This window comes from Primulina huaijiensis, chromosome 16 (genome assembly GCF_012295235.1).
Source record: "Primulina huaijiensis isolate GDHJ02 chromosome 16, ASM1229523v2, whole genome shotgun sequence".
Classification (NCBI taxonomy): domain Eukaryota; kingdom Viridiplantae; phylum Streptophyta; class Magnoliopsida; order Lamiales; family Gesneriaceae; genus Primulina; species Primulina huaijiensis.
In genome coordinates this window covers 680,001-740,957 of record NC_133321.1, presented here as the reverse complement: position 1 = coordinate 740,957, position 60,957 = coordinate 680,001, and the positions used below count along the sequence as shown (strand labels likewise).

Genomic DNA, 60,957 nt, shown 5'->3' with positions numbered 1-60,957 from the left:
ACTTTCTTTTTAAATTTTCTTGTTGAAATTGAAAATGAATCTTTTCAGAACATCCACAGAATCATCATTCACCTTCCTAACATTGACACCAAATTAGAATAGTGAACAAAGCACTCTTTTCTAGCAGAAACCAGGGCACAATTAAAATATTCTCATAAAATCGAAAAAACAATCTAACCACCCACTGCTTGAAAGAACATTTCGAAATTTTGCTAATCTTTACAAAAGGTAATTTGCTCGGAGGACATGAAATCAAGACCGGTGATTGGGAAAGAAAACAGAGGAGAACATTTCGAAATTTTGCTAATCTTTCACCATATAATAGAAATGTCTATTCATTTGGAACAACCAACTCGTAAGTACTGTCGGGGATCGATTTAATTAAATTCTACAAACCTCAAGGACTGATAATCACGAAAATAATCTACAAACAAAAAAATGTTTAACTTGACTTCTAAATTATATATGGATCTGTTATGGTTTCTTACATGATAAGAATCTCAACATCCTTAGAAATGGTCTCTCTTTGCAACCGCTCGCGAATAATTCTTCGTTTCTTCTTGTAATCCCATTGACTACAATGTGTACGCTGCCATCCTTCGAGATTTACATGGTAGTATATAGCATCCACAGAGATTGACATTCGTTCGAGGAAGACTGCATTTTTAAGGATATACCACATAAGATTATACTCATTCTGTGTCCCTCGAAATCCACTAAAATCCACCTCTTTCAACTGAGTGTGGGGCCTGACAACTCTCTTCTCTACTGGTTTTCCGTCAAATGTTGATGGCAGTAGCTGCATTCATAAAGCCATGTCAGCAATTCATTAAAAAAAAATATCACTGTGGAGTAAGGAGTAAAGGTGGATATGTGATGAATACCATCGATATATGGAACTTGTGTAAAAGAGGGCACAAATCCAGGATTGTAGCAAGTGCAAGCAGATCGATATTAATGTTCTGGTATTCTAAAACTAAAGCCAATTGTCTGAGGTGGATTAGCTTGTTAACTCCACCTATTTCAAATGCCTGAGACAAAATCCAGAAACTACTCATATAAGTATTTCTTCACTCCTAAGGAAATGAAGAATGGTTAAATGGTGAAAAGAGATTCACTACACCTCAAAGAATCTGGCATCAGTCCAAAAATACATGCATCTAAGATGAGGTAGATCTTTGGCGACATTTCCAAATATATAAGGAGCCACTTTGTGGTCACAAATGTCGACGCGTAAATTTTGTAGCAACGGTACATTAGAAAACGATAACGTCATCATTCTATGGGTAAATAATTCAAAAGTAGTTAGATTTGTAGCAGACAAGTCTATCTCTACAACCTTCGAACAATTAAACAACCTCAGATTCTTCAATTGGAGATCAGGACCATGAATATGTAATTTGGAAGGTAGCGTACAAGACTTCAATTTTAACGACTGGAGGCTGCAAAAGTTCAATAAAAGGCGCTCTACGGCCTCAGAAGTAAAAGCCACATCAGTCAAATCAAGATCTTTGAGAGCTTTTTGGCTTGAAATTTGGAAAGAACCACCCATCAAATATATACATTCCACTGACGTTGCTTGAGGAAGAAAATCGGAAGATAAAACAAGAGGGTAGTTTCTCTTTAGAACATGGCTATGACAACAATATCGAATGATAAGACTTTTCACTCCCCATCTGCCAACATTATTCATCCATCTACTAAAACTGTCCAAGATGCATCCACGGAAACAACAAATCAATTCAAAGTATATTATTCTAGAACCAGAATGATGTTTTAAAAAGGCATCCACTGCATGGACAAACTTCCTTTGTAATTGGCTCAGCTTTTCGCCCTCGAGTTTGCGACAAGGAGTAGAATCAGTGGACATACTACAACAACCCAATCTGACTTCTGAGATAAAGGTGTAAACATGCTTCCATCTCCTTGACATGACGCTTGTCCTAACAGCATCTCTCGTATCTAATCGAGATATAATCAACAAGATCACATCATCTGGTAATTTACTAATCCTATCTTCTCTCCCCTCTACGAACGTATCAGCATCAATACCATGCTTGTGATGAGTAACTACACGAAACACCTTTTGAGCAAATATAGTTGATCGATCAAGAAACAAGAACTTCAACAGCAACTGAAGATAGCAACATCGTACCTTCACCCGACGACGCCTCGTTCCGTACTCCAAAACCCTGAATCTGCCGCATAAAAACACCAAACAAGTAATTCCTGGAAGAACCCACAAAAAAAAAACTTCCCAGAAACACAAGAATCGAAATTTCGTACAAAAAAATCACCAAAAACACATCACAATCTACTACCAGAAGTACATAACACCCAGCAAAGGAATGTCAAAAAACAATAACGAGAGAATATATCATAACACAACCAACTGGGCAAGAAAAGATTTGACGCATATACAAACAGAGTGGTTAACATATTTCCACCAAAGAAACCAGCAAAGCATCAAAGGAAGTAAAACTCACCGGTTATACAAGCGCGCAACATTAAAAACAAAAATCTTAAACCAAAACGAGATTTTAATGAATAAAACGCAAACGGGAAGATGCAGATTCACGATATTCTGCTAAACCCTACGGTTGGCTAAGAGGCATGTCAGTGTAATCCAACTGCTTTTGTATCAATATCATTAGGGTTGTTTGACATTAATTTTGTTCGTAAATATTCCATAAATTAAGAATTTTTTTATATAATATTTTTTGTTGACCCGATATATTAATATTCGATTTAATTAATAATTTTTTAAGAAAATATTTTTGTATGATCCGACTTGATCAATGTGTTAAATTAATTTGATAAATTAATAAGATAATAAATTTCGAAAGACCTCTGTGTTCAAATACATAACTAGGACAATTTAGTCAAATATATTTTTTTATTGTTTTTCATAAAATTTAACTATATTGTTATTTTAGTTTACTAGTATATCAATCGTGTGATGTACAAAGTGTTATTTTATATAATTAAGTATTGAATTTACTATGTATGATCTTGAATAATTTTTTTTAAAATTTTGATATAATGTAATTGTTATAATATTTCTATTATCCTTAAGTTTTTGTAATTCATCCAACTAATCTCTTTTATGTAAAACATTTTTTCAGACCGCTTAATCATTTCAGGAGTTCAAGTTGTTACATCAAGAAGTCAAATCGTTGTATTTATTGAAATCCAGTTGCAAGAGATCATCTAACAAAACTGATCGGTTCAAAAATTCAGTGTAATGCAAAGATTCAAACTGTCTCATTCCAACCGCATTACAAACGGATAGTTTTGAGCATTTGTAGGAGGATATTACAAGTCAAGTCGTTCAGACGAATGCTGCAAATGGAAAGATCAAACAGTATCATATCAACCCCTGAATTGGTACGTTGAAAGTTACTTATTTGGTCTACGGTCGATCAGCTTTTCAAATAGCATAGACTTAAAGTAGCAAAAGTAAAAAGAATATTAAAGAGCAATTAATGATACATACGAAGATTGAAAAGGACTTCTCCATCAACAATGTCTAGATCAAATAGTTTTCTCATACTATTGATTTTCACAATTTTTGGAGAGGTGTTCTCCGTGATTTTGACTCTCTGAACAAGAACTTCATTCTTCTTGCCACTGATCTAGCCATAGCCAAGTGTCAAACTAAAATTTGGGTATAACTCTATCAAGTCAAATAACTCGATCCCAACAGCACATGAACCCCCGGTTTGATCATCTCCAACCCCCGATTGGTAGACAGTGGCAAGAAATTATCGATCATATGTAACCTGGTGATATAAAAAATGGGGAAGTAGTGGATTAAAAAAAGCTGGAAGAGCAGAAAAGACAAGATGACATAGCTAAATTTAAAGAAGACAAGAGGCGATCTGAAGAAGATTTGGAGAAATTGTTAGAATATTTCTATTACCATTAAATTTTGGTGATTGACAAAATAAACAGCATTGAGCTGTTTCAGGATCCAGTCATTCTCTCTGTTAAGCTGCCAAGGGTTTATTTATCACTAGCCAAACCAGTATGTTTCTGGCTGCACGAATTCTATTTTAAAGTGGTATAGTAAAGCTATACGTTCCAAGAATTGTTTTTACAGATTAAAAACTGTTAAGAACAGTTTAAAGTTCCAATAATCTTTAAAGATTTTATTCACCCCTTCCAAGCTCTAAATCGATCCTAACAATAATGAATGTATTTAAAATTTAAATATTATTATATAAAAAATGTTTATACCATTTGATATAACACTCAAAAGAAGATAATAATCATTAATTTTTACCATTGAATTCGATATCTTGGATCATTTGAACCGCTAATAATAAAAATAATAGAAAAAATATTTATAAAATCATATATTATTTTGTTTATCAAAATTTATAGAATAAATAAATATTTTTTAAAAAATTCAAAATTTTCTTCGTTTATTAGATGAATTACTTTCGATTAAAAATTGCAATATTTTTTAGAATATGTTAAAAAAAAGTATACTAAACTTCTGATAATTAAGTTGCATAATAAAATGCTCAAATGAGAATAATAATCTTCTACTGTCACGTTGTTTTTTTTATCATTGCAATCGATATCTTACAAGAGTGGAACTGCTATTAATAAAAAATATAAAAAATTTAGAAAATTATATACTATTTTGTCTGTCAAAATTTTAAAAAATAAATAAATATTTTTCAAAAAATCGAAATTCTCGTCATTTATTAGATGAATGAATTTTGATAAAATTGGATATTATGAAAATTTTAAATGTGTAATTAAAACACAAATAAAAACTAAATTGATCGTGAATAATATATGTAATGTAAGAAAATTATTATTCAAATTATAAAAAACTTCATTAAGTACAACAATTTTTATTAAGTTTCCTTGATTATCGTCTAAATTACATATTAAAATTTTGAGACTTTTAAGATTTGTAACTCGGGAAACAACGACGAACGATTAAATATCAAATAAACATTAGAGAGAGTATACAATAAATAATAAATATTAGTGTATGCATAATTTAAGATGTGTCGATTTTTTTTTGTAGTGATACATACATTAAAGTGCAAATTTAATCTGATTTTTCTTTTTTTTTTTTTTACATTTAATATGCTATTTTCCATGCGTTAATTCTTTGAGAAATATTTGTTAGTTCCCAAGAGAAGTTAGAACACATGCATGGCAATAAAATGAGTTTTGAGAGGCAGGAATATAATGCTAGATATATTGATCATTAAATTAAAATGCGACGGCATTGGCCACCTTGACAGGTCCTCCGATTATGTTAATTAGGACCACAACAACCACTCGATCACATGCATTAATATAGGACACTAATATTATATTCCAACTTTCTTTTTCTAATGAAAAAGAAGTTAATATTTAATAATAATATATATCACACTATCGATTAAATAAATATTTTAATTTTTTTTCTCGAAAACTAATCCTAACAAAATTAACTACGTACTTTTGGAACAGAAACAGGGGAGTAGCTATCTAATCTTTTAGTCGTGTAAGGAACAAAAACGCGACTCACGATCGAGGATCCAGCAGACAACCTTTCAAATTATTAGCACATCGATATTTTGCTGCTTCTTTTTTTAATTTTCCTAACAACCATAGCCTGTTCGATCTATATATTGTTTCATCTTAATTTGTTGTGCTTATAACTAGTTCTACTAATGGAAGAATTCATTGGATTTTCCAATGAAATGGTACAAGTAACCCTTTTTCACTGGAAAACGTACGGAATATTATATTGTATGTATGTGATATTTATGAGATAATTATATACTGTGAATGACGACAAAAGCTTTCTTTTAACTATATATGCACCTGAAATCACGACTAGCCTCCACATGTAGCTAGCTTTGTCTACTGTGGAATGCATTAAAGTTGATTGCATTTTTCTTCTGTTTTCAGGTGCTTTGCATGCAGAATTCATTGCACAAAAAACACAAGGAATGATATATAGATTACTTTCTTTTCCAATCAATTATTCATAATTTCTAACGTTCTTTTCAAAGTTGGAGTCTTTTTAATTTGGTCGTTTCTGCTCAGTCCTCCGATCCGAAGTAAATAAATTCCGCAACTGTTCGAGTACTAATTAAATACACAAATGCAGAATAATAGCGGAGAGTCGAGCACCTTGGAGCCATGGCTTTGGCTGGATAACAAGGTGGCGATGGTGACCTGGGCGTCGTCCGGAATTGGCCTAGACTTCTGTCTGGACTTGGCCAAAGCCGGCTGCAGAATTATAGCCGCAGCTCGGCGTGTCGACCGGTTACAATCGCTGTGTACTGAGATCAATAACGGGCTCGGCTCCTCCGCATCAGACGAGCCGAGCCGAGCCGAGATCAACCCAGCGCAAATGGGTCCGTGATCGAGCCGAGATCAACCCAGAGCCATGGCTGTTGGTATGCATTTGGAAGAATGGACGTTTTGATCAACAATGCTGGAGTTAGAGGTCACATAAGTAACCATGGAAAAATAATTTTTATTTTTTATCTGTCTTATATGGAAGTAGCATTATAAGTTAATTAAAAGGCTGACTTATATCCAGAATCTCATAGCAGAGAAATAAGGGTACTGGAGCTTGAAACTTGGCAATGTCCTTTGTATTTTCTCCATTGATTACAGTAAGAATTTCCAAATCTTTTTACAACTAGAAACCGAAACTACAAAAAATCCCATTTAGCACATATATCTATTTACCTCGACCGAAAATTGTTATTTTTGTTTTGAACCCAGATTTCTTCCAACCATCAACCCCCTTCCCAATCTTCAGTGCCACGAAAACAACGGCACAGCAGTGAACAATTGCAGAAATTCCACTCAAGATCTTCAATGTTGCGTCTCCGAGACCACCAGCCCTGGATATAGGTATATTATTGCCTCCGATATGAAGATTCTCGACAACCAAATTGACGGGGCGAGAATTCTCGCGATTACCCATGAGGCCAGAATCTTCATTTTCGATATTTCCGATCCTAATTTCCTGGACTACATAAGAATTTTCGTGATTAGGCACCTCGAGTCCATATTCTTGACCAGAAGTCTCCACATTTTCACGAGGGTTTTCAACGTTCTGTAGAAGCACCGGATTATCCGCCTGGAGTACAGGTTCTTGAAGAACCGGACGGCCAAAAGTCTCCACATTTCCACCTGGGTGTAGAATTTCGATTTCATTTGATGAGTTTTCAGATTCAGAAAGCTCGAGATCAGATACTTTCTCGCTACTTGAGTCGATCGTTTCTTTATCCATCATAAGAGAGAAGCAAAAAAAAATTTTGAAAAGAGGTTAACTGCCCTTTTCTTTATATGCAGGGGTTAAACCCCCCATTTTTTGGAATCATTTTTCGAGCGAGTTTTTCAAAATTTTATTTCTTTTTTTTCTTCTGTAACGTTAAAATTTTTTTAATATCATCATCATTATTATTATTATTTATCATGTATAGTGTTGTGTGTTCACAAGTTGCTACTAAATATCTGAATATGATAAGAGTATTAATTACCTTTAGCTAGACTGATAGCTGGTGGATGATTTGAGTTATCGAACTACAAAAAATAGTGAGAATAGCGACGGTTTCTGACAAACCGTTGTTAGTATAGCGACAGTTTTTACTAAACCGTCGCAATTTTAGCAACGGATTTTGATAATTCCGTAGCTTCCTTGATATAGGGACAGTTATTAAACAAGCGACGGTTTTTCAAAAACTTTCGCTCATATGACGACGGTTTTTGATACACCGTTGCTATTATAGCGACGGTGTTTCATTAAACCGTCACCTACAAAAGTATGCGACGGTTTATCAAAAACGGTCGCTATTGTAGCGACGGTTTGACATTAACCGTCGCTATATTAGCGACCGTTTGTCAAAACTCGTCACTATTTTGTGCGACGGTTATATGTACGACGGTATAATAAAAACCGTCGCCATATGTGGCGACGGTTATTGTTGTCCGTCGGTAATAGAGACGGTTATTGTTGTCCGTCGCGAATAGCGATATTGAACAAAAGATCGGCGACGTTTTTTCATAAAACCGTCGATAAAAGCGACGGTTAACCAACATCGTTGCTAATGGCGACGGTTGTTTCACTAACTATCGCTATGATTCTTTATATACCGAAGTTCTCGAACATTTTTACTTCAGCGATTTTCGCCTTTTCGGTTTTTTTTTACTTTGTAGCGAGAGTCTATCGATTTTTTCGCATTATCGGTTTTTTTTACTTTGTACTAACATATTTTTATATTAATTTTGTAGATTTGTTCGTCTGTGTGATCTTCCAGCGTTACGTGGATCTGCATATTTTCACGCAAGTTAAGTTTTTAAAGCGTTTTTTTTACAAAAAATTTAATATTTAAATTTAATTTTTTCGGTGTATTGTATCTATGAAATTTGGCATAGTATTTTGATTAATTTTAATTTTTATCTACCGAAAACCATCGCTTCATAAAGCTACGGTTCTTTTAAAAACCATTGCTTAATATAGCGACGATTTTACAAAAACCGTCGCTTCATATAGCGACGGTTTTTTCGAAACCCGTCGCTTTATATTAGCGACGGTGTGTTTATAACCGTCGCTAAAGTGGCGACGGTTTCTTCGTTAACCGTCGTTAAAATAGCGACGGTCTTGTTCAATTAAACCGTCGCTACGGGCGACGGTGTTTGAGAAACCGTCGCTGATAGATAGCGACGCGACCTCCTGTTACGGATATCCAAACCGTCGCTACAACCGTCGCCTTACCCTTTTAGCGACGGTTTGGGCCGTCGCTACTCTCTTTTTTTTTGTAGTGATAATTCATTTAAAAAAATAACTGAAATTATAATTTATCGAAATTAGAATTTAAAAATTTTTTGTTGCCAGTTTTAATGTTGTATATTTGATTAACGTATGTAAAAAATAAATGATTACATAAGAATTTTCGAGATTAGGCAACCAAATTGACGGGGGCGAGAATTCTCGCGATTACCCATGAGGCCAAAATCTTCATTTTCGATATTTCCGATCCTAATTTCCTGGACTACATAAGAATTTTCGTGATTAGGCACCTCGAGTCCAGATTCTTGACCAGAAGTCTCCACAATTTCACCAGGGTTTTCAACGTTCTGTAGAAGCACCAGATTACCCGCCTGGAGTACAGGTTCTTGAAGAACCGGGCGGCCAAAAGTCTCCACATTTCCACCTGGGTGTAGAATTTCGATTTCATTTGTTGAGTTTTCAGATTCAGGAAGCTCGAGATCAGATACTTTCTCGCTGCTTGAGGCGATCGTTTCATTATCCATCATAAGAGAGGAGCGGAAAAAAATTTTGAAAAGAGGTTAACTGCCCTTTTCTTTATATGCAGGGGTTAAAACCCCCATTTTTTGGAATCATTTTTCGAGCGAGTTTTTCAAATTTTTATTTCTTTTTTTTTTCTCTGCAACGTTAACAATTTTTTAATATCATTATTATTATTATTATTATTATTATTTATCATGTATAGTGTTGTGTGTTCACAAGTTGCTACTCAATATCTGAATATGATAAGAGTATTAATTACCTTTAGCTAGACTGATAGCTGGTGGATGATTTGAGTTATCGAACTACAAAAAAAAAGTGAGAATATCGACGGTTTCTGACAAACCGTTGCTAGTATAACGACGGTTTTTCTCAATTTTAGCAATGGATTTTGATAATTCCGTCGCTTCCTTGATATAGCGACAGTTAGCGACGGTTTTTCAAAAACTGTCGCTCATATGATGACGGTTTTTGATACGCCGTTGCTATTATAGCGACGGTGTTTCATTAAACCGTCGCCTACAAAAGTATGCGACGGTTTATGTAAAACGGTCGCTATTGTAGCGACGGTTTGACATTAACCGTCGCTATATGAGCGACCGTTTGTCAAAACCCGTCGCTATTTTGTGCGACGGTTATATGTACGACGGTATAATAAAAACCGTCGCCATATGTGGCGACGGTTATTCTTGTCCGTCGCTAATAGTGACAGTTATTGTTGTCTGTCGCGAATAACGATGGTTATTGTTGTCCGTCGCGAATAGCGACATTTGAACAACAATCGTCGCCGATCTAGATCGGCGACGTTTTTTCATAAAACCGTCGCTAACCAACATCGTTGCTAATGGCGACGGTTGTTTCACTAACTGTCGCTATGATTCTTTATATACCGAAGTTCTCGAACATTTTTACTTCAGCGATTTTTGCTTTTTCGGTTTTTTTTACTTTGTAGCGAGAGTATATCGATTTTTTCGCATTATCGGTTTTTTTTTACTTTGTACTAACATATTTTTATATTAATTTCGTAGATTTGGTCGTCGGTGTGATCTTCCAGCGTTAAGTGGATCTGCATATCTTCACGCAAGTTAAGTTTTTAAAGCGTTTTTTTTTACAGAAAATTTAATATTTAAATTTAATTTTTTCGGTGTATTGTATCTACGAAATTTGGCATAGTATTTTGATTAATTTTAATTTTTATCTACCGAAAACCGTCGCTGCTTGAGGCGATCGTTTCTTTATCCATCATAAGAGAGGAGCGGAAAAAAAATTTTGAAAGGAGGTTAACTGCCCTTTTCTTTATATGCAGGGGTTAAAACCCCCCCCCTTTTTTGGAATCATTTTTCGAGCGAGTTTTTCAAAATTTTATTTCTTTTTTTTTTCCTCTGCAACGTTAACAAATTTTTAATATCATCATCATCATCATCATCATCATCATTATTATTATTATTATTATTATTTATCTTGTATAGTGTTGTGTGTTCACAAGTTACTACTCAATATCTGAATATGATAAGAGTATTAATTACCTTTAGCTAGACTGATAGCTGGTGGATGATTTGAGTTATCGAACTACAAAAAAAAGTGAAAATAGCGACCGTTTCTGACAAACCGTTGCTAGTATAGCGACGGTTTTTACTAAACCGTCGCAATTTTAGCAACGGATTTTGATAATTCCGTCGCTTCCTTGATATAGCGACAGTTATTAAACAACCGTCGCTATCTAGCGACGGTTTTTCAAAAATTGTCGCTCATATGACGACGGTTTTTTATACACCGTTGCTATTATAACGACGGTGTTTCATTAAACCGTCGCCTACAAAAGTATGCGACGGTTTATCAAAAACGGTCGCTATTGTAGCGACGGTTTGACATTAACTGTCGTTATATTAGCGACCGTTTGTCAAAACCCGTCGCTATTTTGTGCGACGGTTATATGTACGACGGTATAATAAAAACCGTCGCCATATGTGGCGACGGTTATTCTTGTCCGTCACTAATAGCGACGGTTATTCTTGTCCGTCACGAATAGCGACATTTGAACAACAACCGTCGTCGATCTAGATCGGCGACGTTTTTTCATGAAACCGTCGCTACGGTTAACCAACATCGTTGCTAATGGCGACGATTGTTTCACTAACTGTCGCTATGATTCTTTATATACTGAAGTTCTCGAACATTTTTACTTCAGCGATTTTCGTCTTTTCGGTTTTTTTTACTTTGTAGCGAAAGTCTATCAATTTTTTCGCATTATCGGTTTTTTTTACTTTGTACTAACATATTTTTATATTAATTTCGTAGATTTGTTCGTCGGTTTGATCTTCCAGCGTTACGTGGATCTGCATATCTTCACGCAAGTTAAGTTTTTAAAGCGTTTTTTTTACAGAAAATTTAACATTTAAATTTAATTTTTTCGGTGTATTGTATCTATGAAATTTGGCATAGTGTTTTGATTAATTTTAATTTCTTATCTACCGACAACCGTCGCTTCATTAAGCTACGGTTCTTTTAAAAACCGTTGCTTAATATAGCGACGGTTTTACAAAAACCGTCGTTTCATATAGCGACGGTTTTTTCGAAACCCGTCGCTTTATATTAGCGACGATGTGTTTATAACCGTCGCTAAAGTGGCGACGGTTTCTTCGTTAACCGTCGCTAAAATAGCGACGGTCTTGTTCAATTAAACCGTCGCTACGGGCGACGGTGTTTGAGAAACCGTCGCTGATAGATAGCGACGCGACCTCTTGTTACGGATCTCCAAACCGTCGCTACAACCGTCGCCTTACCCTTTTAGCGACGGTTTGGGCCGTCGTACTCTTTTTTTTTGTAGTGATAATTCATTTAAAAAAATAACTGAAATTATAATTTATCGAAATTAGAATTTAAAAAAATTTTGTTGCCAGTTTTCATGTTGTATATTTGATTAACGTATGTAAAAAATAAATGATTTTGCAAATACTATCATATTTCAAGCCTCGATTCGCAGAGAGAACGTTAAATCCAAANAATGATACAACTTATAAAGCAACAAACAACTCAGGCATTCAAGTTAGCGGTCAGTACAAACGTGGAGAGTGTACAGAGTATTACGGACAAGTACAAGAAGTAATTGAAGTTGAGTATTCTGGTCTCCCACTGAAGCAAGCAATACTTTTCAAATGTTCTTGGTTTGATATCAATCCTCGTTCAGGCACGCGCGTACACAGTAAGTACAAGATTGTAGATGTTAATTGTAACAGAAGATTAGGTTCATGGGAGCCATTTGTCTTTGCGACACAAGCGTCACAAGTGGTCTATTTGAGATATCCTACGACAAGAAGAGCTGTTTCAGAATGGATGTATGTGAGCAGTTTGCGTCAAAGAGCTTATGTCTCTGATGTCACCGCACCTGTTACCTCACCCGAGGATATCACAAATGCTTTTCAGAACAATGACAGTGAAACACATGCTGTTGAAACTCAATTTCTGTTAGCATCGCAAAATCTTGTCGATGTCGATGTCGATGTTGTGTATGACATTGAAATGGATGTACACTCCACTGATAGTGAAAGAGATGAATCTGTTCCAACCGACGATGACGAACGACAATGTCATCAGAGTGACTAGGTTTGTTTCACAACGATTAATATAAATTTCCGTGTACTAAATGTTTAATATTGTGTATTGCATGTTCAAAACTTTAATTCATTATCTAAAGTCTTTATATTAACGAAATTTTTGGGTTTGCAGTTTACACACTATGTCTGGACATCGCGATGATTCCCCGCCTCCTCCACCGCCTGATAACAGGATTGAGCTCACCATCAGGGATGGGATGTAAGTAACTTTTTTTTTTTAAAACTTAAAGTAATTGTTTGAAAATATTTTTTCTAATTATTGAATTCTTTTACAAAAAAGATTACGACGACATGTTTTCCTGGTTATAGATTTTTCCCACATAATAGTTGTGTCTCGAGATACATATCGGCTCAGTTCTCACTGCAGACATGTGATCCCGGCTGGTCGTGGAGGTATGTGACACCTGAGCATTTGCAGTGGTACTGGGAGCAGTTCTGTGTAAGTATTTATTAAAACAATTACTATTTACTATAAAATGTTTCAATTTTTATTAAACGATTAACTTAAAAAAAATATTGCAGACGAGGTATACATGGGCTGTTGACATTGATGCTCAGGTACGGGACTTGTGGTTCCGTACCACTGCTACCTTATACCGTCGGACCATTCACGGCTGGAGGACTAGTGGCCATCATCCACAGACGGTCACGCCTGAGAAATGGGCTGCTTGGACTGCTACCTGGCAGCAACAGGATTGGCAGGACAGAGCCGCGAAGAACAAGGCCAACAGGAACAGCGAGCCTGCAGGTCAAGGTACAGGGACGACGAAACATATTGCAGGTGCGAAGACGTACAGCGCTCACGGACAAGATTTATAAATGTTAATGTTTTACAATTAATGAGTTTATTTTAGCGAGCACGACATGGCAGAGATCCAACGTCATGGGAGCTATACGTTCACACACATCGACATGACGATGGATCGTTCGTTGACACGCGATCACGCCTGCTCCACGTAAGTTTATGAAATATCATTATTCACATTAACGTTTACATTAAGAATAATCGATATGATTCATTTTTTATCGACATCACAGGAGGAGATGGAGCGCTACATGGCTGAGTCGATGACCCCTGTAGATGATGGATCAGAGCATGCTGTTCCCAGCCCGCGGTCGGTGAACAGCATGTTCAAGAGTGTGGTTGGGGAGAAGAAGAAGGGGAGGATGTACGGGTGTGGGTCGATGGCCAGCACCTTATATCCAGATGAGATGGCTCCGGGTAGACGTGGTGGGTCATCGGGTGTCAGTCAGTCGTCTCAGTCCCAGCAGATGGCAGACATGCGACAGACTCTAGACTCATCGTTACGCCGTAACGATGAACTTTACGAGAGGATGCAGGCAACAGAGGCGGAGATCGCCATGCTGAGAGATCGCATGGTGTCACTAGAAGAGCAGGTCCGAGTCCTAGTTGCAGGCTTGTCACAGGGAGCTACTGTGCATACATCAGGCCGCACGGACCAGGCACTTCTCACAGGGGTCGATCACTTGGCGCATCAGTTGCTTCTTCATCTCGTACCCACAGATTATCACAAAGTTATGTTCCTCCGACGCAGGGGTACAGGGATGGAGATGACGACGATGTCGAGACCCAGTCACCTGAGGATAGTTTTTTTTGATTTTTTTTTAGGACATTTGTACCAAACACTTTCATGTACTTTCATTAACCTTTGTAGATTAGTAATATGATTACATTTCTCAAATTTTGTTATTTTTTTTTTAATTGTATTGGACACAATATATTTTTATACATATTTAAGGGAAATTTTAAAAAAATTAATAGAAGAAGGCGACGGTTTTTTAAAACCGTCGCTAAATATAGCGACGGTTGTATATTACACCATCGCTTACTATAGCGACGGCTATGTCAAATTTCGTCGCTTAATATAGCGACGGTTATATACTAAAACCGTTGCTTTAATTCGTCGAATAATAGCGACGGTATTCTGATAAATAACGTTGCTAATATAAGCGACGGTTTAACTAAACCGTCGTTATATTAGCGACTGTTTAATAAACCGTTGCTAACTTAGCGACGGTATTGTTCGACAAAACCGTCGCTACTGTGTAACGGTTATTGAAAAACCGTCGCTGAGAGAAGGCGACGCGACCTCCGGTTACGGATCACCAAACCGTCGCCTAACCCTTTAGGCGACGGTTTTAGCGACGGTTAGCCGTGTTTTTTTTTTGTAGTGACGGGTCGTATTTTGTGATATAGATCTCATATTTGGGTCATCCATGAAAAATTATTACTTTTTATGCTAAGAATATTATTTTTTATTGTAAATATCGGTAGGGTTGACCCGTCTCACATATTACTCATTTTTTTATCTCATTAGAGAGCAATAAAGATATCACTAAAACACTATATTAGTTTTAATTTATCTCAAGCTCATGGATGAGATGACGAAGATCTAATCAAATTGAAAGATAAAGATAACATAATTAATTTTAATTGTTAACTCATTTTGATACAATTATGTCACGTCTCGAGGTCAGTTCTGTGCTTGCACGATTACCCAATGAACTCTTATAGAAAGTAATTCGTATCCGTATTTTCTTTACGAAAATGGCCCGCACAACTTACTTTATGAGTCCATTGAAATCGCTAGAAACTATTTAAAAGTTTCATTTTTAATCAAATCAAACTTTCACATAGTCTACACACTCGAACGCATATTAAAAACTTTATCAAGACTATTTTAGCTTGCCTCCACAAATATCAAAGTACCTTTTGAAAAAATAGCATCCCAAGTTATGGTAGGCAAGCTTAAAGGCCCTAACCTATCTTTTATCAATTTTTTTCAAAATTATTAATCAATTACTCATTATTAAGTTGTATATCTTTCGATCTTGAAATTTCATTTCCAAGGGACTATATCATGACCACAATACATCATTATGTTGTGAAAATAATAGTAATAGTAATACAATGCAAAAAATTAAAACTTTTAACGAAATTAATTATTTATTAAATTTTAAAAGAAACTTACAATTACTAAAAGGTATGATAACACATCACCTAAGCCTTGCCCATGATCTCCAAACACATGTATGTATGTATGTGTATGTGTATGTGTATGTATATGTATATGTATATGTATATGTATATGTATATGTATATGTAATGTTGTTATTTTAAAGCAGTATATTTGGTCTCACAGCATAATAATAGGGTATTTTTTTAGAAATGATACAAAATTTCATTAGAATATAAAAATAAAAAATGGTGTGTATTTTTTAACAGCAGCAAAATCATATAGCTAACTAGTAATTCGTAAAACAGTCGTCTTTTAGGAGTCCATTGAACTCTTTTTATTTTTCTTTTTTTTATTTTTTGGAGTGATTTTTTAAGTACCATTTAGTCCTTGAATTTGTTAAAAATAACAATATGGGGTGCCTAAATTTCAGTTGTACAACGCTCCGCAATTGGGGTTGGCGGGATTGCTATAACAATGAATAAACACCCAAATCGAAGTATTTTAACTTTCTCGGGTGCCTAAAAATGAAATTTTTTATGAGGGGTGATGCTCTTGAACCACGGCTTTTTTTTTAAAATTTTTTATAAAGGGCCGATGTCTTGAACTCGGTTTTTATTTTTATTTAATTTTTTTGTGAGCGGCTGGGGTAAAACCTAGGCTCTTCTTTTTTTTTTTTTTAATTTCTTATAAGGGGATAAGTTCTAAAACTTGACTTCTAATTTTTATTTTTTTTGAGAGGACGGTGTTTTCAACCTCGACAACTCTTTTTTTCTAAAAAAAATATTTTATTATAAGCAAGGGTCATGAACCTCGGCTCCTCTCTTTTTTTAAAAAAATTATTTATAAGGCCGAGGTTTTGAGGTTGACTTCTCTTTTTGTTTATTTTTTTATGAGGAGCTGAGGTCTTGAACCTCGACTTCTCTCTCATTTTTTATGAGGGGCTAGTGTCTTAACCTCGGCTCCACTTTTTTTTAAAAAAATTCTTCATAAGGGGCTAAGGTCTTGAACTCGATTTCTTTTTTTGTTTAATTTTTTATGAGGGGACATGATGTTAAACCTCGTCTCCTGTTTTTTTTTCAATTTATTTATAAGGAGTCGGATTCTTGAACTCTATTTTTCTTTTTATTTATTATTTTTATGAAGGGGTGGTCTTAAACCTTGACTCCTCTTTTTTTTAAAAAAATTATTTTTAAGGGCTGGTCTTAAACCTAGATTGAGATAGGATTATTGCTTTTGGAGTTCTAAAGATTTTAATCCCTAGAATTACATCAACAATACCAATATCTTTTATATCAAAATGTGTTGTCAACATTTTCTTTGTACCCTTAATCAACTCTTGGTTGTTCCCCATTATTAGCATGTCATCCACATATAGATATACTAACACATAAGATTCTCGAGTGCTTTTAATGTAAACACATTTGTCACACTCATTAATCTTAAATCCATTTGACAATACTACCTTGACAGTGAATGGAAGGCATGAAACATCATTTGCACATCGAGATGTAAGTTTTTTTGGCATTTCAAAATGTTGGTAGCAACTGCTTGGGCTATGTAATAATTAAGAGCACCCTAGATTGGTTTCCTTGATTGGTTTGCCATCACTCTCTTGCTATATACGAATTACTAATGATTATTATTATGCAATTGTAGAATCTCGAACCCTGGTTAGTTAATAGCTAGAGTCAGTGTGAATGGTGGCTTGACCATTATGTCTCTCCTAGCAAAAGGTCTTCCTGTTACTGAAGATGTAGATTTGGCTGATGCTCAAAACCTCAGAGCCCCATCACTCTCTAATAAAAGGCTTGCACTTCTAGCTAATTGGGGTTTTCTCTGCTGGGATTAACTTTGAGAGGCGTATGGCCATAAGAAGAACCTGGATGAAATATGATTCCATACAGTCTGGGGATGTGGCTGTCCGCTTCTTCATTGGACTTGTAAGTCAATCACTTCAACTGGGATGACTTGATTTAATCACTCAAAATCTATTACTGACATCAAATGACGCTATTATATATTCAAGGGGAGGGTTTAGATAAAAATTTGCATCTCTTTATTATTTATTGACCCTTCTATATGCCCGTGACATATAAAAATTGGATATTGCTTTTTTTATAAACTAGCAAGAAACAAATGCCTGCACATGAATACACATTAAGAGTAATATAAATTAAGAAAACAAATGTTTGTCTTTATTGTATTATTTTGCTTATATTCTTGTAGGATTATGATTAGTTGTTGAAATTATAAATATAATTAGAGGAAACTCTTACGATAATTGTGAAATAAAATTTCATGTTAATTATTGTGACAACATGTGTCTTAAAATAGTACTATTTTAATATTTGCGGAAAATTTTGAATTTTCTTATTAAATAATTTGTTATAAATATAACTCGTAAAATAAATAACGGTCACCACACATAATATTATTTAAATACCAAAACTAAAAAATCCTTAATTTAAAACATCCACCATAATTTGAAAAAATCTAATAAAAAAATCCCAACTTATTAATCACCAAAACCCGAGCAATAAAATTTGAGAAAATAATTTTAAACGTGCATAATTTAAATCCCATAAACTACAAGGTCCTCGGGTTTGCACTGTCACTAGTCCGAGCCTGCTCACTGGTCACCGTCTCCCGTCTCCTCAACTTCATCATCTGCATCGATCAAGTCTAATGAGCCTAATGACACAGCATGCATAAACCGTGAATAACAAGTAATACGTGATAAAAATTCATGCAATGTAAACATAGCTCGTACATAAAATAATATAAGCATAAATATGTATAACGCGACTTTCCAGAATAAAAATTTCCATAAAATCATATTTTCCTGCTCGTCATAATCATCATATTTAAATCATTTTGCGTAGAGTTATGTTCAATGCAAGTTGCCCATACACATAAATCGTTTGATCAAACTAAACCACAGTACTGGGCCGACAGAGATCACCACAGTCCTTGGACTGGATGTCCGCTTCCTAACATAACATAATTCCTCCGAAGAGGTCGGAGAGGTCCTCGGACACATTATCCGGCTTCCAAACCCGTAACATAATTTGGCCACAAGACAAATCACATACCTCAAAAATAATTATTTTGCACGTCATACATTCTTACAAACATCATGAACCTCGTTAGATCGTCATCGGACTTGCTGCCCGCCCTAACATACTAAAATTTATGCCCAAAATAGCCCCTAAAGTGCATCATGAGACGTGGACCTACAATGTCCTGGTCATCAGAGCCCACGGGTCCCGTCGGACACTGTAGCTCTCGATTTCCCATCGTCCACAATACAGAATAGGGCTGAGCGGCCTCAACAGACGAGGTATATCTCAAAAGATATCAGGCTCAACATGATATGTCATGCATAATATGTCAAAGCAGTAAAACATGTATCATGCAGCAGATAAATATGCAGCATATAAGTGTGTATACTACGCTTGGATATCTCAATCAGTACATCACGTACCTCACTAAAACAATCTGACAGAAAGCTCTGAACCTAGACAATACAAACATAATGAAATCACTATCAAACCAGATCCTGAATTACCAAACATGTTACAAAGTTCTCCCTAGTGATCCTTAAATCAATATTTAAGGCTTTATGATTATATCTGCGTCCGTCTTCAGCCCGCTGATGATGTCTTGATCTCAGTTCACCGACCCCTCCTCGAGTCGACACTAGCTCTGAAACTTCCCGACACCAAAGTGCCCTAGAAACTGACTAGAAAACTAAGGTGTATGGCTAGAACTATCTCTGAAGAATGCGGTGCAGAAAACAAAAGAATCAGCTTCCATTTATAGTCTGCATCCGGGCTAGTTCAGAAAATCCGAATCAATCTTATCTGCCACGTGTCAGAATCTCACTCGTCTAGTTGGATTTCTCAGGATAATGTAATCTGAAGTAGATCGGTTATCCATTTTAAATTCGGTGGATCCCAACAGCTTGATCCCGAATTATCAATTCCTTAATAATACTTAATTAACAACTCTTTAATTATCTCTTAATTTGTACTTCATTCTAAATAAGAATTCGGGTCATTACAACTTAGGACGTACCAATCGACTTGGGACTCGACCCATACATGAAATACATCTTAACCGACTGCCCAAGGCCCTAAACCCGCCCCGAACCATGCCCGAATCCCGTACCATGCACAACAAACCAAATAGACACAAGTTACCCAAAGAGTAACGCTATAGCACTTCTGCGTTCCGTACGACTTCCTATCGATTCTAACTCAAATCAATCCCAAAACAAGCCCTAGACTCGACCCTTAGACATAAGGTACGACCCCGTTCCAGCCCATACACATGCACCAGCCCTTAAACAACCCAAAACAGCAGCCCTAAGTTGCGAACAACACCCCATGCATGCAAGCTTGTAACTTACGGCTCCAGCAGTTATTTCCACCCAACCGGACCCTAACCAACCATTACGACCTACTTCGGGACCCTAAGACCCCGCCTAGACCCTAGCTACACACCCTGGTCCAGCCAACAACCAACCTGACACCACACAAAGTCGCGACCACCCATATGCGCGGTCGTGCGCTGTTTCGTCCCTTGCTACACTTGCAGCTTCTCGACTCCGTATGTGTACCTGTGTTGCATTAAGTTTACTATGGTTAATATTCAACCATAAAAATGAGAGAACAAACTGAATCATTAACATCTTATTGGTATATGTGATATATATAAATGTTAGAAAACTAGTAGAAAACCAACATTTGTCAGTTTATTTAACATTCAAGTCAATTAACTTTAACTTAGAGCATCAAAAGACGTACACTTCCTCTTCATCCTCTCATGTCAATTTCCATAGCCAATAAGAAGAGACAATTATAAAGTCTATGAATTACATTGATACAATAAAATCAATTTGAAGGAAATTAAGTTAAAAAAATGATCAATAATGTAAGCGGAAAACGACATTACCTGTCATTTCAAATAGAAAGAGGCAATTATAAGATGGCATTATTGCCATTTCAAAATCGAAAGAGGCAAACAACCATATGAAGCAAGCGCAACTGTGTGTATGTATATAGCTAGATTATAAATGTATGTAAAGATCATTTGTCTTTTTCTTTTGTAATTGTATTCTTTTTATTTTGATGTAAAATTGCAGCATATATGTGAATAAAGAAGTGAACTTCAAGCTATGGAAGGAAGCACAAGCATACAAAGATATCCAGTTGATGCCTTTCGTTGACTATTATAGCCTTCTCACTTATAAAACCATCGCTTTATATTACCTAATTAAAGACAAAAAAGAGGAAATTATGTGTGCAACTGAAACAAGAATATTTGTGAGAAACTTGTTTGCATTTCTGCTGAACTTTTACAGCCTGCAATGTATACACGTTTACAATTTAACATGATAAAGAATTTAAATCTCTAATTGATTCTAAAAATATTATCCTAATATATAATCGTTAATCCTATTCTAATTAGTCATTAAAGGAAAGGAAATCACACACACACACACCCATCATATCTTCTTCATTATTTACTAAATTTCAACATTCTACATCAAGCTTACAAATAGATATTTTGCATTCCAAGCTTGTTAAGAAGACTTCCAATACATAGGTTTTAACAGATTCTTGGTCAAGACGTCAATTCTTGTGCATGAGTAGAGATATAGCACGCCTCCTTCTATTTCGTTCTCAACGAAGCTTTGGTCTATCATTTCAATGTTCATCCTATCATGTTGGATTGAATTGTTCATGATGCTAATGACAGATTTGCTATTGCTATACGATTTGATAGGTGTGCTGATAGTAATCTTCAAGTTTTACATTAACTTTTCCAGCCAAATAAGTTCACACATTCCTTGAACAATGGCGCAAATTTTAGCCTTAGCACTACTCCTTACCACAACGATTTCTTTCTCATTTCTCCACAATTTGGATCAATATCCAGAAGTTGATTTGTAACCTTCACTCCCATCAACACATCTTTCGATGCTTCTGTTATCAATTTCCCTTTAGATATCTCAAAATATAGTTCACAGCTTCTAAATGTCTCTATGTGGGTGAATGCTTGTGTTAACCTACAACACATGCAACATATGTAGGCCAAGTGAGGAACAAGTAGCTTACCAACCAGACATTGGTACCTTCCAATGTCCTGCTTGCCCAATTTTTTTTCTAGAGGTGTTCGTACAGGCTTACAACCCAATTTTCCAGTTTCATGTAGTAAGCGAAGAGTGTTTTAAGGGATGAAACTACCCTCTTTAATTAATAGGTATCTCCACACCGAGAAAGTATCCCAAGAATCCTAGATCTTTGACTTCATATTCTTCTATCAATTTTTTTTTCTTGAGTTTATCAATCTCAAAGAATTTACTCTACGTACACGATGAGGATGACCCTCATTCCAACTTCTCATCATTGACGAATATAGCATGATCAACCTTTCCTAAGTGTATCCTAGCCGAATGAGAGCGGAGTTAAATCTAATGAAACATGCACTTGGAGACTATTTCAAGGCATATAAATATTTCTCAAGTTTGTAAACTTTTCCTTTCTCACTTTCTGAATGAAATCGAGGTGGAATTTTCATGTATACTTCTTCAGCCATATTTCCATTCAAAAAGACATTCTCTATGTCAAGAAGTTGTAGTCCCCACTCTAGGTTTGCAGCAACAATAGAACTTGTGTTGCTTTGAATTCGCAATAGGTGCAAATGTAGATTCATAATCAATTCCATATGTTTGCTTGAAGCTTTTGGCTACAAGTTTTGCCTTGTATATCTCCAATGACCCATCAGAGTTGTATCCATCCATTTGCAACCCACATTTGTCTTTCCAGTTCGTAGTGTCATGACACTTCAGGTCTCGTTCTTCTCAAGAGCTCTCATCTCCTCAAGGATTTCTTCCTTTCACTTTGGAATTTGAAGAGCCTCATGTTCATTTTTAGGAATTTTTGCATTGGATTGTGAAGTGAAAGCAATAAAAGAAGACAACTTGTCATATGAAATAAATATTGATATTAGCTGTTTGGCAGGAGACATAGTGCCTTTTCTATGAGCAATAGGAATTTCAAGATCATTAAATTCTGTGTGAATAGCTGAAGGAGATGAAGAATTACCTGATAGGCTGCACAGGTTCTATTGGTTGATTTCGTCTATGTTCAAAATCATGACTATGTGACAGAGTAGAGTCCTCTTTCGTTTTCAGCTGTTTTGTCTTGTAACATTTGTAATCTTTCTAAGTTGGACAACATCCATCAAACACACATTTGGTGAGCAGATTGAAGTATAGCCAAGGATTTTGAGGTTAATGATTTGGGCCAGTGGAGGCATTTTCTAGAATGGAAGTAGCAGGTCGAAGGATGGTATTGTAGTGTCTCAATGAAAATACATCAAAGATCTCTTGCAAAAAATTGGGACGATTGTAGATAACCATTGAACATTCCAATAGAAGTTGATATGAAGCTTGGATGATCTTAGGTATCTCAAGAGGATACAGGAAAACAACTCTTCTTCAGGGAAAAGGATTAAAAGGGAAATTTAAGTATATACAGATGCCAATTGGACAGGCAGGTTAAGTTACTGATGAAGGTCAACTTTAGGGTACTGTTCATTAAACGGGACAGTTAAAGTCATTTGTCGGAGGAGAAAACAAAATGTCGTTGCTAGAAGTAGTGCGAAAGTTGAATTTAGATCACTGACTCAAAGAGTGTGTGGGGATCTTTGGCCGGAAAGAATTCTAGAAGAACAAAAGGTGTTACTAAGTCTTCATATGAAGCCATACTTGATGAGAAGTTTGCCATCATGAGTGCTCATAATTCTGTTCTACGTGATAGAACTAAGCATGGTGTGATGTTGACAATTGATAAAAGAAAAGCTTGAAAAGGAATTATCCGTACTTTTTTTCTAACCACACATCAGGTGGTAGACGTTTCAACCAAGGGCCTATTAAGATAATGCTTCAAATTTCGAGTTATCAAGTTACAGATATCTTTGCACTATCTTGAGGAGGACCCTTCGCAATTTAGCTATGACGGGGATTATTTTGATTATGAAAAGTTAGTAAGTTAGCAATGATTGAGAATTTATTTCAATAAATTAGCAAAATCAAGTCCTAGGATTATATGGAGAGTAAGTGAGTCCTCATTGTTTGATATAGTAGGTTAGTTTGTTTTATATTTGAAGTGAAATACTTCTTGTGAATACAATTCACTAAACTTTATTTCTCCCTGTTGATCGCTTCATGTTTTCTATTGAACAGACAAAAATATTGTCTGCCAAATTTATAATGAAAACGGATGACGATGCCTTTGTAAGGATAAATGAAGTTTTATCAAGTCTCAAGGGGAAACCATCAAATGGACTCTTGTATGGCAGCATATCTTTTGACTCAGAACCCCACAGAGACAAGGACAATAAATGGTACATAAGTGACAAGGTATCACCGAAAAGAAATTTGTTTTACTCCCCTACGACGCTATTAACTTTAAACATACGTCATCTATAAATTGTGGTGCTGATGAATCTCTTTGGTAGGAGTGGCCGCATTCTCTGTATCCTCCATGGGCTCATGGTCCAGGTTATATAATTTCCCAGGACATAGCAAAATTCATAGTTCTTGGTCACATGAAGAGGGAACTCACGGTAGGATCTCAAATCTTGAGTTAAATCTATCACTGTTAATTCCCCTCTGAGGACCAGTGAAATGAATTTTTTCGTGTTTTTTTTTTCCCAACTACTCTCCAAATTTTATCTATTTTTATATGTGGCAGCTATTTAAACTTGAAGATGTTGGTGTCGGGATATGGGTTGAGCAATTTGAAAAGCATGGTCACAAAATTGAGTATGTAAATGATGACCGATTTCACAATGCTGGATGCGAGTCAGATTATATTCTAGCTCATTATCAAAATCCAAGAAAGATGTTGTGCCTGTGGGAGAAGCTTCACAAAGACCAGAAACCTGAATGCTGTGAAGACTGAATTCATGAATTATTTAATAAATAGTAAATGGATTACAAGACTAGAGAGTGACTTGAATTTTACCATATAACCTTGGTAATTTATACTTGGATTAATGAGTGTTGTCTTGGATATTTCAACCATCATCGCATCTTCTTTTTTTCAAAAAGGAATGCCTTGGGTTTTTTACTTAAAGATACTGTATAGGTGACCAAAAAAGATTGCATGAGTTGCAATGCGTTTTTCAAGTGAATAGAAAAGAGTAGTGTGGCTTGGTACTGGGACAACGGTGTTGATTCTTGGAAGATATATATCAACTTGTGGCAAGAAAATGCCGTAGGCCAGTTTAATCTATATGAAGATCATCGTTGGTGAACTTGTCGTGGTTGCTAGGATTTCATCAGATTTTGTTGATGGAAATGTCCTGTATGTGTACTTTACTCTTTATTATGCAATGTAAGTAAAGATATTTGCTTATGTTTAATGTACATATCTATAAATTTCCAAGGATGTATCTGTTAGGTGAGATTTTAATAAATGTGGGTGGGGCCCACATTTATTAAAATATTAAAAATAACTTTCATCCCACATCGGTTTTGTTAAGAAAATTGCTGGAGGGAATTAGTTATAAATAGAGCTCAATTCCTTCAGTTATTGTATCCCAAAATCAAAAGCTTTTTAGCTTTGATAAAAAGAGAGTGCATAGAAAAAAAGAGTGTATTTTTTTCTTGAGTGCGGGAATTCTCTTTGTGTGAGTTAGAGAAATTATTTTCTCGGTATACTCGGGTTGGGAGTGTGAGAAATATTGAGTGTATTGGTGTATACACTTGTTGTAATATTTCTTCCGGTTATAAAAGTTGCAGTGCTCCGTGGACGTAGCCTATATTGGGTGAACCACGTAAATCTTTGTGTTCTTGTTGGTTATTTTATTCCGCAAGTTTTTGGGTACTATTATCATCGTGGTCGGCATCGTTTCGGGGGTGTAATTCCCCAACAACTGGTATCAGAGCCTTGTTGTGAAAATTCTTAAGAATTCTGAGTATGCTCTGTGGTTGCAGCTTTGTCTGATCTTCCACATCAGAAAAGATTTTTTAGATTTTTTGCTAAGGCTAGAGAAGTGATGGCCGGAGATGATGGATCGGGACCAGGAATCAACAAGTTCGATGGAACAGATTTTTCGTTCTGGCGGTTACAGATAAGAGATTATCTGTACAGTAAGAAGCTCCATCAACCTCTATCAGGAAAGAAACCGGAAAAGATGGAGGATGATGATTGGGAGCTCCTTGACCGACAGGTTTTAGGTGTCATACGATTGACCCTAACAAAGAACGTGGCGCATAACGTGGCGGAGGCCAAAACCACGGAGGAGATGATGACCATTCTGTCAGACATGTACGAGAAGCCATCAGCAAACAACAAAGTACATCTCATGAAGAAGTTATTCAACTTGAAGATGGGAGAAGGTGCTTCGGTGGCAAAACACATAAATGAATTCAACACGATTGTCTCCCAGCTGACATCGGTGGACATCAAATTTGATGATGAGATTCGTGCACTTATTCTTCTGGCGTCTTTACCAGAAACTTGGGAACCGATGCGGGCAGCGGTTAGCAACTCTGTTGGAAAAGGAAAACTACAACTCAATGATGTTAGAGATCAAATCCTAGCTGAAGAAGTTCGCAGGAAAGACTCGGGTGAAGCAACATCATCGAGATCTGCTCTAAATCTTGATAACAGAGGAAGAGGCAGGAGTGGTGAAAGGAGTTCCAACCGATGGCGCGGTAGATCCAAGTCAAGAAATGGAAAAGACAAAAACATCTCTGAAAAGAATATGAAGTGCTGGAGCTGTGGTGAGACTGGTCACCTGAAAAAGAACTGCAGATCAATGAAAAATAATGCCAATGCTGTCACTGATGAAGTACATGATGCTCTGCTATTATCCATGGAAAGCCCTGTTGATTCTTGGGTTATGGACTCGGGAGCTTCGTTTCATACCACTGGTGATCGCGATGTATTTGATAATTACATCGCTGGCGATTACGGAAAAGTTTTCCTGGCTGATGGAAAACCCTTGGAAATTGTTGGTATGGGTGATGTACGGATGAAGATGTCAAATGGATCTGTCTGGAAAATCAACAAAGTCAGACATGTACCAAATTTGACACGCAATCTGATCTCGGTGGGACAGCTCGATGATGAAGGCCACAATGTGACCTTCGGTGATGGTTCCTGGAAAGTGAACAAAGGAGCCATGATTGTTGCTCGAGGAAAGAAAACTGGAACATTGTATATGACTTCCAGTTGCAGAGACACATTAGCAGCTGTGGATGCTGGAGCCAATTCAAGTCTATGGCATTATAGACTTGGACACATGAGTGAGAAGGGAATGAAGATGTTGGTGTCAAAAGGAAAGCTACCAGAATTAAAGACTGTTGAACACCAACTATGTGAAAGCTGTATCTTTGGAAAGCAGAAGAAGGTGAGCTTTTCAAAAGGCGGTAGAGAACCGAAAGCAGCAAAGTTGGAGCTGGTTCATACTGATGTATGGGGACCATCTCCTGTGACATCCCTTGGAGGCTCGAGATACTATGTCACATTCATTGACGATTCGAGTAGAAAAGTTTGGGTTTATTTTCTGAAAAATAAATCTGATGTTTACGAGACCTTTAAAAGGTGGAAAGCCATGGTGGAAAATGAGACCAACTTGAAGGTGAAGTGCTTACGGTCTGACAATGGTGGAGAATATGAAGATGATGAGTTCAAGAAATATTGTGCACAGAACGGGATCAAGATGGAGAAAACCATTCCTGGTACACCTCAACAGAATGGTGTAGCTGAAAGGATGAACAGGACCTTGAATGAACGCGCAAGGAGCATGAGATTGCATTCTGGATTGCCAAAATCATTCTGGGCTGATGCTGTTAACACTGCAGCATATCTGATCAACAGAGGACCTTCGGTACCACTGGACTACAAAATACCCGAAGAGGTTTGGAGCGGCAAAGAAGTAAACCTTTCTTTCTTGAAAGTGTTTGGATGTCTATCCTATGTTCATATTGATTCAGCAAGCAGAACAAAACTTGATCCGAAATCAAAGAAGTGCTTCTTTATTGGTTATGGAGATAATGAGTTTGGTTATCGTTTCTGGGATGACCAAAATCGGAAGATCATTCGGAGCAGGGATGTAATCTTTAATGAGAAACTTCTGTACAAGGACAAGTCAGACATTGGAGCTGGAGATGAATGTCCTGAAGTCGAGAAGACTGATGAAGTGCCATTGACAAACATTCCTGTGAATGAATCGAAAACCAGTAACCAGGAAGATGAAGAAGAAACTGCACAAGATGATGACCCACAAACTCCGGTGATTGAACTCAGGAGATCTTTGAGAACCATTAGACCACCTGATAGATACTCCCCTGCACTTCACTATATTTTGCTGACAGACAAAGGTGAACCGGAGACTTATGAAGAGGCAATGCAAAATGATGATTCAACCAAGTGGGAGTTGGCCATGGAAGATGAGATGGATTCACTGTCATCCAATCAGACGTGGGAGTTGACAGAACTTCCGCAAGGCAAAAAGGCGTTACATAACAAGTGGGTGTACCGGTTAAAAGAAGAGCATGATGGTAGCAAGCGGTACAAGGCAAGACTTGTTGTAAAAGGCTTCCAACAACGGGAAGGAATTGATTATACCGAGATTTTCTCTCCGGTGGTTAAATTAACCACTATCAGGACTGTACTTGGACTAGTGGCGAAGGAAGACTTACATTTGGAGCAGTTGGATGTAAAGACTGCGTTTCTTCACGGTGACCTAGATGAAGAAATTTATATGAAGCAGCCACAGGGCTTTGAAGTACGGGGAAAAGAGAGAATGGTATGCAAACTTCAGAAGAGCTTGTACGGTCTCAAACAAGCTCCAAGACAGTGGTACAAGAAGTTTGATGGATTCATGAGTGAAAATGGATTCCTAAGGTGTCAAGCTGATCACTGCTGTTATGTGAAAAAGTTTGACGGTTCTTATATCATACTACTGCTATATGTAGATGATATGCTGATAGCTGGAGCTTGTCTGGAAGAAATTGATAAACTCAAGAAAGATTTATCAAAGGAATTTGCCATGAAGGATTTGGGTGCTGCAAAGCAAATCCTTGGAATGAGGATCTTCAGAGACCGGGTGAATGGATTCTTGAAGTTATCTCAAGAAGAGTACGTGAAAAAGGTGGTTAGCAGATTTAATATGGATGAAGCTAAATCTGTGAGTACTCCTTTGGCTAGTCATTTCAAACTAACCAAAGCACAATCACCATCGACGGAGCAGGAGCAGGCTTATATGAATAAGGTTCCTTATGCTTCTGCTGTCGGAAGCCTCATGTATGCAATGGTGTGCACAAGACCAGACATAGCACATGCAGTGGGAGTTGTGAGCAGGTTTATGAGTAATCCAGGAAAGCAACACTGGGAAGCAGTTAAGTGGATTCTCAGGTATTTGAAAGGTACTGCTAGTTGTTCTTTATGCTTCAGGAGATCAAAATTTGGCTTACAGGGTTTTGTCGATGCCGATATGGGTGGTGACCTGGATGGCAGGAAAAGTACTACTGGATATGTGTTCACATTAGGTGGTACAGTTGTAAGCTGGGTGTCTAAGCTGCAAAAGATTGTTGCGCTTTCGACTACTGAGGCTGAGTATGTTGCAGTTACAGAAGCTAGCAAGGAGATGATATGGTTGAAATCCTTTCTGGAGGAATTGGGTCAGAAGCTTGAAGATAGCACATTATACTGTGACAGTCAGAGTGCTATTCATTTAGCAAAAAATCCTGTTTATCATGCTAGGACAAAGCATATACAGGTTAGGTACCATTTCATCAGATCAGTGCTGGAAGATGGAGTCTTGATGCTGGAGAAGATTCCTGGAAGTAAAAATCCAGCCGATATGCTCACGAAGACGGTAACCATGGACAAACTGAAGTTGTGTTCAACTTCAGTTGGACTGCAAGAATAAATGAGGAGATATGAGCTGCTGCAATGATGATGTGAAGACGTGATTGAAATCAAGTCTTCAAGTGGGAGAATTGTTAGGTAAGTGGAGGGGCCCGCACAAAATAAAATATTCAAAATATCCCAATCCCACATCGGTTGTGTTGATAAAATTGCTGGAGAGAATTAGTTATAAATAGAGCTCAATTCCTTCAGTTATTGTATCCCAAAATCAAAAGCTTTTTAGCTTTGATAAAAAGAGAGTGCATAGAAAAAAAGAGTGTATTTTTTTCTTGAGTGCGGGAATTCTCTTGTGTGAGTTAGAGAAATTATTTTCTCGGTATACTCGGGTTGGGAGTGTGAGAAATATTGAGTGTATTGGTGTATACACTTGTTGTAATATTTCTTCCGGTTATAAAAGTTGCAGTGCTCCGTGGACGTAGCCTATATTGGGTGAACCACGTAAATCTTTGTGTTCTTGTTGGTTATTTTATTCCGCAAGTTTTGGGGTACTATTATCGTCGTGTTTGGCATCGCTTCGGGGGTGTAATTCCCCAACAGTATCCACCCTATCCTCAGCAAATAAGAGCTGACATCATACAACACCCGCATGTTGCAGTACCCGGACTTCCCAAATGAGATTTTATCAAAGAAAATTTCACGAGCAATTGGAGTTACGGAGAGATTAAGCTACCATCAGCTTCCCGAATCCGTTCACTCCCAAGCCATTCAGCAGCTTCGCAAAAATGACTATTACTAATGTAGCCATTGGACCTTGTTTTGATCTGGATCAAGTTTTTGTATCCGTGGTTTTGCACCATCAGTTGTTTCTTCTCGCTTAACGAACAACAGAAAGCCTTAGCTCCATTCCCCAATTGTTTTCTGCTTGTTCAAGGTCCTTCTCAGTTTTGAGGATGTTTAGGTTCCAGATTAGCTTGTCGTGTAAATATTATTTACAAGTTAAGGGAGCTGTGTTACCATGGCCTTTCTAGCTTAAATAGAAATGGGACCTTACACAAAACTCAGAGAAAATAGTTCATTGTCTCCCATCACATGAGCACTGTACAGAAGGAGCAAAATGAATAATCATTTGTGTATCTGGATCCGCCAAATTTATTTACTAAACATTTTAATAATCTGCAATAAAAACACACAAAATTCACAACTTGGAAGATGGTTTCTTTGAGCTCCGGCCGGCTATGAATTCTTGCATTTTCTTAAATTGATCAGTAGTCATTCCATCGTAATATTGGTGAGCCCTTTCCTGTGAACAAAATCATGATGATATATAACAATCCAATCCAATCCAGCAGTATAAAAAGTTACACTTGGGACAGCATTTTCACGAACAACTCAATTTCAAAACAATCAAAGGAAATTATAGCAGCAAAGGGAAACTGCAGAAACACTTGTTACCTTCTCCAGCGCAAGGGCATGACCCAGATCCATTCTGAATCCGTCATTTATAACTGCTTTATACCTCAGCACCAAGTCTTGATTATTCTTGATCATGGATTCCGCAATTTCTCGAGCTTTCTTCAGTACTTCACTTTCTTCAACTACATGATTAACCAAACCCCATCTTTCAGCTTGCTCAGCAGTCACAGGCATCGCCGTCATAGACACTTCGCGAGCTCGATTCGGCCCTATTATGCGAGAAAGCTTCTGAGACAGACCCCAAGAAGGAAATATTCCAAACCTGCGTAACCCATTAATCACTTGAAAAAGTACAAAAAATATTTAACATCATAAAGAAACCTGATTATTATACCCAAAATCAATTCAAATCCATCAGAATAAAAATCAAGACTTGCAACTCTCTTCAGTTGTGAAACAACACTAGTGAAGATTTGATATAAATTCGATGATTCAACAATCAATTAAACAGCCAATACCACCAACCAGATCAGCAATTTCATTGGAACACAAGTAGGAAATCTAGTACCTTGCATGGGTATCGATAAATTTAGCTATCTAGTACCTGGCATGGGTATCGATAAATTTAGCTTGTTTAGAAGCCACCAAGAAATCACAAGCTAAAGCAATCTCAAAACCAGCCGTAACTGCGAAGCCGTTGATCGCTCCGATGATGGGTTTGGCGCAGCGCTCTATTTGGTAGACCGGGTCGGTCTCCATATCCTTGAAATCCCCCTTGAACACGTCCTCCGCCGACGTCAGGTCTACGCCGGAGCAGAAGGCCCTGCCGGTCCCAGACAATATGATGATCCGGACCGAATCATCAGAGCTCAGAGTCTTGATGGCGCATGCCAAATCGACGATCATGGGCCGGGTCAAAGAGTTGAGAGATTGGGGCCGGTTTATGATGACGAAGGCCACTCCGTCAGGGTCTTGCTTCACCCAGATGAGCTTCTCCGGCGGGATCTCCATTTGGTGGTACGTTAACATAATTGTATTGTCTGAGATGTACAAACTTATAATGCATCGGATTTGGATTGTTTTGTTTGTGTTGGGATGCGTGCCACCTTATCGTCTCACTCACGTGACATTGGTTTTTTTTTTTTTTTTTTTTTTTAATTTAATTCCTCTTACCGTCTATATATATTAGAAATGATGGTTTGAGAAATAGGGATTTATTAAACTGGAATTTATCAGAATTCAAAGACAAATTTATGATTCAATTTAATACTTTTTTTGAAATAGTATCGAATTCCTATAATTTTTCTAGAGATCTTAGGAAAATATAAAAGACGGTACACAATTATGGCAGTGTGTTATATTATGTACCACAAAAGTGGAAAAAATCAAAGAACAATTTCTAGTAAAAGAACTTCGGTAGGAATGCTATCACTATTCTTTGGTACTTAACCCTTATTACATCAAAGAGAGACGATCAAGGTGAAGCCAAAACTTTAACTGACGAAGAAAAAATGATTAGTCTAATTAAAAATGTCTCAGAAAATAAATTAATCTGTTGACCACTTTAGAAAGTATTGGTCTCAATGATCTCCAAGACATTGCAGAATTTATGCAAATCTCAGAGTCGTAGATTTGAATATTAACACAACTGGATGTGAAACACCTGCAAATAACTTGGTCATCTTCTCATTAACCACCAAGAGAAAGTATGAGATCTCATAATACAAATATAATATAACCTCAAACAGATTTTCAGGTTGGTGGAGAAGCACATCTAGCAGGAACAAGGTCAATGAGAAGTCAAATTCCCTTGCACCAAACACCCAATGAAAAATTTGTTTTGGAAGTTATACATCCTTATGAGGTTATACCTAACCTTGATGTACTAGACTTGAAAAACAGAGATCTCATAAATGATTAGAAATCGGCTATGAGAAAAGCAACATAAACACTTGATTTAAACAGATAAGGGTTCATTAAACTTTTATAAATGAGTCTTAGTAGATGAGTTATAATTTCATGTTACATGACTTCGATAGAAACCAAAGAATCAATCATAGTCAGAGAATTTCTCAGTGAGATAGTCGGAAGAATGACTATCAAAGCACAATTTATAAGAATAGACTATTTTAATAGTCAAGACGCAGAGAAGAAAAATATATATACTCAACCTTTGTATAGTATTGAATTACATGACATCTATTTAGTGGATAAATATATTTTGTTATTAACTAAATATAGATAGAATTAAGGTGATGAAGAGAATATAACAATGCAATTTTTCTTAGCCAAAATTCCAAGTCTCTGGAGAGAAATACTAATTAGGGAATATGTCTCTGTCAATCCAGATACTTTGGCACAAAGAGACTCTTTTCTTATAGAAAAATTAGCAAAATTGTATCATATGACATCATTACAAAATAATTACAAACGATTAAGGGGTGTTAATAAACATACTTCTTTATGCTGTAAAAAAAATTATCTTCCAACATTTATTGGAAGTAAGTTGTAAAGGCAGAAAAAGGAAGAGCTTCAAATCTCACCCTTACGTCAGAAGTGGAATTTGTTCTTAGAAACCAATAACTTTATGGTCTAGACAAAATATATTTATTTAAATAACAAAAATATTTGAAAAAGTTTTTCTGACAATTTATCCAGAAAGAATAGAGTTTTCTTTTATACAGGAAACAAATATCCAAATTCAAGACAAACGGATTCTAAAAATGAATCAAAGTCTTAAACTGGAATCAAGAAGATTATCTTTCAAGGAGATATAATAACAAGTAAAAGATAGAGGAAAACACATATCCAAGAAATCCAACTAAGAACAACTTTTTTTTCAATAATAGGAAAACTAAAAAGTCTGAAGGATGGATGGAAGTCGAATAGTATTTGATATTACAAGATAAAGTATATCAATTTTCTTGTAATACCATATACTATTCGGAACAACCTATGATTGGAACTTACAAAAAATTATCAATATAAGAGAATGGGAAGTTCACATCAAAGGAAACACAGGAAAAGAACCAGATCAATTGGTTCTTGGGCTTGAGTTTATCGAGAAACACAAACCTTGAAAACAACTGGAGAATATAATGAAATTTGTGGCAGATGATAGAATATGGAAGATCAAATGACCACGAGCTCATTCTCGATATACTCCTAGTAGGGATGTTATATGAAAAATATAAAGCAGAATATTTTGTTGCTTATATTGATTCAGGGGCTGGAATCTGTACAATAAAAAAAGAGTTTTTCCAAAAGAATTGGAAAAAGAATTACCCCAGATTGATGGACGAGATAAATCTAAACGAATGTTAATCCTATGTAAAGGATTAAGATGACAGAAAATATTAACTGGAGACATTGAACAAACACCTTGGTACAAAGTAAAAAAATCACCTATTTATTTTCATGATACAAGAGCTAAAATTCTGTTAGGAAATAAGTTCTTACAAATCTTTAAGTCATATACACAAGAAAATGAAAGTAGAAGATTAATGTTCATAACACCATGTAGTCATAAAGTCATAGTCCAGAGACTAAGAGATGCATTTTATAGAAAATTTTCAATCCAGTTTTGTAGCAAGCGTGGTGATGAAAAAAACTTCTGAACCAAAAAATGAAGGATTTTAAAAGGTTTGGAGAAACAATGCTTCAATTAAGAGCAGATAAGGACCTCCGACCAGAAGAAATAGAATTCCTCAAGATAGTTTTGCACCAGAGTGATGTAGAGTTTGAATTGAAAGTATCTCTAGAAGATGTCAAGAAAAGAATCAAATAAAATTATAATGAAGATCCATTTGGCACAGCGGGATAAAATCAGCTCAAAGTCAGACTAAATATCAAGGAAGAGAAAAGTATGAATTTGTCATATGCAAGCATATCTCGATGAACATAATTGACCAAACATATATGTAGATTATTATTAAGGAACATCTGGACCTTGGACTAATCAAAGCAGGAATTTTAGCATATAGCAGTCCAGGCTTTCTATCATTGTGAGATCAAAAGAAACAAACTAGGTATGTTATTAATTATCAAGAAATTAATAAAATCTTTGAGTTTAATGGATATTTTATACCTAAGAGAGAATATTTAATCAGTTGCATATGCAATGCCAAAAATATTCTCTAAATTTGATTGCAAGTCAGGTTTTTATCAGATCCGGATGTAGAAAGATAGCAAGAAATTTACAGCTTTCTCCACACCACAAGGACACTATATTTGGGAATTCTTAACATTGAGATTGACTAATTCACCCCAGATATTTTAAATAAAATTTGATAATCTATTTAAGTATTATTTAAAATTTATGTTTGTCTATATTGATGGTGTTTGAATAGCATCTAAAAATGTGTAAGAACATATCAAACACTTAGAGATTTTCTCTAAATTTTGTAAAAAGAGAAGAGCTGGTTTTATCTGAAAAGAAAGTAGCCATTGCTACAAGAAATATGGAATTCATCATAATAAAAATCGATGAGTCCGCAATAGTTCTACAAGAAAACCATGAAAAAAATAAAAAAAATTTCTAGACAAATCGAAAGAAAAGAAACAACTACAAAGTTTCTTAGGAGTTGTTAATTTTGCTAGGATGTTTTTTACAAACTTAGCAAAACACATAAAATTGTTTAGTCCATTATTGAAAAAAGATGCAAAATTTATATGGACAGAAGAATACACAAAAAGACTTAGCCAACTAAAGGAGATTTGTAAAAATCTTCCAAAAATGGCTATTACTCAAGATGAAGATGATCTGATATTATATACAGATGTTAGTGATTATTGGTGGGCAGCAGTTCTTACAAAGCTCGCACCAGATGGAGAACAACCATGCATGTATTATAGTTGTCAATTCTCTGATGCAGAAGCCATAAGATGACATATCAACGAAAAGGAATTTTATGCAGTAAAAAAGACTTTTGAAAAATTGTCATTATTTTAACTTGCAAATAAATTTACTTTAAATGTTGATAACACACATGTAAAAGCTTTCTTGTAAAATATAATATAATATAAAACCCAAGAAAGCTAGATTATTAAGATGACAAGCTTTATGTCAAAATTATATTTTTGATATTGTGATTATTAAATCTCATGAAATTATTCTTGCAGATTTCTTAACAAGAGATGGACATAGGTGATATCGATGTCATCACAAAAATACAAAGGCATTTGAGAGAACACCTTGAAATGCTTCAAAACAAGGTTAACAAGATAGCCCTAAATGCATATGTTGTAGGTAAGCTACAACAAACTGATAAGATAATTGTCTTTGATCGAATCATATGATGTTTGCATGTTTATACCCAGCTATAGTATGTAATACAAAGACCTATCTTCCAAGACATTGAGAAGCCACTAGTTTCTCAAATGGAGAGTTTTTTAGTACAAGACTCTATACCTGTAGCAGAGGATTTAAGTACCCTTAGCACAAATGTTAAGTGGAGATCATATTCAGTTGAGTCGGCCAAAACAAAAAATGAAACTCCAGATCCTTATCTCGAGTTTTCAAGTCAACCTTTTATCTCGGGGATTGAAGATGGAGAAATCAACCTCAGACCTCATACAAATAAGAGAAAATCTAAGGTTGGCATTAATGAATCTACAGTTTCTCCATTTCAAGTATATCAACAAAATTGGGAAAAATTGAAAAAAAGAATAGGCAACATTAACATAACCACAATCCAGGTTGATGTAGCAGGAAAATATCTCAGTGTATGGATGAAACAAAATTCATATCCAAAGGAGGTCAAAGCATGGTATGATTTCGAGGCTCTTGCCTCAGTTTATACTACAACACCCAACTTCCCAGAAATTTCAGGTTATGATGGATCGGTTCGGGCACCTGCAAAAAGTGCTTCAAGCACAATATTCTCAATGAGCTGCAATATCTCGTGTTCTAAGAATGTAAACACCGATGAATTAAATTGAGTTTGGTATTAAACCAAGCGAAAAATCCTCGAATTAATCCTTCGTTAAGAAAGCTGACTAATTTGAAAGCAATTTAACTTGTGTAAACCAATGAACTAAAATAAGAGGAATCAGTTCTCACATATATCAGTTCAGTTATGGTGAGAACTGAACTTATAACTGTTTGAACTGATCAAATCAGTTTGAAAACAAATGTTAAACAGTTAAGTACATAAGATATGTGTTAGGATCGGTTGGGTGAGTGAAAGTGTTTAGATGGAGGTTGAATAAACACTTTACTATTTTCGAGAAGATGAATCAGTTTAGTGATAAACTAAGTTCGATAATCTTGTTGTCAATGTTTATCAATTAACTTTAGAAGTGTGGAAAAAAAAACTGAAAAACAGATTGAATACTTGAAAATAAAGAGCACAAAGATTTGTGGATGTTCAGAGACTTCAAATGCTCATACGTCACCTCTTCTATCTCAAGGATATGATATTCATTAAAATACTTTGATTAATTACAACAACTGTAATAACCCACTTCAATTTGGACTTAACACCGCCAAACTGAAACTCTTAGTATCAATACAATATTATCAATATGAAACTGATGTGTTTTTCTAAGCACAACTGATCTAAGATAGATAGAATATAATAACGATGAGTGTTTGTGCTGGAGCTCAAGATATAGCATGAAAGCTATGATTAAATCTGATAAGAAGTGAGCTTCTTTGAAAGCTTTTTAACTGAATGTGCGAAAATCCTCTTTTAACTTAGTAACTTTTGTAACTTCTTCATATCTGATCTTCTCGGATATTTATAGGCTTTGCTTCCCAACGGTAATATTGAATGGGTTCAAATAATTATATCCGTTGATTTGTCCTTAATAGAAATGTCATCATTCTTCTGACAATTGTACATTGTGGCATTCTGATATGCGGTGTTCCCACTATAAGTTGCAGTCTGTTCTTGTACACATTGTCGCTTGATAGATACGCTCCTTAACTGATGACGTGGCTGATTTATCAGTTGAATTTCATAGCCGATTGTTGAACTGATTGTGTAACTGATCAGTCTTAACCGATCGTCAGTTAACTACACAGTTTTAGTTAGCTTCTATCAGTTCAGTTGTCTTCGATTTTTAGCACATTAATAATCAGTTCGGGCAACTTCAGTTACGTATGTTCAGTTACTAAAACATCTACTACTTAAAAATGCTACTAATTTTTTTTTTGACAAGCTCATTTTCGAAATCCTTAAAATTATGCATGCATGCCACATAGCTGAAAAATACGCCTGTTAAAAATGATCGTAATTAGATAACAAATAAAATACTGCAGTTTAAAATTTTCCAACTCGGACATCATAATTGTATATAGAAATAACTCATGTAAAGATCTTAATTATGGGTCTATGGTCCCATACGCTTTTCCAAATTAATGACGAGCTAGAAATGCAATTTAGAAATCATATGTTAATATGGAAAAATTGTTTCCATAACTTCAAATGCTTAGAGAGATAAATATAATTAATTATGAGATATTACTTATGTTAAATTATAATTATGAGACAATTATAGATTTGGATTAGTATGATAATATTGAAAAGTTATTGATAATATCTTTTATTTATTGTGAATAAAATCTAGATATTATTTAATATCTACAAATAAATTAGAATATCATTCTAATTTATTTGATAAGATCTTAGAAATCCTATGACTTTTAAAAAGAACTTTAAAAAACTTAAAATAATACAATTAATATCAAGTCAAATTTTGGCCCTATCGTAGATAAAGTGGCTGAATTTTTTGGAGTCTCAATTAGATTAGGATTTGGACTCTTGGTTTGAATAATTATAAATAGGATTCTAGATGCTGTTTTGAAAAAACAAATTTGTTTTCTATTTTTTCATGAGTTGAAAATATAGTAGAGAATAAAAAATAAAAACTTTTGATTTCTAGTATTTGCGTTTTTGATTGCCCACACACTGGCGTCGATAGGAAAAATCGTATTGGAAGGCTGTGGTTTCTACGCATATCGGATTCACAAAAAAGGGAGGAAAACTACAAAATGTTAGCTTTCTAGTAAATAATTTTGTTTAAATTCATCATTAATTTATATTCATTTGTTCGATTATAATTTATGAAACTATGTAATCCTTTTGATTTGATCGAAAATAAATCTTATAGTCGGATTTTTTTTTTTTTTTTTTTTTTTTTTTTTTTATAGACTGTATAAAATCCAACAGAAGTGTACGAAGTCGGTGTTGATAACCATTCCACTAGAGGCTAGCTTCCTATATCTCACATTACCAAATTTGTTAAGAGTACAAGCCATAGTAGATCATGTGGAGGAAACGAGTATGGTCCGTATCATTGATCTTGATATCAGGTGACGATTTTGATGCAGGCTCTTGTGGGGCGAAGTAAATGTCCAATAACTAATCTCAAGATCACTGCCGCCATGGGTAGTCATGAATCAAGTGAATCAGTTTTACAGGAGACTGGTAGACGACTTACTGGGTTTCAAGATCATTCCTTGAACTTGAGCTTTTGTTTCAAATTAAAGTAGTTGTGGTAGCAGATATGTTGGATCTTAGGGTTTGATCTGGATGATGATAATTATTGGACGAACTGGACAGGCTGGAGCATGTGATCAAAGTTAGAAGAAAGTTGGATCCGTGTATTATGAAAATTGCAACTCTCTCGAAATTTGGTAGAGGCCCTCTTCTTTTTTGACACCACTGCAAGCAAAATGTTTGAAAATTGATGAAAAACAAAATACCAGCTAATTATGTGAGTCAGTCCACCATTATTTATTACGTATGTGTGTACATTTTGAAATTTCCTCATTTTTTGTTTTTTCCTACACAACTTAGCTTATTATGTCGTGATATGCGTGTGTGTGTGTGTATGCTATGTTTGTGCCATTTTGATATGCTTCCGATCCTAATTAATCGTGATGTTTCATTGTTTTGTATCGACTTCTGACATGGGCGGCCAAGATGCATGCTAAAAAGAGAGAATGAAAATCCACAAAATACTGAAATTGAATATTCATATGCATGGGGTTGAGGAAGGAGAGGATGGGAGTGAACTTTACGAGGTTACAAGGAATAAATTGCATTAACCTTCCAAATTCTCTCCTTTTATTCTCAGTTAAGGAAACTTGCAAGAATTAACTATTCTCACTTCTTATCATAACAACAGAATCGAATTTCATCTAGAATCAGTGGTTCTTTCTTTACTGTTCTAAGGAGCAAACAGTCCCTTTTCCAACAGCCAATCTTCTATCATAACTTGAGAATTCAAAGGCTGATCAGTAGGCACAAGATGCCCAGCATTCAGTACTACAACATTAGTCAAATTCTTCCATTTCTGCACATACCCTGCTAAATTCCCATCCGTCCTCCAAATCTTCCTTTCCACTTCCAAGAACTTACCCCTTTCTTCCCATTTTATAGTCTTTACCCAATCCGAAGTTGACACCACACCATCTCTTAAGTCACACTGCCCTTGATACAACAGCACTCTTGTGTTCTTGATCAAGAACTCAACCATAGGCTTCACACTCTTCATCACATCATCGTGCAACGCATCCGCCACAGCTGCACTGCACAGCTCGAAAACCATTGATTCTTTAACTCCCAATGCCTTTTTGGCCTCCACATTATTCAAGAACTTGACCACAACACGATTTGGGTAAGGGGTTAGCCTTCTGAAGTCGTACAAAGTGGCTAAACCAGTCATGTTTGTCAGTGTATTCAACACCTTAGTTCTTGCATTTGCAGCCTCATTCCACTTGCCATTTTTGACAAATCCAACCGCCTCCAACTGAAGTTTCTCCAAGAGGATCATTTGCTTTTCATTGATTAGACCCAAATTGTAAGAGACGACAGCATGATTTTGTACTTGAATTTCTGGATCAGTCAATCCATTTCCTATGGAAACACCACCCAAATTCACCCTCCTGTCCCTCGGCAAATGGGCATTCATTTCTATTATGTAAGATCCAAGTGCTGGGAGGTATTTCCCAGCATAACTCTCGCCGGTTAAGTAAATTGGCCGAGTTTTAAATGACTCGTCCAAGCCAATAAACGTTTGTATTGCAACGAAGAGGTGTTTAGCTACATCATATTGGTTTCTAGGAATTTCTTGAGGCGAAGCAGCAATGCTAAAGCCAGTGCCGATTGGATTGTCAAGGAAAAGAAGGCCAAAAATCCTATTCCAAGATCTTGGATTGTACTCAAGTGAAAGGTCTTGGTTGAGAAGCCATGGGCCGAGTTCGAAGAAGTTTGCTAGCATGGAGGAGCATCCAGGGCCACCTTGAAGCCAGATGAGGATCGGTGTTTGAGAAAGTGAGGCGTTTTGAGATTCATAGAAAGTGTAGAAAATAGCAGAACCAGTTTTGGAGTTGACTGTGAGATAGCCTGATTTAGTGGGGAGGGCTTCTTTGGGGAAGGAAGCGGCGGCAGCCGAACAACGGTGCAGCATGAGGAGGAGCAGTAGGAGCTTGAACAACGACAAATAATCCATATTTTATTTTGTTTTGGACTGAGCGATCTACTAATGATAGTAACGTTAATATATAATGATTTCAAAAGTGTCATTTTGACCTTTTCGTCGTTGACTATCGAAATATTTCGTACATTGCAACTCTGACTTGTCAAAGGTGTGTGTGTGTGTGCGCGTAGACATTAATGATAAGCATCAATCACGTGTCTACAATTATTGAGAAAAAAATTAATCAACTACTCCCATTATTAAAACAAAATCCTTCGCCATTAATTAATTGGAAATATCCATCGTTTGACTTTGCTGTTAGCTCAAAGTTGCTATTTATTGACAAATTTAACATATTCAAAGTGAAAAGATTAATTTTGACTTTTTTTTTATTGCTATACATCCCATATCACTTCAATCACTCAAATTACTGGGTATATGTTATTTCACCCAACGGTTTATAAATTTTGGCGTTCTAGTACTTTGGGAAAAGGAAAGAGGCTAGGTACGTAAGTACAGTCAGTGGTTGGAATTTGGAGCTTACAAAATCTCAAACATTTGTTTGGATTTATTTATATAAGATTTATAAATAAATATGTTTACATAGTAATTATAACTAAAATATTTCGTAAAACTAATTAAGTGATGAAATAACCAAATGGTGGTCACAAGAAGATGGAATTGATTTACATAAAGAGTTTAGACTTTTTGTGAGGGAAGATGATGATGATGATGATGATAGCCGCCCCCCACATTCTCATTTCCACCATTCGTGAAATCAAATCATCATAGATTGTTGGTGGGGGGAAGCAGCTACGCCAAGCCCACTAAAAAAGAGGCTACTACGTTTCTCTCTCACAAAAAGGAAAATAAGTGAGACTTTGACACCTAACTAACTGGGTATTTGCATTTTGAGTCAAATTTAATTTCTATTTACCACCCCGTAAATTCATCCATCCCTCACAAATTATCACAACTATAAACCCACTTAACTCTCCCCCCTCGTCAACATGCTCATCAAGCATGCCAAAATCCGAGTGAGCATCAATCAACAATAGCAACAGAAATAAACTTCCTCCAAATTCACAAAATAAGAACTCTCTTGTCATGTTTCTAATATCTGTTGAAGTGTGTTCCCGACTATCAAATTATGTGATATAAAGACGCAATTGAACCCTAAGCTTTCAAGGATATCAATAGTAATTTGTTTTGTTATGTTTCTTGTTTTTCGTTTTTCCCCGAGGCTCCAAACCCCAAGATTTTTAGAGCCACGTTAGATCAAAACAAGAACAAATCTTGACAAAAAATGAAGCTACTTGCTACCGGAACCTCAGGGCAGTTATCCATGCCACACCTTTAATTTCACCCATCAGGTTTCCCACGTGACCATTAAGTCAGCCAACGTATATGTATTCCACTGAGAAAAACGAAAGATATACAAAGGAGGCTAGGAGAATGAGAGAAAAATTAGTTATTTCTTTCATACATCCAATTTTCTTCTTGCCTAAAGCATCTCAGTAGTACTCCCATATAAATAGCTACAGGGCTTCAGCCAAACCATATGAACATAATCTTCCTGACAACTATCATAATCTACATTTCCTCGAAGAAATACACATTGAAAACAAAACTGGCCTCCATCAGGGTCCCTACCATTTGCCAGTTTGTACCAAATCCAAATCTACATATGCAGAATAAGATTACTGGCCTACCTTATATCAAATGTATATATAATTCATATAAAACTAAGACGTAACATCGACTTCAGCAGAACCGACAGTTAGAGAAGCAAAAACTATAGTTAATGAAATTCTTACATCATCACAATTACTGAACCGAAACCAATGAAACCTAAACAAGAACAGCCTACTTAACACACATCCTTCGGCACGCTTGCATGGTACTGTACAGTATCCTCTCCCAGAATGAGGGTTTTTTGTTTGTTTGTACCCTTCACTGATTATATGGGCGAATTCTCTTGAAAATTTGATGCGTTCAGATCCCACCAGAATTGAGTAGAAGTAAACTATCATGTATGGCAAAAATAGCTCATTCATTGCAGCTCAAGATCCATTCACAGCCATTTCTGGTGAGGACTTTGATTGTAGCAAAGGCAAGTCATCCCCACGTTGCCTGTTGTCAGAAGAATCATGCAAACTATCAGAGAAGCTTCTAGAAGAAGCTTCTTCCGTATCAGTGTGGTTTTCCACTTCAACATTTTGACAATTGCCAGAAGACTTAATATATTCTCTCTCTTCATGATTTGGTTCAGTAGAGTTCTTGTTCGCATCCAACTGGGAAATGTTGAACGCCATAGTAGCTGTTTTCTTACTGGGTAGTACTGCCTGACTAAGGGTTGAGCACAAGGCAGCGAAAACACCTTCCCTTGGTTTTAAGCTTTTTGGAGAACGTTGCAACCTTTTGGCCTCAGGTTCCTCCTTTGAAACCGATTTACGTTTCAAGGGGAATTCTCGCACTCCCTCGTCATCATTAGATGCATCTGTCATTTTTCGAGGTGGCGGCCTATATTCCTCGTCATCTTCATCATCATCGTAGTCAACAAGTCCACCAGACCTTCATGCACAGGTGTATTTAGCAAAACATTAACTTACGAAGTTAACTTTAAAACTCTAGTGAAGCCTTAAAGTACCTGGGTGATGGGTGGCCAGGTGCAGACCCATTAGCTACAACTGAAGCTTGAATTTGGGATCTTTCTGCACTTGTCATTTGTGCGGATGCTGAATCTTCTTCATCACTGATTTGAATCCACGTTGTCACTCAGAAATATCAGTATTCCAAGTTCCAACATATACAGTATGCATTCTACAAAAAAGAATGTAATTCAGTGGTAAATGCAACACAAACCTGCCCTCGTTAAAATAATCCTCTTCTTCTTTCTCCAAAGCACGCTCGTCAGTTCGTTTTCTTTGGTCTAGCAGATTGTCAGTACTAGACGTACCCACATTTTCTAGAGACTGTAAATGCATGATGTATCATAATCACGTGATTTCAGTGTAGGTGGATCCTCAGACAAGGTAAAAACTATACCTGCTCATATTTAACTTTCAGAGCTTGAATCGAAGATAAACCCTCAAATTTGGACAACTCGTCCCAGAATGTATCAACTAAATACCTGAGTAATATCTTCAAGTTCTCCTGCAAAAGACATGCTTCAGAAATATAATTGCTACAAGCAGATGGATGCATCAGTCATGTGAGTAAATGAAATGACTTATGTGAATATTACCCCCACCTTCCGAAGATATTCAAATAGTTCGAGAACAGAAGAATTCAGAAGATTGTAACGATCCCCATTAGCAACAAATGCATCCACTATTGGTTTGAAAAGGTTATTCTTCACAAAGTGATTCATCAGATGCTCATCCTGCAACAAATCATAAAAAATCACTGGTGAATTGGTAGTTCAAAGAAATGCAGAAACACTCCAGTGGCGACTCTAGTTTACAAAGACTTCAAACACACACTCATAAAAATTTTCATTAGAACCAATCTACTTAATAAGCGCAAGGGGGAGAGGCCGAACATAACAAGTTCAAATTCTTTTAAGAATGTATTTCATTTGCTCATTGCACAGGGTTCTTTTATCAAGGCATATAATTAGAATGTCAAATTCGCAGAAGGAAAGAAATGGATGTAAATTATAGTCATCTATGAAATCTGTGAGTAAACTTCGCATGCATGAATGCAGTAAACTAATCAATCACATAATTTGAAGGTTTGTTCTCTACATAATCAGGAAATGTTGCAAGTCAACAAGAAATAAGTAAATACTGAAAACAACTTTACAATAAAAATGATAACATAAATGTATGCATATAAGCTAGTAAAACTTCTTCACATAATTTTGCTCACCAAGGTAATAAAAAGTTTCAAGACAAGGGAATCTCTTTCTTGAAAACATCACTCATGAGAGTTAGAAAGGTAGAACTGTTAACTTACATTCCGTGAAATAAGCGTCCTCACAAATCTAATTGCAGCAATAATAAGATACTTTTCTCTTCTTCTTGTCAGATACAAAATCTTATCAATCACATTATTCAGAAGAAAACTGCATCTGAAAACAACGACGCACATGTTCAAAAAGAAATCTAATGTCAAATATACAGCTAAATAAATCAAGCAAGGAACAGAGAAATTACTTTATTCTATATGGATGGTGCAAAACACAGAAGCATAGAAGGTCACAAATACTCAATAGTATTTCAGGCTTCACATGCCTCTGATTCCTGGGTCCTCCATCTGAGCCCGTGTACTTACTGCTAATTTCCCCAGCACTGTTTGGAGGGCATGAAGATGTTATAACATCAATTATTTGTCCCAAGTGTTTCTCGTAGAAAATTTCCACAATAGTATCTCGCTGCAACAAAATTAAATCATGTACAAGACAAGGACCACCAACATTTTAGATAAACAGAAAGGATCATAGGGGAATTGAGGAGAAAGTGAGAGGGAGGGTGAGACTGTATTCAATGAGAATCAAGCAGTGCACCTGTGATCCAGATGTATAAGAGTCCAAAAGACTACGAAGAATCTCAACAAATTGACAATGCATATCATCTCCAAAATCTGTTAACATATTTTTCACCTAAAAATCGAGAAGACACTGTAATTATCAAAGTTTAACACAACTTATTAAAAAAAGATACAATTTCAAGCATTTTTCCTTCCTATTATTTTTTAAAATTTTCTACACAACTTCTAATCCTTATTAAAAACACAAAAGATATATATATAGAAAACCTGTGACGAACACCTAATTAAGAGAATTGATGATGCAATAATTAACATAAAAACACTAATAATATTTTCCCACAAAAACATGATATCCACCACCTTAAAAAGTACCAAAAATTTGCATAGTTTATGAAATCTCGAGACTAAATATTCAATCTCATAACTTACAAGAAGTCCAAAGAGAACCCCTGCCTGCTGACTCACGTAACCGCGCAAAATATTTGGATCCTGATTTAGGAAAAGAATGAGGATGTCTGTTCTGCATGTTCACAACAATTTACCATGATATATTATCAAAAATAGAGACCAAAATGAGATAAGGAAAAAAATAGGTTCCTAAACTAATGATTTAATTCATCACCCAGTCAATACAAGCTTCTTGTCTTCACTTTGCAAGACATCAGCCACGATATCAAATATGCCTTCACTGCCAAGATCCCTAGAAGCATAAAGAAACCAAAAACATGTTGAAGAAAGATGTTTGCAGACTACACTGAAATTTTAAAACTGTCCTATTTAGAACATATTTAATGTGTAATAAATTCCAAAAGCACAGCAAGTGATATAATAATATTTAACTTACCTAAATAGACGAAGCTGATGGACCATTTGTAAGCTCTTACTTAAGGTACAAAATTCATGTAAGAAGTGTACCTACGCCAACATAAAGTATTCAAACAATGTTAGTTTCTTAAAGGTTCGAGTTGAGACAGGAAGATTCACGTACCTATGCCTCAGGTTCTCTCTTGACCACTTAAAACATACATCTTAAAATACAGGGAAAAATTAAAATGATTCAGACATTCATCTCATCAAGAACAAAAAATCATATTGGATATCAATTGCGCATAATAACATGCATTCAGTTTCATATACAAATATTAAAAAAAAAACACAATTTTCCCTAAATGCCTTGCTTAGGTTTCTGAAGCCACTAGCCCGATTGATTACATTGGGGAGTTGAAGAACAGTCGCACGAAAAAGAAGAAATCACCAAAACATGGGCGTTCACTGAAGGTAGAACTTCTGCGACACCGCTTAACATTTGTAAGTGCAATCACACGATATGCCTGTAAAATATTTTAATCCACATAGCACATTCATCATTCTTGGAAACCATTTCCACAAGATAAAGACTCAATCAACTGCTTTTGCAATTATAACTTTCGCTATTTGTCCACCAAAAAAGTTCATCATTTACAAGCCCATAAAGATTTGAACTAACCAATATCTACAGTTTCCCCTCTGGTAATATGAAGTGGAAATTCATGCCCACCAAGGACCCAGAGATAGCAATAACTGATTTTACACAATACAAAATTATAGAAACTTAGGATTTTGAGAATCCAGAAGCTTGATAATAGGTTGGGAAGTCACAACTTATTCGATGTACGTAGAGTGTAGACACAGCAATTACAAAGTCCAAGAGCTATTTGGAATCATATGTTCCACCTGTTGCAAACTTCTCTGCCATATAAATAGCACTTGACTCTGTCACTGAAATCAGTTCATTATATTTCAAGTACAGTTAATTCATGGAACAATCTCTAATCTTTTGGGCTTTTATTTTTGAAAAATCGATGGCATTAGGCTCAACGTGGAAATTTTTTCAAGTTAAAATGTTGAAATTGGACCAACCTCAGGCACAATTGGAACCAACATATTTTGGTAACTAAACAGAAAATATCCTATTATATGCAACTGTTTATTTCGACAAGCAAACATGCTAGTGTTATTCGGCTATTCCAACACAAACCCATAAAGGACATAAACTTGTATTGTATTATAGCCATATTCTGCATGGGAGGGTCTAAAAAGTTGCAAATGAGAAGCAAAAACACTAACTCAGAGCATGACCTAGGCCAAAATACAAATGGTTAGTTGATATATAAAACTAATATACCAATTCTAAGCAGGCTGCATATCCAAGAGAATTTTAAAAGGTAAACTTTTGAAGGCAGAGCAAATTGGCCAGTTACAAGTCAAAACATCATGGTTGCCATGGTAAATGAGTGATGTCACCATTCCATATCGTCGACTTGGCATATAATTAACGTGCTAAATCTTTAAACATGTGCAAAAAGATTAAATAGGGATCAATGTTTACCAAAGTTTTTTTTGTTTCCGTTTCAGTATTAGGAGACTTCAGCTTTGAAAACAATTCCTTAATGAAAGTGTTATCATCTTTCAACAGAGAAACAACCTACAACAAAAAAATCAAACAAAATAAAATTGGTTTACAAAAGAAAAAAGATATGAAGTGCCAAAGAAATTTGAAAATAGTCTTACAGTTGCATTATTTGAATGAATAATAGAATTAAAATTAGCAGTAATGGCTTCATCCAGAGCTCTAGGCCAAATCACATCCTGGAAGAGGCAATTCAAGGTGTTAATAGAATTCATTAAAGCAACTAAATGGAAAATAAGATCTGTATTTGACAGGGATACCTTCAGATAACTAACTCTGTAAGTTTGATGTACTTTCGAACGAACTACAGGATCTTTAATAGGTATGGCCTGAAACAAGCTCATGTGAGCAGAATTTGAGTTATTAAGGGACCACTTCAACTCCCAGCACTAATTAGCAACATCCTTGTCAGCAGAATTTGCATTATCACTTCCACGTGGTATGCTGGTAGGGTAGGGAAGGCAGAATGAAGAAGCAAGTGAAATTGTACCTCTTTAAATACCACATGCTCTTCTAGAAACTTGCGATGTTGAACACGAGGTACATCTGGATCATCTGTGCAGAAAATTTGAAGCAATTCAATTACACCCAGAAAAAGGTGGCAACCAGAGAGAGCCAGGATAACACTCGAAACATCCAGGATGCACAATCAACACAAGATCGTAATGCCTAATGCATTCCTAGTATGGTGGAGTAGGCATCCACTTACGATTCATCGGGTTCCAGTTCCATGGAGACAACTTTCAGTTCATATTAAAGCTGTACCCAATGACTATATAATACATGGAGATAAAGTTGAACTGAGGGAAATGGGTCAAAAGCCTATGAAAGAGTGTAATTAATGAGAAAAAGACGTTAGAAAAAGAATCTTAAAGATTCAATTTAAAATAATCAACGGAATTTCAACAGGTGAAAAATAATATATTTACGGTATCAGCGCCCCATAATCTACAAACTTCAATGTTCAAAATAAAACATGACATGATACCAACACGAGTAATTGTAAGATTTAACATAAGTATGTGTGGTCATTTACAATGGCAAGAGCGATACAAGTCATATGATTGGGATGATATCTACATAACATTCTAGGCTACAAGCCCTAAAAAAGAGCTTACAACATAGAAAACAACGTATCAAAAAGAAATGCAATTAACAATGATAGGATTTAACCACCTATCTCGACAAATGTAGCCACGGGACAACATCAATAAAACCTTGGGAAACTCAGATATCTACTTAGGAAAAAAAAGTAAAAAGACTAGAGGGAAGGAGGGGATTTGGGATTAGAAAAAGGATATACATTCAAAGCAGCCGATTATATCCATGATCAACTCGTCACCAAATATTCTCTCAAAGATCTGAGGACTGTTCAATAAAACTGCAAGGTCCATAAAGCATTATTAGATAAACACTTTTCCACAAACAAGAAATAACATGCCAAAGCGCAGTAGCAATGAGATTTACTGATTCCTCTGATAATTTTGAAAATCAAGCGAAGACCATCCATGTTTTCCACGTCTTCACACATCCTAAACAAGTCCATCAGCTTCCGAAAAAAATCTTGCTGCATCACAGATGAGCTTCAGTTCCATTAATAACAACTAATAACTTGAGCCAAGCAAAGATGAAAAATAAAATTAATATTGCCAGCAAATAACATGACAGACGAAAAAATTAAGAAATTGAAGTACAACTTAATCCTCGAAATTGGATGTTCAAAAATATTGATAAAAGAGCGAAAGAACATCATCAACCATTTAATCCGATAATTTATTTCATCGGCTCATTCTAGGAAACTATCCACAAATCCCTACAAAGGGTGAAATATAATTTAAAACAACAAACTAACTCCAGGTCATTCACTAACAAAGACCATTTTGATCGCTGCAACTAGCTGTTGATATTGCTTTGATAAAAAACAAAAGCCAAACAAGAGGAATAAAAGAAATTAACCAAATAACAATTGAAGCAAGCCTTTGTTCAACAAAACAATCACATATGCATTGTGCTACCAAAAGTCACCACACCCAAACACAGTCCTAAAAGAACCCTCTCAATACAAATATAATGTCCAAGTCGTCTACTCAGAGTACTTACATCATGCAATATAAGTTCGGTAACATGAATCTGATCAGCAATGCCACTCTCGACCACTGTCTGCAAAGAGAAAAGAAACATAGCAGTAACTTTGAGTACATTAACATATGTAAATTTCATGTGTCATTAGAGCCACAAAGAAAACTAAACAACCACACAATCATGTGTTTTTTGGGGAAGGAGATGCCGGAGAACAGAAGGTACCTTAAATATCAAAGGAAGAGTGGACAGCTCAACTGAAGGCAACTCCCTCAGCTTGCTGTCGACGTTGTGGTATGTTTCATCTGAAAAATGGCTTAGCATAAATGGAGCATCACAACTATATATTTATGCCAGGATATGCTATAAACTGAAATTTTCCACAAAAAAGGCTGAATCCATTCCAAAAATTCCAGATTAAAAAAAACACAGGTACTTATAAGTGACGCTATAAGATCTAACTAACTATCTAGTTAGAAGTGAATTGAGTCTTAAAGCCTACATGTAAGCTTCAATAGTGTAGTGAGATCAAAATCTGATAAGGCTGCCATTGTGGGTGATCAACTAATTGAAAAAGGAACTGTAATTCAGAATCCAACGTATGGGCTATAGCTGTTCATCTCACTTGAAATCATTCAAAAGGAAAATAAAAATGGCTTTAGTCAAACACATAAGGTTTTCATTATGCCATGCTGTCTCTTAGATTAGTACGAAGGCAAAAGTTTGCGAAGCAAAGATAGTAAAGAGAAGGCATAAAACAAATTAACAGAAAAAACAAAAAATAAAACCAAGAAATCAACATCACATACCAGTAAGTGAGCTAAAGTGCATATTCCTTTGTGCGCTACATATATGGTCCCTAAACAAACAAGCATAAGAACCAAAATGTGATAAAATAAACACTGAAATTAAATAGCAAGAGAAAGGAAAAACAAAATAGGTATAAAATATATCTGATACTAGCCATATATATGAGCAACCGGTAGTCTCTTGGAAGCTTAGAGCCAATTCAGTTGAGAACTCAGGATCCCTCCATGAAATGATTGTATCTGAAGGTATATGATCAAATATAATCAATAGAAACTGGAAGAAGCATGAGTTTTTCTTTCGTAAAGGGAATTAAATATAATAAGAGATACCTTCTTGTTTATGATAAATATCATCAGAGCTGATTCGATGTAAAAGTAATGTTTCACTGTCCTCCTCATCAATAACAAACAGTCCTACATCTTCGGACCTCTGGAACACAAGTGACAACGTTTCTATCTCATACTGGAATGTTATAATGTTAAGAAGAAACTTTTGACAAAAGGAACCACAAAGATGTCAAACCTCCAGATAATCAACAGTGACGTGGCCAGTTCCTTGATCATCCCATTTCCCATCCTCATTCAGGCGATATACTTTAACACGCTGATAGAAAGACAAAAACAGGTGACGTATGAGAGAAAAAATTTCCATATACACAAATATTAATTGGGTAACAACCACCTGAATGTATTAAAGCAATTTATAAGTTTATATTACGAATCAATTAATGCAGGTAGAAAAAATGGTAAAACGCCGCAACTTCCGTGGATGCAGAGGAAGGATGCAAAGTTGTTAAGGGCACAAAGAACACTAAGGCACATGCTGAGCCATGTCTTACTAAGGGACGGGCGGGCGCACAGCACACTGAGGAATAGTTTTTTAGAATCTAAACATGTGAATAAAATTTCTTAATGACATTTAATATAGACTTCACGAAGCATTAAACAACAAAGAAAAAATCACTAATGCACAAGTGAAGCATGGCTATATTCCATTTCAGCTACACAATACTTTAAACTGAGGCGAAATTGAAACGGGCATTGTGCCTGTAGGCACATCAAGATGTGTGGACGTATGTGTGACTTACATCCAAGACCCGCTTCTAACTACACAGATACACCTTGCCATATCTTTAGATGCAAAGGTTAGGTTCATTGCCTTTGTGGTATTTTATTAACCACATAAGAGTGTAGGAAACAAGACAGCCAGCATGCGTCCAAGGCTGTTAGGATAAAATATTTTCCTTAGCCGACCTCGCAATTATGATACCAATAAATTCTAGACATGGCTATTTGCCCGTCAAGTACGACTATATCAAAAGGTGCACCCTACATCTTTCTCCGGCTTACCAATGAATGCTGATGAAAGACCATATTATCGTACAAATGCCTTTTCTTAGCACGAATCTCGTAAAACATACAGATATCCACAACCATTCAATTCTCAATGAAGCATGTTAAGCTAATTGCCAATCATTTTTTGGCTTGACCAGATTATTTCATCATAGTAATTGCATTATACAGATACTTACATTAAATAAAAAGTCACAACATGCTAGTATATAAACTAGTTCTTGGTGATTAACTACTAACTACTGTAGCCCAAAATTGTGGATTAGATCCACATTTTGAAAGTTCAACAAGTGAGTAGCGTTGAGATTTGTTATCAAGAAATTCTAATTCCTTTATACGCTGCAGACAAAAGCAAATAATTTGTTCATAGGGGCAGTAGCCTCTGGCATTTATAAACCAAAACTACACAGAATCAACGGAAGTAACGGTAAACGAGGCATCAACAGTAAACAATCAAATATTTAGCATAAGCAAACCAGATGTTTCTCCATTTAAACAAAAAACTAGCTAAATGAGCAGCTTAAAACGCACTTGGAAGCTGGAAATTAAAATTAAAATACAGGGTAAAATTCATCCTTGTCAAATAAAAGCACGTGGTGGAATTTTGGATAAACTCGTTGGAACACAACAATCCTTGCTTAATTTTCATATCAGTATCCTGACCTGCATGGAACTGCTGGAGTTTGGCGACTTCTCTTGCGCGCCCATGGAAATGAATAGCTTTGCCACGCGCAAAGACAGATTGAATTGGTGAAGTAGATTTTGATTAGAAATTTAGGGTTTATGGAGAGGAAAAGGGGAGAGGAGAGAAAGCTATGACGTCAGGCTGTGTGATGGGATCAATTGGAAAAACCCTAACCGCTAAAGCTCCCCCGTTCTCTCTTTCTTCTCTCCGATCTCATTCTTTTTTATGCGATTTCTCTCCGCCCACCCATACCCAACACAGGAGTGTTTGCTTCACTTACATTTCTACCCTTGCTAGCCACCCCTAATTATTTATATATCACCTTTTGTGGGTTTTTTTTATTACTCAATCTGGTTTTAATATATTTTTATTCTAGATTCTCATATTTGATTTGAAATCAAGATATATATTATAAATAAAATAATAACTATAAAAATTTGTATGTTATAATCTTTTTTTATAAATAAAAATTTGTATGTTATAATCTTTTTTTATAAATAAAATTATTCGTTTTAATAAAAATTGTATATAAGGATGGACTCTTATTAATTCTCTATATTTTCTTCGTTCATCTCTCTTTCTCTCTCATGATTTATAACATGCTATCAGTACGATGTTTTAAACAACTGAGAATGAAAATAATTCTCGTTCTATTGATGCTATTGGAATAACACATGTTAGGATCGGTTAACTCGGGGAAAGTGTTTAGAAGGGGTTGAATAAATACTTAGACTTTTTGAGCTTTTTTTTTCAAATGTGAGTCAGTTCTTTAAGGAACTGATCTCGAAATCTTGTATGTCAATATCAATCAATTAACTAAAAATAGTGTGGAAATAAACTGAGAGATATATTTGAATAATTTTGCTTGAATGCTATAAAAACTGAAAGTTTGAAAGATAGTAACGAAATATTAAATAAGAAAAATGAATACAAAGATTTTTCTGGATGTTCGGAGATTTCAAATGCTCTTACATTATCCCTTCTATCTCAAAGATAGGTTTTTACAAAAGACATTGATTATTACAACAAGGTGTAATAACCCACTTCAATTTAGACTTAAACATTGCCAATTGAAACTTTTAGCTTCTTTTAAACTTATAAGTGAATAACTGACTAAGTAATTTAAATACACTAGTACAACTGTTCTCAAAAAATCGAATACAATAGTGTAGTGTGCTAACTGAATTGCTCAAATAATTGCCTGATTGTTACGAATAAATCAATGAGTGCGAGCTTGAATTTGCGATTTGCAAACTAGATGTAAGCTTTAAAATGAATCGCAACTGACTTGATAATTGAATGTTCTTGAGAAGTTGTGTAACTGATATTCTCGTAAAAATCGTCACTCTTTCACAACTGAACTCCTTAGCTATTTATAGGCTTCGATTCCAACGGTAATATTGAATGCATTTAAGAATAGTATCTGTTGAATCTTTTTTTGTCCACGAAGACATTTCTCTGACAATAGTACGAGGTATCAGACTGCTGTGCGCCAACTAATTTGCTCAGGTACGGAATGTCGGCTTGTTTGCTGGAATTCAAACTGCAACTAATGACGTGACCAACTGATTAGGAGTCAAACTGGTCGACAGATCAGTTAAGCTGGTCTATATTTGATAATAAGTTCTAATTGATATCCTTTCAGTTTGAAAGCTCTGTTAGCTTCAATTTGAGTATTTCAGTTTTGATATACAGTTCTGCGAATATCACGTTCAATTCTGATATTTAGTCTTGGTATTGATATGTTAGTCAATCTCTGAAGCTTTTCTATTCATCAGTTTTGAGACTTATTAATGATTTCGAGAATTTTAGTTTATAAACTTCACTTCTACTTAATACATTTCATGTAACGTTCCGAAAATTTGAAGGTCCACGTGAACTACATGCATGCAAGTTATTAAATTTATTTTGTATTTTATTAAATTGTTTTAAAGCATTAAATGCATGTTATTTTATTAATTTGTATTTAATTATTTTATGCATTTTATTAATAATTTTTGCATGAAAGGATTTATTTCAAGATATTTTAAAAGTTCATGCATTAGGATTTTTAAGTTGCATTTCGCGTTCGAACGAGGAACGGAGACCGGAGAATTATCATAAAATTATTTTATTACATGATTAATTTTTATTAATTATTATAAGATGTTTTAAAGATATTTTTCAAGAATGGGCTTTGTTGGGTATTTTTACCCGCCAGGGTATATTTTTCAGCTGTACGTAAAATTTATCGAATCGGGAGACTTTTTGAGGGTTCGGCTAATATTTTCAAGAACCTACCAAAATGAAATATTTTTCGGGATTGTGTTTGGACTTTATGGACATACTTTTAAGCTTATTGGGCTTAAAACTCTTTTAAACTTTTAATTATCAAATTAGGGTCCATTATCTATTAACTTACTATTTAATTATCACCTAAATTTCATTTAACCTAAACCTATCATTTCACTCGGCCGACGCCCTCACTCCCTCAGCCAATTTCACATAAACTCCAGCCTCCCTCAGCTGCTAGGCTTCGGCCATAGCCTGTTCTTGCTAAAGAAATTCCCCGGCGCTCTCTCGACGTTCGCTCTTCATTGTTCTTGCGTAGAACTCTTCAAGGCACGCCCCGTATTGTTGTTTTGCATCACATATGTTGTATAAATGCTGTTAGATGTTTATTTGTGCGTGAAAATCTCGATCCACTTCATGCTTGCATGTTTTAACGGTATTGACATGAAAAACCAATGTTTTGCTTACTCCAACTCACGTTTTATGTACTGTCGTGCAAGGGGGCTGCGATTTTTCGGATGTTAAGAGGCTGATCAGGGTGTAGTGATGGTGTTTTGGGGTTTAGACAGGATGAATAGCCGAGAGGAGTGCTTCAAGGGGATAGCTCGTTTCTTGGGGTATTTAGCGTGCAGAGGTTAGCTAGCAACACCAGGACCTAGCCAAGCTTTAGACCAGATCCTGGTGGGTCTAAGACAAGGCTTGGAAGGGTTCAATGCATGTTGGAACTAACCCCAAGTACTGGTGATCGGGAGGGAAGGAAATGAGTCTCAGGTTGAGCGATTGGGAGTATAGCGTTCGGGGTGGGGCTGCGGCTTGCATGGGTGAGCAGCCGTGAGTTCCTTGGGTCCAGAGGGGTCCTAGAGTGACCAAGGGCAAGCTGGCTCGCCACTGGTTCCACCGGTTGTAGGCTAGAGACGCAATTATGGAAGGTGACTAGTGGGATCCGTAGGATACGGGGAGGGTTGTTTTGTCCAGCAGCTGGTGAGGGTTGGTCGTAGGGTTTAAGTGTCTGGTTTGGGAATTTTTAGGGCCTTTTAAGTGTTTTTAAGGTGTGGTAAAAAGTTGGAAAAAATTCGGTTATATTTCGAGTCGATTCAGGTTAAAACCGGGACCCCAGTCCAAGTTTTAAAACGAATCGGTTAAGTTATGTAATGGACTCGAGTTTACGTCTAAGAAATACTTTTAATATGTTTTGGGACATTTTAAGTAGTTTGGTAAGCTTCGGGTCAATTTTAGAGGTTCAAGGGTAAAACAGTAATTTTTGGGTTTCTAGAGGCAAAATGGTCATTTTGCACCCGGGGTGAGATTTTGGTCCTGGCAGCGCCCTGAGCACAATCTTATCATGTTTTAAATGTTTATGCATCATGGTCATGATTTTTATGAAATTACGATAAATACGTTGTGAAACGATCATAAATTCTAAAATACTATCTAAATAAAATAATTCAACATAATCCTGAATCATAATAATTTAACATATGAAATCTCAAGTGCATAAAATAAAATCTTAAATCATCGACTAACCAAAATTCCTAAATCGACCTTTAAAAAGATCGGCTAACAATAAATTTAAGCATAAAAATATCTCTAATAAAAATCTTTAACATAATCTTTAAATCATAAATCTATCAAGCTAGTGCGGAACATAAATGGCCCTTGGGTGTATACTGCTGCACTCGATCGACTCAATCGTCACCGCCTCCAAAATCATCAAATCCTGCATCATACAAACCTAGTGAGTCTAAAGACTCAGCACGCTTTAAACATAAATAGCAAATAATACATATACACTCACATGCATTTAAAAATCATTTTTTATTTAGCTTTTGAAAATAAATAAACCATTTAAAATCATTTAAAAGTCATTTAAGCATAATTAAATCATAAATCGTAAAATCATATTAAAATAACTTTAAGCATAAATAAATCCTTTAAAAATAATTTAAAATAATCTTTAAGCATAAATAAATCATTTTAAAAATAGCTTTAATCATCATCATAAATCCTATAACATAAAATCATTTTAATCATAAGCTTTCAATCATATATCATTTCGGGTGAAGTTTGATCCTTGAAAGTGACTAGCTTTTATCATTTGGTCGACTGCAGTCTTAGCTCCACATGGTCCATGGGGGTGGGCACTAGGCTCCACCATGTAAATACGATCGTCGGGATCTCTCGGGGGCCTTTTCTCACAGACGGGGTCCCTCTGGGCCTTGGCCCGTAAACGGGGTTCCTCTGGGGCCTTGGCCCGAATATAGGTTCCCTCTGGGGCCTTGACCCTCATGTCATATCTACAAAATCATATATCATATATCAATCATTTGTCACAGTCAATTCACATCCCTCAAAATATTTTTCCTTTTCTTTTAAAATCATAAAATAACATAGCTTTCCAAAAATAGCATTTTAAATAGTATAAATTCCACAGCTTTACGCCTTTACCATAAATCACAAAAATATATATTATCATCAAAATCATCATTTTAAATCATATAATATCATTTAACATGCGTTAAGATCCTTCGGGACGCTGCCAAGCGTTTTCGTATTTTCTTAAGTGTAAAAAGACCGTTTTGCCCCTGTACGTAAAAATTCTCGAATTTATCTTTTTCTCAATTTTAATAACATGGGATTATTCTATATAATTATTTAAGCTTAAATATAATTTTTTCATAATTTTAGGAAGCTTAAAACTAGGCTTTTCGATTAATTCTTTAGTTAGCGTTTCGTGCGGCGATAAAATCCCGGATAAATCCAAACTCATTGTTTTGATCTCAAATTTTAAACATAGCATTTTTATTATTTATTCTACCCTTCCAAGTCATGAGCCACACCCGTGGACCCCTGGATTTAATTTTAGTTCTTAAATTTTCGAAATTGACACATCTACGAACCACCCGAGTCATCTCTCAATTTACTCGAGCCATGGTCGAGCCACATCAAGCCAAACCCAAGCCAACCCACTTAGGCACCTTCTTGACCAAGTCCAAGCCCCTGAACTTAGACCTGGCTCGCTCAAACTCACCTGGACAGAAACACCAACCTGCACATGGCTAGGAAAATCACGCCTAAAGACTCCCAACCCACTTTGACACTTCCAGCCCAGCCACCACCGAACCCACCTGACCCTAACCACCCCTGGACCACGCCCAGACCAGCCCAGCCACCACCGAGCCCACCTGACCCTAACCACCCCTGGACCACGCCCAGACCAGCCCAGCCCCTGGAACCCACGCATGAAGCACCTGTACTCGGATGACACAAGCTGCGAGATTTGCTTCTCCTCACGGTCTCCCCTTTTTGGCTCGAGCCACAGCAACCCAGCCGCACCATCCCCTGGCTCAGCCCTTGCCCAATGCTCTCGGACCTTGACGGACCTACCTAGCTTGCCCCAGGCCCTGGAACCCAGCAGCGAATCACCCGGATCAGAAAGCAACCTGCGTGCCACCTTAGAGCTTCCCTCACGTTCTCTTGTTTGGCTCGAGCCGCAGCGCCCCTAGCCGCTCCAGACCCTGGACCAACCCCTGCCCACCACCCTAAGACCCTACTGGACCAGCCTGGCTCGCGCCCAGACCAGCCACAAGCCCCTTTCTCCCAAACAAAATCTGCGCAAGCCTTGGGGGAGAGTCCCACTTCACGTGGACTCTTCCCCAGCCCAAGGCTCGAGCCCTAGCCCTCTTGGGACCCTTCCTCGGACCTAACCATGACCCCTAGGACCCAACCTCCAGACCTGGTTGAGCCACCTGNCCAGCAGCGAATCACCCGGATCAGAAAGCAACCTGCGTGCCACCTTGGAGCTTCCCTCACGTTCTCTTGTTTGGCTCGAGCCGCAGCGCCCCCAGCCGCTCCAGACCCTGGACCAACCCCTGCCCATCACCCTAAGACCCTACTGGACCAGCCTGGCTCGCGCCCAGACCAGCCACAAGCCCCTTTCTCCCGAACAAAATCTGCGCAAGCCTTGGGGGAGAGTCCCACTTCAAGTGGACTCTTCCCCAGCCCAAGGCTCGAGCCCTATCCCTCTTGGGACCCTTCCTCGGACCTAACCATGACCCCTAGGACCCAACCTCCAGACCTGGTTGAGCCACCTACCCCCATGCATAAGAACCAAACCCTTGAATTTGCACAACCCACAACTCACGGTTCTTTGCTTATTCTTTATTTTTATTTTTTTCTTCCTTGTTCCAGCTTGTTATTTCCNGACCAGCCTGGCTCGCGCCCAGACCAGCCACAAGCCCCTTTCTCCCGAACAAAATCTGCGCAAGCCTTGGGGGAGAGTCCCACTTCAAGTGGACTCTTCCCCAGCCCAAGGCTCGAGCCCTATCCCTCTTGGGACCCTTCCTCGGACCTAACCATGACCCCTAGGACCCAACCTCCAGACCTGGTTGAGCCACCTGCCCCCATGCATAAGAACCAAACCCTTGAATTTGCACAACCCACAACTCACGGTTCTTTGCTTATTCTTTATTTTTATTTTTTTCTTCCTTGTTCCAGCTTGTTATTTCCTTTTAATTTATCATGTTTTGCTCCTAATTCACTCATATTTTATCATGTTTTGGCAGCGTGTCCGTTGGTTTCAAAAACGATTTCAAATCAAGCGTAAAATCATTAAAACTTTGAAAATCGTATCGTACCGTAAAATAATCGAACCCACATATTTTTCGTGCATAAACAATTAAATCAAGCATATTATGATTTGTATGATGTTAAAATAGTTTAGGAAACGTGCCTTTGCGTTTATAACGCTCGATTATTCGATCTTCGGCGAGGGTGCGACGTTGAACGACCGGACGACGAAGAACACAAGCTTCTTTCCTCCCCAAATTTTCGAAAATACTTGTGAGTGTGTGCAAGGTGATTCACGGCTGTTGGAGGCTCAATTCTTAGGTTTTGAAGACCTAAAATACTAATTTATAATTTAGTTGACATATTAATGGGCCTTGGGTTCTGGACTTGTATGCTTAAGGGTAATTGAGCCTACTTAAATAATTAAATTAGGCTCAATAACAATTAATTAATTAAATAATAAAATTAGTGTCCGTAAAATAATATTTTTGATCTTTTAAAACTTCTTGTTTGCCCAAAACCGGCTTCCCGGAAAAAATCGAGCTCGACTCGTAAAATAATTCGAACTCCAACATTTTTAGGAAAAATTAAATCATTTTTAATCATATTAGGAAGTCTTGCCATCATTTAA

The 60,957-nt window shown here is 36.3% G+C and overlaps 6 protein-coding genes across 10 annotated transcripts; 2 read left to right on the top strand and 4 right to left on the bottom strand.

Annotated features, from left to right (window-relative positions):
* Positions 1–308: 308 nt before the first annotated feature.
* LOC140961893 (F-box/FBD/LRR-repeat protein At5g53840-like) lies at positions 309–2,653 on the bottom strand. 3 transcript variants are annotated; one of them, XM_073420668.1, is made up of 5 exons: positions 2,487–2,653; positions 2,156–2,229; positions 1,124–2,083; positions 885–1,031; positions 310–799 (listed from the first exon to the last, which is right to left on the bottom strand). In XM_073420668.1, the coding sequence occupies exons 1-5, from the start codon at positions 2,506–2,508 to the stop codon at positions 485–487; spliced, it is 1,518 nt and encodes a 505-aa protein (XP_073276769.1). In that variant the 5' UTR covers positions 2,509–2,653; the 3' UTR covers positions 310–484. The 3 variants fall into 3 exon arrangements, with proteins under 3 accessions (XP_073276768.1, XP_073276769.1, XP_073276770.1); XM_073420669.1 differs by having other exon boundaries at positions 1,124–2,026; positions 2,487–2,652; XM_073420667.1 differs by having other exon boundaries at positions 309–799; positions 1,124–2,229.
* Positions 2,654–13,012: 10,359 nt separating this feature from the next.
* Positions 13,013–13,719, top strand: LOC140961268 (uncharacterized). The gene is made up of 3 exons (XM_073419684.1): positions 13,013–13,099; positions 13,210–13,339; positions 13,423–13,719. Exons 1-3 carry the CDS (start codon positions 13,023–13,025, stop codon positions 13,717–13,719), a joined length of 504 nt encoding a protein of 167 aa, XP_073275785.1. The 5' UTR covers positions 13,013–13,022.
* Positions 13,720–17,683: 3,964 nt separating this feature from the next.
* On the top strand, positions 17,684–30,973 carry LOC140961231 (hydroxyproline O-galactosyltransferase GALT3-like). Of its 2 annotated transcripts, XR_012172313.1 has the most exons (6): positions 17,684–17,821; positions 24,136–24,312; positions 24,411–24,518; positions 24,647–24,931; positions 25,006–25,265; positions 30,377–30,973. XR_012172313.1 is itself a non-coding variant. In XM_073419614.1 (4 exons), exons 1-4 carry the CDS (start codon positions 17,744–17,746, stop codon positions 24,854–24,856), a joined length of 573 nt encoding a protein of 190 aa, XP_073275715.1. In that variant the 5' UTR covers positions 17,685–17,743; the 3' UTR covers positions 24,857–24,996. The 2 variants fall into 2 exon arrangements, 1 of the variants encoding a protein (XP_073275715.1); XM_073419614.1 differs by lacking the exons at positions 25,006–25,265; positions 30,377–30,973 and having other exon boundaries at positions 17,685–17,821; positions 24,647–24,996.
* On the bottom strand, positions 30,809–32,297 carry LOC140961230 (probable enoyl-CoA hydratase 1, peroxisomal). The gene is made up of 3 exons (XM_073419613.1): positions 31,797–32,297; positions 31,232–31,514; positions 30,809–31,079 (listed from the first exon to the last, which is right to left on the bottom strand). Exons 1-3 carry the CDS (start codon positions 32,219–32,221, stop codon positions 30,975–30,977), a joined length of 813 nt encoding a protein of 270 aa, XP_073275714.1. The 5' UTR covers positions 32,222–32,297; the 3' UTR covers positions 30,809–30,974.
* A 7,861-nt stretch (positions 32,298–40,158) lies between these two features.
* LOC140960684 (serine carboxypeptidase-like 50) lies at positions 40,159–41,671 on the bottom strand. The gene has a single exon (XM_073418928.1). It carries the CDS (start codon positions 41,651–41,653, stop codon positions 40,370–40,372), a length of 1,284 nt encoding a protein of 427 aa, XP_073275029.1. The 5' UTR covers positions 41,654–41,671; the 3' UTR covers positions 40,159–40,369.
* A 1,407-nt stretch (positions 41,672–43,078) lies between these two features.
* Positions 43,079–53,778, bottom strand: LOC140960921 (uncharacterized). 2 transcript variants are annotated; one of them, XM_073419243.1, is made up of 24 exons: positions 53,468–53,778; positions 51,975–52,055; positions 51,782–51,881; positions 51,607–51,691; positions 51,452–51,501; positions 50,868–50,947; positions 50,664–50,723; positions 50,031–50,130; positions 49,867–49,944; positions 49,054–49,118; positions 48,824–48,952; positions 48,665–48,742; positions 48,483–48,578; positions 46,959–47,029; positions 46,737–46,814; positions 46,544–46,634; positions 46,131–46,226; positions 45,781–45,998; positions 45,581–45,695; positions 44,874–45,005; positions 44,669–44,776; positions 44,486–44,595; positions 44,271–44,375; positions 43,079–44,194 (listed from the first exon to the last, which is right to left on the bottom strand). In XM_073419243.1, exons 1-24 carry the CDS (start codon positions 53,510–53,512, stop codon positions 43,684–43,686), a joined length of 2,682 nt encoding a protein of 893 aa, XP_073275344.1. In that variant the 5' UTR covers positions 53,513–53,778; the 3' UTR covers positions 43,079–43,683. The 2 variants fall into 2 exon arrangements, with proteins under 2 accessions (XP_073275344.1, XP_073275345.1); XM_073419244.1 differs by having other exon boundaries at positions 48,824–48,892.
* Between the last annotated feature and the right edge of the window lie 7,179 nt (positions 53,779–60,957).

Excerpts from the sequence above, each read along its gene's own strand:
- LOC140961268 (XM_073419684.1), top strand. The coding sequence starts at position 13,023 with ATGTCTGGACATCGCGATGATTCCCCGCCTCCTCCACCGCCTGATAAC. Across the intron at positions 13,100-13,209 it reads CTCACCATCAGGGATGGGAT|ATTTTTCCCACATAATAGTT; the intron begins GTAAGTAACTTT and ends TCCTGGTTATAG. Across the intron at positions 13,340-13,422 it reads GGTACTGGGAGCAGTTCTGT|ACGAGGTATACATGGGCTGT; the intron begins GTAAGTATTTAT and ends AAAATATTGCAG.
- LOC140961893 (XM_073420667.1), bottom strand. The coding sequence starts at position 2,508 with ATGTTGCGCGCTTGTATAACCG. Across the intron at positions 2,230-2,486 it reads GTTGCGCGCTTGTATAACCG|GAATTACTTGTTTGGTGTTT; the intron begins GTGAGTTTTACT and ends GGGTTCTTCCAG. Across the intron at positions 800-884 it reads ACAAGTTCCATATATCGATG|CTACTGCCATCAACATTTGA; the intron begins GTATTCATCACA and ends TTATGAATGCAG.
- LOC140960921 (XM_073419243.1), bottom strand. The coding sequence starts at position 53,512 with ATGGGCGCGCAAGAGAAGTCGCCAAACTCCAGCAGTTCCATGCAG. Across the intron at positions 51,502-51,606 it reads ACCGGTTGCTCATATATATG|GGACCATATATGTAGCGCAC; the intron begins GCTAGTATCAGA and ends TTGTTTGTTTAG. Across the intron at positions 45,696-45,780 it reads CACCATCCATATAGAATAAA|ATGCAGTTTTCTTCTGAATA; the intron begins GTAATTTCTCTG and ends CGTTGTTTTCAG.
- LOC140960684 (XM_073418928.1), bottom strand. The coding sequence starts at position 41,653 with ATGGATTATTTGTCGTTGTTCAAGCTCCTACTGCTCCTCCTCATGCTG.
- LOC140961231 (XM_073419614.1), top strand. The coding sequence starts at position 17,744 with ATGGCCATAAGAAGAACCTGGATGAAATATGATTCCATACAGTCTGGG. Across the intron at positions 17,822-24,135 it reads TCCGCTTCTTCATTGGACTT|ACAAAAATATTGTCTGCCAA; the intron begins GTAAGTCAATCA and ends TCTATTGAACAG. Across the intron at positions 24,519-24,646 it reads ACATGAAGAGGGAACTCACG|CTATTTAAACTTGAAGATGT; the intron begins GTAGGATCTCAA and ends TATATGTGGCAG.
- LOC140961230 (XM_073419613.1), bottom strand. The coding sequence starts at position 32,221 with ATGTTAACGTACCACCAAATGGAGATCCCGCCGGAGAAGCTCATCTGG. Across the intron at positions 31,515-31,796 it reads TTTATCGATACCCATGCCAG|GTTTGGAATATTTCCTTCTT; the intron begins GTACTAGATAGC and ends TGGGTTACGCAG. Across the intron at positions 31,080-31,231 it reads ATGCCCTTGCGCTGGAGAAG|GAAAGGGCTCACCAATATTA; the intron begins GTAACAAGTGTT and ends TTTTGTTCACAG.